At 36.0% G+C, this 72,089-nt stretch overlaps 1 protein-coding gene across 2 annotated transcripts in view; it reads left to right on the plus strand.

Moving 5' to 3' along the window:
* The window catches only part of SNAP25 (synaptosome associated protein 25), a 28,088-nt gene extending 25,959 nt beyond the window's left edge, over positions 1–2,129 (plus strand). For both annotated transcript variants that reach the window (XM_044660715.1, XM_044660714.1), the window contains exon 7: positions 2,061–2,129. In XM_044660715.1, the coding sequence (XP_044516650.1) occupies positions 2,061–2,129 (69 nt within the window). The remainder of the gene's footprint in view (positions 1–2,060) is intronic.
* Positions 2,130–72,089: the final 69,960 nt, after the last annotated feature.

Below are 72,089 nucleotides of genomic sequence, written 5' to 3' on the forward strand. Positions count from 1 at the left end.
TACCTTTGGCTTCAGAGACAAATGCTTATCTGAGGCTCTTGAAGGTTAAGCAAATTTCCTACTGTCCCAGGGCTAGAAGGAGGCAGAGGCAAAAATCTGAGCTCAGGTCTTTGTTACTGCAAGCCCAGCAAGTCATCCACTTCTCTCCCTTCCCACATTGCCTATATGAATGACTCATACATTCACAGAATATTAGAGCTGAAAGACAATATGGGGGTTAGCTGGCCCCATTTTAGAAGTGTAGAAAACAATTGAGGGGAAATGATTTCTCCAAGATCACATGATGAAGTACTGGCAAAATTATGTCTAGAGCTCTCTGAATCTAATATGGTTTTGACCCTAGCATAGTATTTGCATATCCTACCAAGACCCTCCCCAAATTCTAGACCCACATTGCAAAGAACTTAATTGGATATGTCAGCCTGGGTGTTCTATTGACATGGAGAAAAATCTGTTTAAAAAAATAATTGCAGCTTCCTCACAAACCAGCTCCTTCTTCCTGACATTCTTATTTCTGTTAAGGGCAGTATAATTCTGCCATTTCCCAAGACTAGATATCCTGAAGTCATTTTTCACTTCCTCTCTCACCTCACATCTAACTCACCAAGTCCTATTGATTCAGCCTCTAAAAATTGTTTTCTCCTCTCTCAAAATTTCCCTGCTATTATTCTATATCAGGCTTATATATTTGTAAATGCCTCCTAACTTATCTCCCTAGCTTTAGTCTCTAGATCCTTTAATTCATTCTACACATTTCTATCAGATTAAGATACAGCTTTTTGTGATGTCACCATACCATTCAAAAACAATTAGCAAAAGTCACAAACGCTTACTTTTGTGTTTTATATTCTTTGATTCTTTCCCAAATTACTTGTTTGCAGCCTCATTACATACTTTTCTCCATGCATTCAGTATCTTATTCAAGTTTCAAATCATTATCATTTCTCCAAAGCATTATTCAGTCTGCCTAATAATTTCACACTGACTTGGTCCTATAGTCTTTTTTCTGTCAAAAGTCCCATTTCCTCCACTGGGATCTGTCTCTCAAGAAGGATGTCTTCACGATAAGGAAGAATCAAAATGGGAATAAATCATCATCATTTTACAGATAAGGAAATTAAGATCCTGAATAGAAAACCTCCAGGCAAAATTTCCAGCCAAAATAAAGGTCTCTGGTGCTAAAATAAAAGCACGTTTATTTTGACAGAGTCAACTAAGTTGAGAAAAGTGGAGCTGATCAATAAATCATATGTATTTTACTTTAGAATAACTATCATACTTTTTGAATATATATCTATATCTATCTCTATATGAAATCTATATGTGCATATATATATATTAAATCTAAAAGTTCTAGGAATTAGTAATTCTTCAAATTAAATGAAGTGATACAATGCAATAGGGGTGGGATAACACCTTACACTTAACATTTTTTATTAGAAAATGATATTTTCCCCACCTTTCCTCACCATTGAATATTGAGCATGAATAGAGTTAACCAAATAGCTTCTAGAATAAATTTTTTACTGGAACAGATTGATATAAATGACCTTTAAGGTCCCTTCCAGCTGGGAGATTCTCCCTGTATAGAGGTAACAGAATAAATCAAAAACATCAACTAGGAATTGAAAGTAAGATTTACCGCATTTAACTTTTACTGAGAAGCTAAGTGGTGCAGTGGATAAAATGCAGGGTCTAGAGTCAGGACTATGATGTCTGCGAGGGAAGAATGAGTGTGTTGGTGCAAAATTAGCTGTGTGACCCTGAGCAAGCCACTTCACCCTGTTTGCCTCAGTTTCCTCATCTGTAAAATAATCTGGAAAAGGAAATGACAAACTACTCCAGTCTCTTGCCAAGAAAACCCCAAATTGGGTCAGGAAGAGACAGATACAACTGAAAAACAACTGGAAAGATTTTATGTCAGATATGAAGAAATAAAACTATATCCTTGGAAAGCTATGCCAGAAGAATATCAAAGATGCTCATAGCAACCCAAAACAGTTATCCCTGATTACTAACATCGGTGGTAACGAGCCCCCTTCTTTCTCTTTTTTTTCCAGGCTGATTCCAACAAAACCAGGATTGATGAAGCCAACCAACGTGCAACAAAGATGCTGGGCAGTGGTTAAATGCCAACAAATGTGTTTTCATCTTCTTGCTGTCAAGGAAGATGATAATGTCATGCTTTTCTCATGGTATTTACCTACTAGGTTTGCACACATGCACATATCAATCCCCATTGTAAATGTTGTCCTGTGTAGTCTGTCAGCTTTCCAGACCTATAACTTGTCCTTTTCTTTTCTGGTTACCTTTCTTTCCCAAGGTTGTATATAGTGATAACTTGATGGCTCTGGCTCACTATGATGTCTTCTGTTTTATTTTTCTTCCTCTCCTCAATGATGTTTGCTGAATGACAACAATGTAGGAATGCTTAATGTGCTGTTGAACCTTTAAATATGCAGTATTGTTCTCGTAAAACTGTGACCTTCCACAGAGCTACTGCCATGCTCTTAAGCACTTAAAATTTGCTGTCTTTGGTTCTTCATGGCTGTCATCTGTCGTTATGATTTCATGATTAGACAAATGTGGAATTATATTAACAGGCATTGCACTAAAAGTGATGTGATTTATGCATTTATGCATGAGAAATAAATAGATTCTTAGGCTCCTACTTAAACAACATCTTTCCACGGCAGTAGCACAATGACAACGAGAAACACACTTACACACAATAACACAAAAGCATGCTCAGTATTGAGACACTGTTGGGACTATGTTATACCAGCAAGACTGCAATAGTGGCACTTTCTTCTGTCAATAGAGTTGTTAGCCATAATCATTCTTTTTTAATTAAAAAAAAAGATGGATTTGACACTTGCCATTTAATCATTGCCAGCAAAATAAGCTTTTGGCTGAAAATATGTCAAATGGGTGTAATATAGGGGTTGTCTGCTGCTTTCGAAGACTATCTTTTGGAGGAAACGACTACACCATGAAATAGTGCAACGGTGTAATTTTTATAAGGCTGTATCTTATTTAGTCGCTATTCCCCATGTGGTTTGTTATTGGTACAGTTCTCTGTTGCTTATCTAGAGCTATGCACACCAAATCTCTGAGATGTTTAGTAGCTATAATAAAGAAAAATTTAAAAATAATATAAATGAATGAAATATAGATAAACTGTGAGATAAATATCATTACAGCATGTAATATTAAATTCCTCTTGTCTCCTGTCAGTTTGTGACGTGATTGACATTTTGTAGCTAGTTGAAAATTATTAAAAATTATAGACCCCCCAAAAAATTCTCTGTCTTGTCTTCCTTGACTGACCTGTGCATTAAAGACTCCTTATTTTTCTTTCCCAAGGGAGGAGGGAAAAGAGCAATATAATACTTTGCTTCTGAGGAGTTAATGTGTAAAAGACATGAGTGGTCTATAGGGAAAAGGCAAATTTCCCTGTTGGATGGAATTCAAATGACAATTGATGAGTCAAACTGAAGAGGGAAGGAATAAATATTATATAGTGTCTACTATGTGCCAGGCACTGTGCTAAGTACCTTTTGCAAATATTAGCTCATTTGAGTCTCACAACAACCCTGCAGGGCAGTTGTTAATATTCTCCCTACTTTATAATTGAGAAAACTGAGGCAAACAGAGCTTTAGTGATTTGCCCATGTTCACACAAATTGCAAGTATCTGGATCAGGATCTGAACTCAGGTCTTCATGACTCCAGCCCCAGTGTTTTCTTTATTCACTATGCCACCAGTAGAGATTTCTGATGATGATTTGCTTTTAAAAATTCATCTATTTGTTGATGAAATATTATTGACATAGAGAAGAAATGCAGTTCTTCAAGGAAGCAATGTCAATATGTAATTTGCATTCCCAGGCCATGCATGCTCCTACATTAATTCATACCAAAAGTCATATTATCTCCCATTGATTCTCTGCCCACTAAATGAAAGCAAAACCCATTGCAATCGTAAGGTCCCATAAGAAAGGACCAATCTAACCCATCCATGATGAAACTGTTGGTCCTATGCCCCAATGATAGTATTACAAAGGTATTCTCTATGTCATGTTCTCTGCATTGAAGGATTATTTTGGTTCAGAAACATTTGAGACTTGGAAGAAGAAGATCTGGGAAATAACTTATTTTTCAATAGAATACTGAAAAAATGCTTCAACTAGAGTTAAGAGAGACCAGGCCCCTGCCTCCTAACCTTTATTTATTCTATGGCCCTGGCTAAGTCCCTCCTTCATGGCTTGCCTTGGTTTTACCATCTTTAAAATGAAGATATAATACGTATAGTGTCTAATTCAGAAGTCTTTGTGAGACTCATGTGAGAGCTTCTGTACCTAAAGTGTTTTACCAACTTTAAAAGTGTTATATAAGTGTCAACTATCATTATTTTGAAATAGGGATGTTACCGCTGATCTGGTGTCCAGATAGTCCCACATGAAAACACAGAAATGGATGAGCAAGATTTTAATGATTCTTTACAGCTCCTCTTTTTTCTCTACGATTATGCCAACAATTCCACCAGTGTCAAGCCACATCATGAAAATGCACAATTTGTCTTGCTGGATGCCTTAAACAAAGGACAACCCATGGTAAAACAAACAGGGGAGAAGCCCTAGATTTACTATCTTGTGTAACTGTCTAGGAGTCACCAAGAAGAAAAACTTAGCCAAGTAGAATTTTAAGGAATAATTCGCCCATTTTATTGCCTTTTCCTAATGTCAAGGAAAACTGGGACTGGATTTACTTGAGTAGATAATTCATTCAAATATTTTCACTTAGATCATTTCTCTTTTCCTCTTTTTACTCATCTTTAAAGGTTTTTTTACCACTAAACTATTGAAGTATAGATGGATTTTTATAGGTAAACTTATTCTATTGACTCCTCTGCAAAGGAACTCCAGCAGCATTTGTGGAGGTTTAAAACAAGTAATTGAAGGGCTGAGAATCCTGGCTAAAAATTTCATTTTACTTTTATCAAACTATTACTCACAGCTCTTGAACTGCTCCTACCAAGGCTTCCAAATAGTTGTTAGTGTTCTGTTACAAGTCATAGAGGCCCACCATGATTTTCTGAGAAAACTCATACCTTAAAAATGGGCATTGAGGAATAGGAATTGCAGGAGATAAACGTATTAAATAGTTTAAGAAACTTTTATCAGAATTTTTGTGCCGTGTTCTAAACTTCTAGCCTGTATATTTTCTGGATCTTTTTTCATTTTTATTTCTAACTATTCTAAGTGAGTCATTTTTTCCATTTACTGAATGGTAAACAGTGACATAAAATACACACAAGAAAAAATAAAGTACTCCATCTTATGTTCCAGAAGTTATTCAAAATATATTTCTTAAGTTGCCTACTGTGTGCAGGGCACTGGAGATATAAAGGAAACCAAAATGAAACCACTCCAAGCCCCAATGACTTTACATTTTAGCAACAACATAATACTGTTATAATAATAGGATATATTGTTCATAAATAGGAGGCAGGTTGGTAATAAGACGGCTGCTCAGCCTCACTTGAGCCTGACTGGCTCTGTTGGCTGAGTCTGCCAAGCAGGCTCTGAATTCACAGATGATAGAAGGATCTGGGCTAGTGAGTGATGAGTTTGCCAGGTGGTTGCCCCGTGCCAGTGACACCAGGATTTATGAGGAACAGCTTAGCCTAGCCTCTACCTCTACAACAGTGCCCAAGCCAAGAATCTAATGGGAGTTGTATATGTGTTTAATGACTCCTCAAACCCCTGGCTTGGGGTTGTAACATGGAAATGGCAGGGTGGAATTCCTGCAAGATACAGGGTTGGATCTGATGGTAAAGGGTTGGTTTGGGCTGGTATAGATCTGCTCACTGGATAAACGCTGTTCTGACTGAGGTTTATACATCCCTTCCCTAATCAGCTGTAGATGATTCACTAATTAGGAAAGGAACACCAGTCTTCTTTGATAGAACTGCAACAGGATTTATTTGCTTAGCTTAAAAGGGTTAGAAACAAGGAATAAGGATAAAAGTTTCAGGAATGCTAAGCTAAATCTAAATGAATAAAAGTGATCTAAATCAAATGGATGATGAATTTGATAATAGGCTGGAGTTTCTTCTCCCTCTCTCAATCCCTGGCTTGACCCCACCATGGCACAAACCAAAGGATAAGGAAGGCTGGGGATGTTCTTCTTGTTGGTTGTGGTGTTGTCTCTCTCAGCTCTATTAATAGCAGGTAAATTGATTTCCTATGGCACTCAGCTATGGATGCTGGAATGCAGGACTAGGGCCTACCCTCCCTCCAATCCACCATCCTCCCAAGATTCTCAAAAATGAGACCTCTTGTGCTGTAGTCCCAGGGTATTTATAGGGGTGGTTCCAACTGTCTTTTGGCCCTGGCTCATGCCACCTGGGCACAGTCCAAAGTTTCTAACCAACATTCCTGTCATTCAAGATGTCCTCCATCTTGTCCTAGAATTTCCTTATTACAGATATAGCTATGTTTTCTCAGAATTCATTAAGCCCTTTGGTGTATGTTGTTAGTTGATCCTTACTTGTAGACCCATGTTTGCCTAAAGGGACCAAATTACACTTACTTTTGTGTATATTGTCCTTTGATCCTTACACACACATAAGGATGATGCTCTAGAAGAGAGGTATGAAAAGTAGTAGTATACCTATTTTACAGATGAGGAAACTAAAACTTAGAGAATTTAAATAATTGATCAGATCGTAAGATTAGTGTTGGAGGGGACCTTGAAAATCATGGATCTAGAGCTGAAAAGGACCACAGAGGCCATCTAATACAATTTCCTCTTTTTTTCAGATAAGGAAAGTAAGACACCAAGAGGAAAAATTATTTTTAAGTCATGTAGACAATAAGAGGGAAAGGAATAAGCATTTACATGGTGCATACTATCTGCCAGGCACTATGCTAAGAACTTCAGAAATATTGTTTATTTCATTTGATCTTCACAACAACGTTGTGAGGTAGGTACTATCTCCCCCATTTTATAGATGAGGAAACTGAGGCAGAGGTTAAGTGACCTCCCTAGAATCCCATTTTTAGTAAGCATGTATGGTCAGATTTGAATTCAGGTCTTCCTGGCTCTAGACAAAGCACCCAATCCACTGTGCCACATAGCTGCCTTGTAAATAGCAGAATAGAGATTAGAACCATGGTCTTCTGACTCCAGACCCAGGGACTCTTCCAAATTGTCTCCCACTATATGTCTCTTAATAAATGTTACCCAGGTTCACATGACTAGTAAGTATCAGGCAGGGCTTGAACTCAGATCTTCTGGCTCCTTGCCCAGTTCTTTTTTTTTTTTTTTTTTTTTTTTTTTTTTAGCTCATCATGGTGTTCCTTAATCAACATATAGACAAGTTATTCCTTTGGTATTTGGCATTTTCCAGGCAAGGTTTCAATTTAGAGTCTTAACACAGACTTACTTTCCTTTAAGGGAAATTTTCCCCAGGGAACATAGAGAAAACTCAGTGCCAAATAATACCACAACCACATTTTATGACATTGGAAACTCAAGGATTTGGAGAGGAGATTTTAATGTCAACAATGAAGCTCCTTCACTGAGCAAATGGCGGAGCCATGAGGCACGCACATAACTAATGGTCACACCCTCTTTCATCTTTCCACCTACAAGCCACTCTGTCCACTACTACCTCCCCTTAGCCCTGTAGCTATGTCAGAAAAGTCATGCGGTCACTTCTCTAATTATGGTGCCCATCATCCTATCATCACCAACATCCTCTACGCATCCTTTTTTCCTACTTGCATATAAGAGATGCATCATATACTTTATGTATGCTTTGATGAAGAAAAGAAAGAAAAACCAGGGAGAAAAGTGATGGGGGGGAGTATTGGATTATCTAGACAGGAAGTTATTATTGCCATATTCCGCAAGGAGTACAGGATTGAAGAGTTCATATAGAAGCATGGGGACCATTCAGCAGAAGGATATCAGAGTCAGAGTCAAGCAAAAAGCAACGGAGAAGTTACAAGACAGAAACTGTGAAAATGGACCTAATAATTCATGGTGCTAGAAGAGGTTGGAGAAGTCAGGGAAGGAAATTATCTGTAGGAAGGAAGCTGATTACATAGATCAAATAGGGAGCAGCTGAAGTTGGTGTCCAATTATAAAATTGTTGATAGATAGTCTGGGGGTCAGAGAGGGTGGAGGGTGGCCGATGATGCTGAGATATACAAAGCAAGTTAAAGGAGTTATGAACAAACAATAATCAAAGATCAGAAACAAGGCAGCAGATTAGCTCACCCAAGTTCCTTGGCCCTGACCTTCTGGGATCTGAAGGCAATCAGAACCAGGCTGGGATTGTCAGCTGGGCTAATTCTCACAACTGTAAGGGCAACTTAAGGGACTGTGTAGCCCTTGAAAATCCGTGAGACTGGAAACCTTGGGAAGTTCCACTCTGAGCAACAAAGATGGATCATACAGTTGATTTTCACAGAGGGCAATCTTCATGAACATTCTTTCTCTCTTGCCAGCAGGAGCTTTCTTCAAATTAAAATTAGACAACAGGTTAGTTGCCTTGATTAATGTACTTTAAGGTGGCTTTTCAACAAATGCCTATTCAATAATACTGTTTTCTTCCTAAGAATAAAGTCTTTGGATATGAAGCCAGGAAACCAGAATCGTAGCCTCAAACACTCTACTATCTTGCTGAGTTTTTACTAAAAAACAACGAGGCTACACTAATGTAAATCATTCATATCATGGTAACCCAGACAATAAGGATGCTCTTAGCCATACTCAAACCTTCCTAAGCTGAAATGACAAGGAATCGCCAGCCTTAGGCTGTTCCTGTAGCACTATAAACCAACAGAACCATTGCTTTGTTCATAGAGCACATTCCCTCACCCTGGAACTGGTGGTAAGTACCTTTTTGCCATCAGAGAATCATACCAACCTTACCTCCCTGAAGTCCTTTGACATTTTCACCCACCCATTCTTCAAGGTGAATTGGTTCAGGAAGAAGCATACCATCTGACTTCAAGAACTACTTACTATAAGACACATTAGTCCTATTAAAAATTTTAATGGAATTGGGAGCCATTTTGCCCTTTTTTTGGATTAATAATTTTTTGCAAGACGGGTAACCTTCCCAAATACACCTGGACATTAAACTTTGCCATTTTGCTGCCATTTCTTAGTGTTCCTGGGAAATGCTGAAATGTTCCTCAATAAACACAGATGCCTCTAAATTCTTAACCACAATCCAATCATCATTAGATTTATAAAATGGCATTTTCTAGAACTAAGCAAGAGGCAATAGCTGAAACATTTTCAGTTCGTTCTAGAGTACCTTGCCCAGCACCAGGAAAACTGGGCTTATACTAAAAATTCAATAACATTTACCAAGACTTCTAATGGAATAGGTTACAATAAAAAATTACATCAGAAGAAAGCATGTGCCTTACCCAAAGGAGTTTAGAAAGGAAAGATAACCAGACAGGGACCTCAACAGGTTCCATTGAAGACTTCTTCAAAGATAATTTTTGTTCACTTATTTGTATATTAATACATCATATTTTGGCCTTAAGTAAATAAGTTTCATATCCTTAGTGTTTCATACTTCTCCCAAAGTGTCACAGTATGAGCTGGAAAAATTAGCTGCCAGAAATAGGTTATCAACCGTTTCACCATCAAGGTGAAATATTTCCCTAGCTCTTCCACCATTATATTCTTACCCATGTCTCTGAACAATCTTAACAATTCACACGGGCATTTTCTTCTTTCTTCGTGGCCCTCAAATGGCAGTTCCCATATTTCTGACTCTTTATTCTCTGTATCCTTGAAGCCACCTGATTAGCTCAGTTGATTAGAATGCCATGCTAATGGGATTCATGTTTTGGATCCAGTGCCCCAGGTGGACCCTTTCGGCATCATAGATTATATTCAGATATTATTCCCATTCTCTTGCCAATGTATGGCATTGATTATAAAGGAGACTAAGTGAAAGTGTGACTAGACAGGTAAGTTTTTAACCTGGGAAGACTAACTCTGACCATTAATAATTAAAGTGGGAAACTAAGTTTCAGAGTGGTTGTGACTTGCTCATGGCAACACCTTTATTAAACATCTGAGTTGGAAATATGTTTCCTAGTCCAGGATTCTAGCTACTAAAGCACAATGGCTCTCTACTTCTCCCTTTTCAAAATATATTGTTCTGTAGGGAGTTTTAAGATAGCATTGGAGGGTGAAAAAGAGGAGGTACTTTATTATGCTCCCATTCCAAACAAGTAACAGAGATATAAACTGTTTATTGTGGTTTTAAGAACTTCTTCTGGGGTTCAGGTAGGTAATTCAGTGGATAGAAGCCAAGCCTAGAGATAGAAGGTCCTGGGTTCAAATACGATCTCAGATATTTCCTAGATATATGATCCTGGGCAAATACCTAACCCTTACCACTCTTCTGTCTTGGAGCCAATACACAGTATTGATTCTGAGACAGAAAGTATGAGTTAAAAAGAAAAAAAAAAGAACCTCTTCTATCACTATATGTAAGCCATTGTATAAGTCACTTAACCTTTCTTGGTCTCAGTTTCCTAATTTGTGAAATGAAAAAGATTTTGATATAGGTGGCTTCCAAAGTCCCTTCTAGCACTAAATCTGTGATCAATGCAAAATTTGGATACTGGTGGCAATTTTCTACAAGACTAGCTTTAAAGAATCTTTCTTGATACTAAGGCAAATAAATTAGCTTCTGACCCTTCAAGAGGTAGGACTTTAGGTATTATTTCCTGAATCACTTTGAACCTGGATTTAAAAAAATATTTTTGAATAAATAAAGAGAACCCCAGAATCTATGACTTGCTGTATCAGGTAAATAGTCATGAGGTTAACTTCCTATGGTTTTTCCTACTTAGCTATTTACTACTACTTTCTGGGACTATGCATTGGACATTTTTTTCATTTTTTCTATTAAATTCTTTTCTCCTTTTGGAGAAAGACTCTCTCTCACTCTCTCTCTGTGTATCTCTGTTTCTCTGTCTCTTTCTCCATATCTTTCTCCATCTTTCCTTTTCCTTCTCTCCTTCCTTTCTCTCTCTCTCCCTCCCCCCCCTTTATGAACAAAGAAAGACTGATTACTGAGTGATGAGAAAGAAACTCTTTGTGTCAAAGACAGCTAAAACACACACATGATGTATTGGGTGTGCCTGTGGGAGTGGGGGTGGGGGAGACTGCTGCTTTCTGAGACATTTTTTTTGGCTTCTTCAGAAGAGCCATGGGGAGCTGCCAGTTTAGAAATTATGAGGCGAATACTAATGGAGTATTTTTTAAACTGCCAAAAGCTGTTGAGAGAGTATCTATGCAGAAAGTTCATATTCTCATTTCAATATTTATTAAAACCCAAACATGACACTATCCAAGCAGATTTTTTGCAGGGGTTAGAATTTTAGTAAATCCCACCTTAACCAAACTGGCCTTATCATTCCAGGGACATTAGCACTCCTCCACCTGTATTCAATTTAAGAATTTTACAATAAACAGCAATAAATCATTTTAGAATATTTTCATTATGAAACACTCTTTGTGGTGGAAGGTAGTTTGAAGGAAGGTGCCAGGGCAAAGAAAAAAAGGGGAGTGAAATTCTATGAACCAGATGATATGTCTTCCTAGGCTTCCCTGAAACTGCCCCTTTGGTTGTTTCTTAGGGTACAGTAGCATCCCACTAGGTAGCACAGTAAATAGAGCACCAAGTCTGGGGTCAGGAAGACCTGAGTTTAAATGTGACAGTCACTAGCTACGTGGCCATGGGCAAGTTATTTAACTTCGTTTGCCTCAGTTTCCTCCTCTATAAATGAGTTGGAGGAGGGAATGGCAAATGATTCCAGTATCTTCACCAAGAAAACCCCAAATGGGGTCATGGGTTGTTGGACACAACTGGAAGGAAAGAACAAGAAGAAGTATTCCATTATATTCTTATACCATTATTATCAATTGAAATAGAGGTGCTTGTTAAATACATGATAGTCTTACATGCTTGTTAAATACATGCTTGTATATTAATGCTTGTTAAAAATAAAGATTTCTTTGAAAAAAATAGTGAAGTGATATGAAAGGATAATCTGAGAGGGTAAGAGAACTTTAATGAAAATAAGAAACAGAATCAGACAAATACAGCATCATAAATTTAGAACTGGAACTACAAGACAATGAAAGCCTCTCATTTTATAGATGGGAAGAATAAAGCTTGGGAAGTGACAGCACTTGCCCAAGGTCCTACAAGTAGGACTGAAGCAGAATTTGAACCCAGGCCCTCTGATTCCCAGTCTGATGCTCTTTCTACTGCAACACAAAATGGTAAAGAGATGAAATAATTATCTGGTTCAATAATTTTTAGTATCCAAGCCAAATGAATCATCACCACTGGGTTGGGAGACTTTAGAATAAACAGAAAAACAAAAGTTTCTTAGGAGTATACTTCAAAAGATAAAAGCAACATTTATAAAGTATGTTAAGGTTTACAAAGGAATTATTTATGTTATCTCATTTAATCCTCACAACATCCCCTGGAAGATAAGTGTCATTATTATCCTCATTTTATAAATGAAGAAACTGAGACTGAGAGAGATTAAGTAATTTGCCCAGATTCAAAGAGCTAGTAACTATCTAAGGCAAGATTTGAACTGAGACCTTACTGACTTGAAGTCATCACTTTACTACACCATCTAGCTAGCTATATTTAACTCATTAGTCTATGAGTTCAGTGATGTCAATATTGCCCTTACTAGCACAAATCACAAACTTTCCATGAATTGGCAGAATTGCTGTGACTGAAAAAGATGATCAGGAACTGGTCAACCTCCCAGTAATGAGCTTGTCCAAAGTTAGCCATGGTGGTCCTCAAATGGCAGAGACTTGGTCACCAGACCGTACACAAAGCCTTTCCAACCTGACAGAAGGAGCTAAATCACACATTCCTCTGGCATAGACTCTGAAAAGTTATAGTCGCCTCCATACCAGTATGAAGCATCAGTGTAGAGGTCAGAGTAGGATCTTGCTAAACATAAAAAATAGGAATGAGGAATTCTAAGAGTCTGGCTAACCAGAAGAAGATGAGAAAGAACCTGAGACAAAAATGAAAGCCTAATCCAGAGAGGGCATGGCATTGCAGAATAAATAGATAAATAAGTCAAAAAGCCAAGCACTGTGCCTATTAGACTCATAAGACATGAGTTCAAGCCAGATTTCTTCCATTCACTGCCTGTGTAACCTTAAAAAAGATATTTAACATATCTGTATCAACAACTGCATCAGTGTAGAACTGAAATAGCCATACCTCCCTATATTTGTTGGAAATTTTTATGCTTAGCATAATATCTGGTACATAGTGGGTACTTAATAAATTCTTATTGGTTGATTGAATGAATGACCAACAAACACTTCAGCATAAACCAGGGGAACCTTACCTCTCTGATTTTAGTTTTCACTGTGACAAGGGCCATTCCAAGGTTCAGAATAGGCTCAGTGCCATCCTGGGGTAATATCAGCTGACATTGATTGGCTCCATCTTGAATGGCATCCGTTGTCACTGGCTCCATTGGCTCCACTAAGGATCCTTTAGCATTGAATGACTATTGACACTGGCCACTGGTAAGGAAGATCATGGGAAAATATTGTTCTGGTAGCACTGAAAATTATGTCCTTTGACTCAGCTGTGGAGACACAGCTAAGATTGGTGATGGTGCCTGACTCTCAGTTCTCTCACAGTGAAGCTATAATAGTAACATGCAAGCAATCACATCTATCTTGTTGAATTTCGGTTTGTTTATGAGTAAAATGGGCAGTACGAAAGCTGAGTTGAGAAGGAACTTGCCCAGAGTCATGTGCTAGTAAATGATTGAGGCAGGATTCAAACTTAGACCTTTTCAGGATTGTAGTACACATTAAATGAGAGAAGAGATCTAAATCAATTTATAACGTTAACAATACATACATTGAAGATTTTTTTTCTTTATTGCTTTGAGAGATTCAGACCTATGATTTTATCTGTGTGAGGAAGTGTTAGTATTAAGAATCCCATTTAGAATGGCAAATGTAAGTCTTGCACAAATGCAGTGAGACATTAAGTGAGTACTCCAAGGTCATACAGCTAGTATAAATCAGAGAGAAGATTTGAAACCAAATCTCGTTGTCTCTAGGTCCAACCTTCTACCATCTGTGCCATGTTGTCTCTCATAGTTCTATTATTACAATAGAAAATAAGTACAAAGAACAGCTAGGGTGCCTCAGCAGTTAGATCACTGGTCCTAGAGTCAGGGAACTCTGAATTCAAATCCTGCCTCAGGCATTTACTAGCTGTGTAATCTTGGGCAAGTCACTTAACCCTATTGCTTCAGTTTCCTTGTCTGTAAAATGAGCTAGAAAAAGAAATGGCAAATCAGTCTAGTCTCTCAGTGAAGAAAACCCCAAATGGAAATAGGTCTTGATCAATGACACACATAAAACCCAGTGGAATTGCTTGTTGTCTACAGGAGGGGGTTGGGAGGAGGGGAGGGAAAGAACATGATTCTTGTAACCATGGAAAAAGATTCTAAATTAATTAATTAAACAAATGAACTTAAAAAAAGAGAAAACCCCAGATGTGGTCATGAAACATCTGATAAGACTCAACAATAATAAAGAAAAAGACACCAATGATGGATTAAAGATACAATGAATATACTAGCTCTTTCACTGGAAACAGAGATAAAAGAAGACTATATTACTAGAAGAAAATAAAAAGGAAAAAACAAGGCAAAACCAATCCATTTCAAATGGATAATTAAAGGAGCACTCTTAATTTTCCTAAGGAATAGCACCACATTCAGATTCTTCTAAAGACATGGATTTATTTTGTTATATCACTTTTTTACCCCCAAGGAACTCAAGGCTTCCTGAATACCCTCTCCTTCATCTTCATAGATTTTGTAATACTTTTTAATAAAATTATAATTTTCACAATGATTCAGAACAGTCAAACCTCAGCTACTATCATCTCAGTGCTGATGCAGCTATTCTTATTTGTCTTTTATTGAGTTCTACCAAGGAAAGCTTCTAAGTAAATAACCCATTAAGCCCTCCAGAAGTGGCACACTCCATCATTTCAGAAACAGCTTTTTGTCAGTGTCAGAAGAACATCTTAAGGATGTCTGAATAGCATTTGAAAGGGAGAAACAAAGTAGATCTTTAAAAGACCAACTTCCATACCTCAAATGGTTCTCTAAAAAGAAAATCCAGTTTGCCATGGTATCTCTTTGTGTTTTGCCAATAGGAAGTAGCCACTGGAACTGAGATGATTCTGTCAAGTAAATGTTCTCTTTCAGCACAAATGGCCATCAGAAAGTGAAGGTTGAAAAGTTAATGGCTAAGAGAAGAATAGAGAAAATGTTAACACCATCTCTCTTGACCTCAACCTAACCCATCATTTAAAAATTACATTTTCTGCAACGACAATAAATACTCTTGCATTTTCAGTAAAAATTGCTTATTAGAAAACCAAGCTGACATGTTCAGTTTAATTAAATGGCACATGGCTCATATGTCTCCACTTTTTGCAGGAAAATAAAATGATGTTTGATGACCCCTTGTCAAGTATGAAGGTGAAAATGATGGAAGTCATGTTGCACCTAATGATCATAAAAGGGAAGAACAGCAACTGAAACTGGTGAGTCAGAGAGAGCTGAGAATCAAGAGAGGAGGGACTAGAAGAATATAAAAAGAGCTAGGCAAAAAATAAACCCAAGGATAGTAGGAGCTAAGCTGAACAGAGCAACACAGCACAACATGATTCAGAGGACTGGATCAGGCCATGGCAATATGAGAGCAAAGTCCTTTTACCTACATCCCACCCCAAGTTTGGAGACTTTGGATTATGTCTGGCTTTTCACATAGGGTGAATATGTTACCACCTACTCAGTGTCATTTGTCTGGTGATGTTAAGGTCCTTCATGCCTACAAATAGCACACTTATCAGTTTAACTCCTACCTGGGAAATTCCCATCTTTAAAGATTTTCTGAAGAATAATAAAAGCAGGTTACCTGAACAAGGAATAAAAGAGTGTAGGAGGAATAAAACAAAACCACCATCTCTCTTTTTTTGGACTACTTGCCTCTTTTCATTTAGCTTAGATCTTAATTAAGAATGTTGGCTACCACATCACAGTTAACTCATAATTAGTTTGCAGTCCACTGAGTCCCTGAATTCTTTTTCAGGTGAAATGCTATCTATGTTTCCCTCATCTTATAAAGTGAAGCTGACTATTTTAACCTAAGGATAAGACAAATCTTTACAGGTTAAAATGTTGGGCTCAATTTAATAAGATGCAATTTAAAGTGGATAAATGTAAAGTCTTGCTGCTAAAATATCAAATTCTTCAACTTTTAGCCTGTCAAAGTCTTTTAAGGTCCCAATTCTGTCATCTAATGTTTTAGCTCTTTATTTAAGTTTTGTTAAGGGGCCCAGAAGATGGGGAAGCAGATGATTGAAAGCACAGAGGTTTGTAATAAGACTAAGCTGGCTTTAGAGGAAGGAATGTAAACTTTTCCTGAAATAGGTCTGTGTGAAGTTCTAATTCAAGGATTCCAGGAGTAGGTCAGGAACTTGTCTGCTATCATCTAATGAAGTTTTTACCTTTCTCCATTTGTATGAATGGAGAACAAATAAATGTTCCACTAAAAGACAATTAGGAGCAGGAACAAAAACTGGAGAACAATGAGGATTAAATTTTGTGAAGCATAGAATTGATTAACTCTTCCACAGTAACCCTGCATGCTCTAACAGGATGCACACTTTCTTTTGTTTCCTTTTGTGAGGGGGCTTAGAAGCACTCTCTCACATATTTCTATCCCTCAGTCTCTAACAACAATGATCAGAACTATCTCACCTTCTTTTCCATGACATCCTCTAGGACTCCTGCATTTATTCCAGATCCTGTTTTGAAATGCTCCAAAAGATAATGGAGGAGGCCCACAGGGCTATGGAAATTTTATAAGTATATCATGAATATGCTTTTTTTCCCAGTCAATGATTAAAATGTCAAAACAGAATGGTTCAAACTCAGATAGATCCTGGAGCATTTCCCTGAAGGCATCCTTCCAGCTTTGTCTTAAACTATTATTTATTATTCTGGGTCTGGCCATTCAACCAATTCCAAATCTATCTATGATGGTATTGTTTAACCCCAATTTCCATTATTTCCACAATAGCACATAAGGGACTTTATCTGATGTTTTCCAAAATCCAGGTGGTCAAAAATAATCATCAATACATGGAACACAAGGAAAACACGCATACCTAAATGGAGACAATAATAACCTGAATCACAACTGAGTCAAAAAGCAAAATATGAAAATAATAACAATGCAAAACAGAATCAGGATGTGACAAAATAAAATTTCCTTGATGTAGCTAAACACTAAGCTAAGTGACTAAAACAATCCTCTGAGGAAAAAAACAATGCATCTCTGAAGGCCTACATTGACAAAACAGAAAAGGGAATGATTATTCAAATACCTAGTGTGTTTTCTTGTTGTTTGTTTGTTTTAGGGGACTCAATTTCCCTAAGCTAGAAGTACAGCAGCCTTTTAGAGGTTAGATCTGACAGCTGATCAGCAAAGATTTAACCTCTTCCATTCTGGGGCCGGTTCTCTCTTCCTTAAGGAGCCAGGGTCCCTTCCTGGGAAAGGCTCACCATTTTAATCCAGACAGAGTGATTATTTAATCAACTTTAGCCCTACTTTTAAAATAGAGGAAAGCTATATAAAGTAGAAAATGAAGACTATATGAAAGTAGACTATATAAAGTAGAAAATGAAGACTATAGAACTGATTTTAAATTTTAAATTTTAATTTTTTTGAAAAAGATTAAACATGTATAAACCTTTAGCTAACCTGATCAAAAAGAAGGGAAAGGAAAAAATATCACCAAAATAAAATACAAAAGATATTAAGAAAAATCAAGGAAAAAAGTTTTAGTAAACTGTATCTATAACATTTCCTTGATGTGCCATTTTAACAATCCTATAAAAAAAAGAAATGGGGCAGCTAGTTGACTCAGTGGTTTGAGAGCCAGGCCTAGATATGAAAGGTCCTACGTTTAAATATAACCTCAGTTTTTATGACCCTTGGCAAGTCATTTAATCCTCATTGATTAGCCTTTATCACTCTTCTGCCTTGGAACCAATATCAGTATTGATTCTAAGACAGAAGGTAAAGGTTTAAAAAGAAAAAGAAAAATACTTTAGAATGATTAGTTCTTGAAGAAGTCATGCCAGCTCTTTGTGCTCACTATTTCCTTTCCTAGGATGTTCATTCACCACTGAATTAATATGTTTTGGAATATTGTCAGAAATAGAACCTGAACTCTCTGACCAATAATGTGTAAACTGTATTCTCTTTAATTTTCTTGAAAATTAGGCCAATATTTACTTATCTCCAGTCCTGTATTAGCTCTGCTATTCTCTACCATCTTTCAAAGGTTGCTGAGAGAAAATCTCATCTGCCCAGTTTCCAATCGAAATTTCAAGGCTGATTATCAGTCAATTCTCTTCTTCAGTGCCATTTCCATTTCTTCTAGGCAGGGGTTCATAAACTTTTTTGTATCATGGACCCCCTTGTTATTCTGGTGAAACTTAAGGACCCCTTTCTCAGAATAATGTTTTTCAATACAAAATAAAGCATATAGGATTACAAAGGAAACTAATTACATTGAAAAGCGGTTATTAATTTGAAACGATTGCATAGACTCTACAATAAGAACCATGTTTTGGAAGATTTCTTCAAGGACTGTGAGATGACTTCAAACATTTGTAACACTACTGCCCTTGGTTAAAATGTTTGTTATAAAAATCTTTTTAGATATTTTCCATAATTCATTTCTTGTTCTAGTTTCATCCTTAAATGCTATCAGAATGATTTTGCCTTGTTGGATCTTTTACCAAGCTTTCTTTAATCATTTTTTTCCATTTTACTGCTTTTTGATATCCTAAAAGATCACAGTACTCATAATCTTCTACTGTTCTCCTCCATGATATTTTATAAATAGATTTGTTCTTTAAACTGTTACTGCCTTTAGTTGCCATGTTATTCAATTTAGAAAACAGGTCAAGTTTTTACTGACTAAAAATACTGACTATGGTTTTTAAATTCTACTGGGTCCCTCATTAACCTAAGTGATCCACATTGGTTATATTTCTGCATGGAGTTATTATCATCAGTGCCAATGTTCTTTTCTCCATCCATTTACCATTTCTTGATGTGAATAACTCATTTAAATAGGTCAGATTGGAGTTATTTTAATTGCATTCTGTATCTTCTCATTTTTGTTCTTTTATCTTTATATTGATTTTATCTTTGCCCTAACAAATGAATGATGTGATTTTAGACAGTTCATTTAGGAATGTTTCTCATAACATACATAACATACTTTTTCTCATCACTTAAGATATCAATTCCATTTTCCAATATTATTTTATATTCAACATGTCCTGTTCTGATTCTTACCTAGAAGAATATTCATTACTTATTAATGTAAAACTTTAGTGCAATTTATATGTCTTTGGCTTTTCTCAATGATTTTAAATTTCTGAACCACATTCCAACATATTTTTCACTGCCCTTACCTATGTCTAAATTGAAGTCACCAAGTATCAAATTATTCATTGATTTAAATTAAAAGATCTTATACAAGGTGTCCCAAATGTCTTAGTAAAATTTTAAACTATTAAAACTTAAATTTGGATGAGAATTTTAGCTTTTAAAGCTTAAAACTGCACTAAGACATTTGTGACACCCTACATAATTTTCCACATAATTTTTCTATTTCATTTGCCTCTGAATGGTTATTGGAACAAAAGCTATATGAAATGCCCCATCAAATGGCATTTCTTGTTAATTCTGGTAGCATGAAAAAAAAAGCAACTCCATCAACTCCATTATTTGCCTCTCTAGTAAGGACCCTGTGACCCATCCTTTTATTTAACTATAATTTCCTTCTTTCAGATATAGTGATTATAAAAATTGATATGATTGATATGATTCTATTCATGTAGAGTTATGTCCACTGACTAGTTATTGGACAAGAATATCAAATTTAGATTAGAAGTAGCTAACATGTTTATAGATCATTTAAAATCGATGTGAACCTTAATATTAATCCTTGGCCTGTTTTCCCATTATTCTGCCACCATCGGTGTAGAAGAAAAGAATAACTATGTGAGGCTGAGGGTTATTTTTTTATTATTAAGTAAGTTACCATAACCAAAGATCACATCATCCAGCTTACTTCTCTAACCTTGGCTAGTCTGATCTGTGATGGAGCCTCCTGAGCTCATCTGATGAGCCACAGCCAGATACACCCCCAACATTATGATGTCATTTTGGTACTTTCAAATACAAAGGACAACGATCAAAACTATATAATCAACCCTTATGCCCCTTTTATCTATCCTATTTCTTTAAAATTAGATATCCTCCTTATCCCAGAAACTTCCCCACTCACACCTCTGAGGACAAATTGCTCTTCTTGTGTTTGTATCTCTAGTCCATCTTTGTTTCACATATAATGTACAGCTAGATAAAGAAGTGTTATTAACAAAGGTAATACCAAAAATATTTTTTTCTTTATTGATTCTTCCACCTAGGAGAATATGACCATAGATTTAGATGTGGCAGCAATTACAGAAATCATCTAATGCAGCCCTTCTGTAGTTTGAACTCATTGATGTGTTCATTCAAGGTCAAATGTATCTGTAAAGACCATCATGGAGACAATTAATTTAGTAACAAATTCAGAGAAATTGCTAAAATACTCATTGAATCATAGGTAAGGAATTCCATAAAACAAAAAAGACCCTTCTAATAATAAAGAATACAAATGATTATAAAGGAAAAGAAGTTAGGCTACAAAGTTAGGAATACTTTAATATGTTGATGGATCTTTAAACATATAGATGTGGTTTGTCTCTCCAGTTATGTGAATAGCCGCTTTCTGGGCATGTTCATAAGCAAACTAGCATTTATTGCTGCAGGTACTAAAGTATTTAAGCTAAAGGGATCTTAATATCTTGGGCAACAAACTATGGTAGGGGTGCTGACAGAGCTGGGCACCCAGGCAATTGGATATCTCATTATACTCAGATAGTAAGTTATCTCTTGCCCTACAAACACACAAACACACACATACATACATGCAAACACACACATATACATGTTAGTGATTTTGATAGGATAGTGGCTTTATCCACCTTTGCACAGAATACTGGCCCTTATGAATCAACAAGGAGATGATGATTAATATATGTACTGCTCCCGTTCTATGTATTGATGGTTTCTGCAAAGCATGGAGTAAATCACAAAGGAATAAATCTGAATCCAAAGACATGACCATGGTTGAGGTTTTTAAAATCTGTACTAGTGGAACAAAAGCTCTGGAAATTCTTATCAAGCTGGGATATTTTTAAGTGTTGGTCAAATGATAAGATACAATAAAAGAGTTGGGATTCAAACTATGGTCCTCTCTAACTCAAAATCCAGCACTCCTTTCATTTCATTTTGCAAATTTCTATGGGATCACCACTTATTGGTCATTGTTTCTGATTTTTTTAAGATAAGAAACACAACAAAAACAGAAAAAAACTAGGTCAAATGGCTCGCAGTAGCTGGGGTTTTGTTTTTGCTTCTTTACATTTACTTTGATTTCTAAAAGATTTTTCAGGATGAAATAATTTCCCCTTCGATCCCCATCTCAACACCAATACTAGATTTAATGGGGCTAAAAAGGAACAGAGTCTGTCAAGATGCTTTGTTATCTAATTGCCTTACCAAGTAAAGCTGTGCTTTACTGTCATTCCTGAAAATTATTTCGGTTCCAGTGAACACCCCGTGAATAATAAGGATAATTATAAATATAGCTTTGATTCACAGTTACTTATCTCTGAAGTACTTGAAGTAAAAGGAGAAAAAAACATGTGGGGAGGAATAGGGGACACTAAACTATCTCTTTTCTCCTCCTGTGCAATTACACCTTTGAAATATCTGCAGTTATTTTTATGTGGAATCCCTCATGCCTAATCACTCATATGCCATTTTGTGGTGGTTCTTCTTTTGCTAATGATTACACCTAGTCTCCATACCTCTAGCCTATAATTGAGAAAACCCCTTCAGTGTTTATTCTATGATCGTGCTTCAAAAGAAAAAGTAAATGTTAAAAAAAAAAGCCAAAGAAGGATTTACTTTACACTTAGCCAATCTTTTCCTCACTGTGGTCTATGGAAACCAACAATTGAGCATAACCCCACAGGGCTGGCATCCTATTTAACTTCAATTTCAAATCAGGAAGGTGACCTACAGCTGTAAGTATAGTTCTCACTACATTTGGCCTTTTTGGTCTCAGGTCTCAAAAGAGAAGAGATTCAAACCACATGAGCGTGTGGGCTTGAGCTGATAAGTATCTATTCCATGTTCTCCAATCACATTCCCTTAGGAGTAAAAAGGGCAAGTAGTTAAAGGGCTGACATCACACCATCTAAAAGTCCCTCAGTAAGCTAAATTAATTTTTGTTTTCCCTTCCAAAGGCTAACTGGAAAGCAGCTTGGCTCTCTGGCTGGATTTCCAGAGGTATAATTAAATTGCAGGAGCTGAGCTTTTTTTCCCCCCTTTCTATACTTTCTTTAGGACAACTAAGGCCCTCTGGGCATCTTGGATGTTTGCAGAATCTGTAATAGTACAGCGACTGCTTCATTCCAGCAAAAATAAATATCATATTACAGGATATTGTTTTTGCAGCTGACAGAGGCTAGGGTATGGGGGAATATTTCATTCAGTGGTTGCAAATGGAGACAGAATATGTTAGCAAGACAAAGTACAACTTTATATCACTTCTTTGAGAAGCAATTGTTTCCCTAGGGGAGCATTCCCAGAGGGTTTTCCTACTTCAGCAAAAGCCTTCCCTCTTTATCTGCCATGCTCAGCATGTGAGAGTTGTTTTTTAAGACAGTTAAAAATAAAGATGTATAGTGACAACCATGCAACTGGGACCAATTCTTTTAGTCTTTCATTCCTATACCTTCCTCTCTTCTCCTCCCCCCTTCTCACCCTTCACCCCACAAAAAAAATCTACTATATGTGAAAAGAAAAGAGCATCAACCTTAGAATGCACTTGTCTTTTCAATAGTCTGACTGGTTCCTAGCAAGGTTTAAGCTTCTAGGTTATAGAAGCTAAAAGCTATCTGTAAAGCCATTTCTTTTTACCTGAATTTTGTTGCTTTCCCTTTATCATTTCACTTCTTTGGAGTTCCATTTTCAATATATAAGCATTTAAAGAGAGGTGTAATCACTTTACTATATCTATATTATATCCCTTTAGCATACCTATGTTCTGTCTTCATGACTCTATCATCTCACAACTCACCCTCAGTTTCCATGCAACAAAAGGCTAATTTTACAAAGAAGGAAACTGAGATGCAAAGATGTGACCTTGGATGGATACTAGTAAAGAATATGCCTTGGAAAGTCTTGTCAAGCCGGACAGTCTCCAAGTAGAGGTCAGTCATGTGTTGTAATAAGGAGAGCTGATAACTGAATCAGAGAACTCTTACTCTAAATTCAGAGTTTACCTCTGCTACCATCATTCAGCAACCTGTCCTTTGAGATTCATTCCACACATCCATGCCATTTGACTCAGATACTTGTTTTCAGATCATATTCTCTACTTCTGAAGGTTCAATACTTGGAATAACCTTTCCCCAAACTACCCCTGCTCTCATATTTAGAAAATACAACGTTATGAGTAAATCCCTCCCACTTGTACACCCAACACTGGTTCATCAATCTTTTAAACTTCCAAGACCTACAGTTTTACTATTTCAGTAACTACCGAGGTTATATTGGCTCATAACAGTGCAATTACTATGATTTTGAGCTTAGAAATTCCTCTCTTTGATCATAAAGCAACTAGGCAGGAAAGTGGATAAAACAATAGACTTAGAGTTTGAATCCTACTTCAGATACCAACTGTGTGACCCTAGGCAACTCATTTTATCTTTCCATCTCAGTTTCTTCAACTGTAAAATAGAGAGAATACTAGCACCTATTACAAAAGAGTCCTTCAAGGATCAAAAGAGATAATACATATAGGATGCTTTGAAAACTTTAATGCATAAAAGATGCTAATTATTATTGGTAATTATCATTGTTATAACCTTGTATTCTTCTATTTTCCCCTCTAAATCAATCCACATAAACGCATTCTTCCAGCCCACCATCCTTCCATGTTTTCTAGCCCAATACTCTTGCTCTAGCCTTATTTTCCTATAGTCTTGATCTTATGACTAGTCAGTTAAGCTCCATTTTGTCCTCTACTCATGAATCTTTTACTCCCTTGTCCTTCCACCATTCTTGACCTATCAATCTCTGGGATCAATATTACCACATAGCTTTTCTGCTTAATTTCCAAGCTGCTTAGTTTAACTGGGGAAAATAACAAATAGCATTTACCTAATATTTTTAGGTTTGCAAAGTACTTTACACATGTTAACTCATTTGATCCTCATAATATCCCTGTAAGGTTGGTGCTATTGTGGCATTTTTGCAGATAAGGAAAGTAAGACTTAAAGGGTTTAAGAGACTTACCCAGGGTGAAATAGCTGTTGAGTGCCTAGAGAGATTGGAGTCTTTCTGACTCATAAGTATAGGATTCTATCATCTGTGCTACTTAGCCTTCTCATACCTCCGAGTCAACCAGATCTACCAAAATTTGATTTTGTCTAATTTCATCTAGAAGCTGACAGGCATATGGAAAACTTTCATTCTTCATTCACTGACTTTTTTACCTTCTCAGTGGCTACTATAAACTTTATCTTTTCACTCTCTTCTTTCTTAAGACACAATCACTCCCTTCCTTACTGAAAAATTAGAGACCACTACCATGAATTCTCTTTTATCCCTTACTCTACCCTTCAAATTTCTTCTCTATCTTTATCCATTCTATTCTTTTCATTTCTGTCCCTGAGGAGATTAAGTGCTTTAACTATGCACTTGATTTCACCCCACTATTATCTCCTCCTCTAAGGATCATCTAATTGTTTCTCTCTCTCTGTATCTCTGTGTGTGTGTCTGTCTGTCTGTCTCTGTGTGTGTGTGTGTGTGTGTGTGGTGTCTCTCCTTCCTTCTGATTCCACCCCTTCTAATTTCTCTTCTCTGTGACAACATTCCAAAACCTGCCTCATCCTTAAAAAATTACAAAAAACTTTCTCTTTACCTGGCCGTTCCCCAATCTATTGTGCTAACTTTTGGTTAAAGAAAAGATCATCCATAGTGCACTCGCTGGCTACTTCCACAAAATCCACTTGCTTTTAAATACGGTATAATTTGTCCTCCAACTTTGCCAATCGATTTAAACTACACTCTTCAAGATTACCATAATCTCTTAACTGTAATATCTAATGGCATTTTATTGGTTAACATCCTCCTTTACCTCTTTCCATCTACTCTTTCCTTGGAAATATCATTCTATTACTTTTTTCTGTGACAATGCATTTTCCTGCTTCTCTTCCTACCTGATTGCACCTTTTTAGTCTCCACTGTTAGGTTATCACCTATCTCCTGGACATTTAGCATCTTTTCTTCTATCTGTTTCTTAGAAATCAAATGAGAAAATGCCTGTAAGATACTTAGTATGGTACCTAGTACATAGTAGGTACTATATAAATACTTATTCATTTCTCCTATTATCTTGGAGATTGCATCAGCTCCCATTAAGTATTATAGACTATATTATATATATAGCATATTATATATAATATTATACATATTTATAGCTTGTTATATGTAATATATAGCCTATTATATAATATAGTATCTGTATAGCTCCTGTATATATGTATGTATATGTGTGTATACACACACACACACATATATATACATATATATATATAGTATACCTACACCTACACAGACAGATCTCTCCTTGAGCTTCTATACTATTTTCACCAATCACAGGCTCTATGAGATATTTCAGATTCATTATAGTCCCTTACTTCTACTGTCTTCCTATCTTTGAAACTTCCTAATTTTTGTTGCAGATACCAAATATCTTCACAATCACTCAGGTTCATACCCTGGAAGTCATTCTTGATGATTTACAGTATCAACCTATATTATTTTCCCTCATACCTCATAGTCAATCAATTCCCACATTTTTTCCCTTTGACCTCTGTCATATCTCTTCCCTCTGTCCCCTTCTTATCACTCAAACAACCACTATTCTTACTTAGGACCTCAGCATCTCTCAACTAGAATTCTGAAATAGTCCTCTATTAGTATCCCTAGTACCTGTATCTCTAGCCTTTCTCTTCCCAATCTATTCCTCAGTCAGTATCTAAAATAATCTTTCTAGGGTATGGAATGTACAAACATGTCACTCCCTTGATCAAAAATCTTCAGTGGATGAAATAGAAATTCCTTAGCTTGGCATTTAGAGTCTTTTACAATCTGTATCCTATTTACTTTTTCAATTTTACTTCCCAGGATTCCCTCTCATGAAGTACTTAATAAATAGTTGTTGCTAGCTCTGCTTTCCAGTCAGTCAGTTAGTCACTGTGCTTATGACAGCATGTGTCAAGTATTGTCTTAGGGACTGAGAATCCAAAGTCAATCAGTCACTTGACACGCATTTACTAAGTATGTAATATATTCTAAGCACTGGGTATAGAAAGAAAAGCAAAAACAAGATCTCTTCTCTCAAGGATCTCTGACTTGACTCCTATGCAACATGGGATTTGAGTTGAATCTCAAAGGAAGTGAAGGAAATTAGAGGCAGAGGTGAAAGATAGAGAGCATTTCAGGCATGGGGGACTGTTGGTGCAAAATTGAGAGATGGGAGATGGAATGGTTTGTGGTTGATGATGTGCAAAGAACAGTAAATACACCAGTGTGGCTGGATCATAGAGTCCATGGAGGGCAGTAAAATAAAAAAGGGACCAGTTTATAAAGAATGTGTGTGTGTGTGTGTGTGTGTGTGTGTGTGTGTGTGTGTGTGTGTGTTGTGAAGGTAGAAAAGACAATATATGGCAAAGGATTCGATATGTAGGATGAATGAAAATTAGGAGTTGAAGATGGCTTAGAAGTTGTGAACCTGGGTGATTGGGGTGATGATAGGACCCCTTCTCTTCCCAATCCTCATTCTCCCACTAATAAGGAAGTTCAGAAGAATGAAAGGGAAAGATAAATGAGTTCTGTTTTCAGCAACTTCGAGTTGCTGAACTATTGAGTTCAAGATACCTACAGGTCTCCAATTTGAGATGTCTATCCACTGAGAGATCAAAATCAAAATCAACTACTTGTTCCTCAGACTTGACACTCATTTTCCTCCTCTGCACATTTGAAAAAGCCATTCCATTCCACTATATCTAGAATATACTTCCTCATCTCTGTTTTTTTAATCATTCTTTTCTTCCTTCAAGACTCAGCTCAGGTGCCTCTAGTTACAGGAAGGCTTCCTTGATTCCTGCCATCCCTAAGATTCTGGTGCTTCCCTCTCTTCAACTTTCTTTAGCCATATTTATTTTTGTACATTGCAGCCCTCCCTTTAATCCCAATAGAATGTAAATGAATGAAAGTCAATGCCTATTTTGAATCTTTTTTATCTCCAGTGCCTTACAACAGAGTCAAAATTTCATGAATGCTTATGAAATTGAATGTAGCCCAACAAAAATCAATCAGCTGGCATCAGTGTTTAACAAGCTCTAAAGGAAAGTGTGGAAAAAAGGGAAAAGAAGAGATATTAGGCTTCCTACCAAAATGAAATTCTACATTGTCATCATGCTGAATTCATTGTTATATCTGTGAAACTTAGTCAATATGAAGGTGCCATATCAGGAAACTAAAGCACTTCCATTTGAATTGTCTCAGGAAGATTCTAAAGATCATCTGAAAAGATGAGAAACCAAACCCTGAGGTCCTTTCTTGAGCTGAACTACTGCAGAGGGTGCAACTCCAATGGGCAGGTCACATTGTTTGAATGCCAAACACATGTTTGCCTAAAAATTTATTTTATAGAGAGTTCATATAAAGTAAGCACTCACATAGAGGTCTGAAGAAGTGATACAAGGACACTCTAAATATCTTTCTCTGAAGAACTTTGGTATCTGTTGTAAGACATGAAAGACTGGCATAGGACCACCCAGCATGGTGTGCCCACATCAAAGAAGGCACTATGATCTATTAGCAAAGCAGGATTATAGTAACTCAAAAGAAACATGAGATGAGCAAATTTAAAGAAGTCTTCATCCTGTTATGGGTAAACCAATGCTGTTATTAATAAACTAAAGCTGTTATTGATAGCCTAAGGCTTATATATTATACCTACTATGTAGACGGTTGTTAGGCATAAAACTATTGAGCAAGCGGTAGATAAATGTCCTGAAGCAGTTTGGTACAACCCTTATTTATTATCAGGAGAGTAGGGATAGGAATAGGAGTTAGGAAATAGGATAAGAAATCTCTTAATCTTATAGTAAAATATCTAAATAAAACCCTCCCAAATCTAACTGCTTTCTTTGCAGCTTCTTCTTGTCTGCCAGAGTGGACCTAACTTAAACTACTCTCAACTATCTTAAATAATATTTCTCTATCTAACTAAACTATGCTAAATGATGAACATTTACTTGATAATGAGTTCCTTAAATACTTACAATAATATATGAAATCAAACTGTCAGATATAACTGTCAGAATCACTTGGCTAAGAGACACTGATGCAGGCCCTGCTCCCAAGTCAGAGAGAGTGGACAGAGCCCCTCTGACAGATCCTTCTCCCTTCAGGAGAAAAGCTGTCCAAAATCAGATTTTAACTCTATTTTGTACGTGTATCTCAGACTCTCAAAAATAACTCTCTTGAAAAGCCAATAACCAATCTTCTTTGTCTGAGAGAATGACCCAGCAACTTTGCTCCCAAGGAAATCAGAGCAAAATGGAGTTTCCAACTGACTACTTTTCCTCTTTTACGGAGGGCCTCTTAAAGAGCCAGAACTCCACTGAGAAGACTTTTCCTCTTAAAGAGCCAGAGTGACAATACCTAATTCCTTGTAATAATCCCAAACATTCATAAGGGTTATTTGTGCCCTATCTGTGCTAGAGCCTTCCTAGCTCATATTAGTCTGAATAACCACAGTCAGACACACAGTACTTTGACTCTAACAAAGTGATGTTATTTTGTTCCTCTTCAAGTATGAAGGACAACATCCAACCAACTTATTGGCATTGGGAATACTAATATAAATAATTAAATAATCTCTTTTCTCAAGGAAATTGTTTTTTTTTACTGGGGAGATAACACATTCATACAAAAATATACATAAGACACAGCCAAGATGGTGGAGAAGGTACACAGACCCACCTTATCACTAACCTCCAAACAACGGTGATATAATGTCTCAAAATGAATTCTGGATTGGCAAAACCAAAAAAAAAAAAAGGCTGGGATGAAATATTTTTCTAGGCCAAAACAATTTAGAAGGTCAGAAGAAAAGATCTATTTTAATAATGTGGAAGTGGAGCACAAACCAGGTCACCAAAGCAGGGCCCACCTCAGCAAACCAGCACAGAGGTTGGGGGTAACTGAATGAATAACAGAAGCTTCCAGAGTTCTTGACCACAAATGGTAAGGGGATCAGACAACCAGTTAGAAGGAGATCACAGGGTCCTTTTGCTGGCTCTGGGTGCAAGACTCTTTTGCATTGCCTATATATACACAGATTCAGGTCATAGGCCTGGGTTGCTATCTCAGGGTAAAGAGGAGCAATAGCACACACCAGCACTTGTAGCCCAAGGGGAGCAAGGGGGCCCTGGTCACAGTTTCAAGGCCAAAAAGAATGCTTATGGTTGCTCACAGACTAGAGCACAGGCTGTGAGTATTAAACACGCCCCTCCTTATATTATACCACCTTGGAAGAACTGGAAAATTATAGATCCCCAGAATTAGCTCTGAAAACAGCTACACAAAGGGCTTAAAGTTTAGAACAGGACTTGCTTCACTAAAGGTACAGAGCTTACCTGTGACAGTTTTTTTTAAGTTAAAAGATAAGAAAAAGGGTGGAAAATTAGCAAGCACAACAATAAAAAGAAACTCAACATAGAGTTATTTTGATGGCAGGGAATCCAAAACACAAACTCAGAAGAAGACAAAAAAGTCATTACTGTTGCATCCAAAGCCTCCAAGAAAAATATAAATTGCTCTCAAGCCCCCCAAAAATTACTATAGGAGCTCAAAAAAGATTTTAAAAATAAAATAAGAGAATTAGAAGAAAAATTAGAAAAAAGTAATGAGAGTGATACTGGAAAATCATGAAAAAAGGATCAGCAGTTTGGTAAAGGACGTACAAAAAGTACTGAAGAAAATAATACTTGAAAAAACAGAATAGGCCAATTGGTAAAAGAAGCATAAAAATCCATTGATGAGAATAAACTTTTAAAAGGCAGAATTAGCCACATGGAAAGGAGGTACAAAAGCTCACTAAAGAAAATAATTTTCTAAAAATTAGAATTGAGAAAGTAAAAGTCAATGTCCATGAAAAATCAGAAACAAAGTGGAAAAAAGTGAAAAAATAGAAAAAAAATTAAATATCTCTTTGGAAAAACAACTGACCTGGAAAATATATCCAAGAGAGATAATATGAGAATATTATTAGACTATTTGAAAGCCATGATCAGAAAAAGAGCTTAGACATCATCTTTCAGAAAATTATCAAGGAAAACTACCCTGATGTTTTAGAACCATAGTGGAAATTAAAAAGTAAAATACTTTATTGATCACATCCTGAAGGAGAGTCCAAAAGGAAAACTCCCAGGAATATTGTAGCTAAATTTTAGAACTCTCAGGTCAAAGAGAAAGTATTGCAAGCAGCCAAAATTTTTTTCCCTAAATTGAAACACTAATGTGCTTTTGGGAGAGTTATGAACTGATTCAACCATTCTGGAGAACAATTTGGACTTATGCCCAAAGGGCTACAAAACAGTATATATCCTTTCACCCTGAAATACCATTTCTAGGTTTACATCCCAAAGAGAGTTTTAAAAAAAAGGAAAAGGACCTATATTGCAAAAATATTTATAGTAGTTCTTTTTATAGTGGGGGAGACAAAATACAAAGTATTTAAGTATAAAGTAGATGGGGGAGGAAGAGTTGGGCAAAATAAATCAGGAAAGGATTTGGGTAGAAGATGGTGCTTAAATTCATTTTTGAATTAAGCAAAGTAATGAATGAGGTAGAGATGAAGAAGAATTAAATATTAGTGAGTGGAGGTATAATTGAGAGCAAAATCTTCTGGAGAAGAAAGGATGTGTGTTAGAGGCACTGGCCTTTAATGAGGAGGTTACCTCATTATCAGAGAATGGAATAAAGAGGGAGAGAGTGGGAAATAAGGCCAAAGTCTGGTTCAAAGATGAAAAGGTGAGAAGAGGGAGCTAGCTTGGTGCAAATGGCCTAATTTCTAACATTCCTAAGGCAAGTAGGTGGTTCATTAGAGAGAATGCAAGACATGAAGTCAGGAAGATCTGAGTTTGAATCATGCCACTGACACTTATTCGCTACATGATCCTAGGTAAGTCACTTAACCTATTTGTGCCTTGATTTCTAAATGTTTAAAACGGGTTTAATAATAATAATAACAACAACAATAATAATAACAACAACAATAATAATAATAATAATAATGCTCCCTATATCATCCAAGTGTTTTGAGAAAAGGAGAAGATAACATATGTAATATATGCCTGTTTCTCTGTTTCTATCTGTTTTTCTGTCCTTGTTTTTCTCTCCATGTCTTTCTCTTTCTATCTCTTTACCTCTGCCTCTATCTGTCTCTCTCTGTGTCTGTTTCTCCCTCTTTTTCTCTTTTAAGAGTTGCAAAGGCTATGTGGCCTCATGTCAAGTTGGGCTCAACTGGGTCCAGGAGAAACAATCCATCACTATCCTCCTTTGAGGAGTGTGTGTGTGTGTGTGTGTGTGTGTGTGTGTGTGTGTGTGTGTGAGAGAGAGAGAGAGAGAGAGACAGACAGACAGACAGAGACAGAGAGAGAGACAGAGAGACAGAGACAGAGACAGAGATAGAGATAGAGACATCTTTAGGGATATTACTAATGTAATGACTGAAATCCTGGAAACTGAGTACTTGTGTTAATTTCCTTTCTCAATCTCACTTCTTCCTTCCTGCCTTCTTTCCTTTCTTTTTTCTTTCTTTCTCTTTCTTCCTCTCTTTTTCTATCCTTTCTCCCTATATCACCTGGTCTGGAGGTAAAAATGAACATTTAAAATCCCAATTCTGCTATTCATTGGTTTGGGAGCTTTGATCTGCTCCTGTTCCTTAGGAGTTAACCATATTTGTGCCAGACTTAGTGTGGACTGTAGTTCAGAATACCCAAGAGCAAGTGGTCCATAAGTCTTGACCTCCTCAGAAATTACAAAAATGCATCATTAAACCTGGCTCTTGTTAATTTTACCAGATTATTTGGAATAACCAAATATATTTCATGTGTGTACCATGCAAAATGGAGAAATGAAACAATTAGAAGTAACATAAATAACAAGCTGAATCAAGTAGTAGAATCAGTCTCTGACTCCATATATAAATGGCTACAACCCCTTAAAGGATCCAGGGAGATTATTATATAATCACAATCATGGCAGTTAAGTGGCACAGTAGACCTGGAGACAGGAAGACAAATTCAAATCTAACCTCAGATATTTACTAGCTATGCCTCTGGTTAAATCATTTAACCTTTATCTCTCAGTTTCTTCACTGGAAAATGAGTACAATAATAGCATCTCCTTCTCAGGGGTGTTGTAAGGATCAAATGATGTAATATTTGTAAAGTGCCTGGCATATAGCCTAGAACACAGTAGGCACTTAATAAAAACTTGTTTCTTTCCCTCTTCCTTCCCTAATCACATCCCAAAGCCCACCCCCCAAATATAAGGGAGGGTGTCACTTGCCTCGAAGAATTCAGCAAAACATTTTCAGGACAGGCTGGTTATCTGCTAAAGTCTCTTGACTTGGCTCTGGAATAATCAAGATTCCTTCAGTGTCCCTGCCTTGATGATGCTATAGACAAAACCTCTCCTTCCTTCCAACTATATGCCTTCTCTGTCTCTATCCTACAAACTCTTGCTTCAATTTTTTAAACTCCCCAATTTTTGTTTTGTATTCCCAGTGTCTAGTATGGTACCTAGCAAATAGTAGGTGCTTTTTAAATGTTTATTAATTGACTGTTGTTTTTTTTTACTAAGAAAAAAAACAGATTTATGGAGTTGCATTCTTATTAACAAATTTTCAGCTAGGAAATACAGGTTAACAGGGCAGGACTCAGTGGATAAAGAGCCAGGCATACTAGACTGGAGAGAAGCTGGATTGAAATCTGGTCTCAGATATTTCCTAGCTGTGAGATCCTAAGCAAGTCACTTATCCCAATTGCCTAGCCCTTACCACTTTTCTGCCTTAGAACCAATAGTTAGTATGTATTTAATTGTTAGTATCTAAGACAGAAGGTAAGGGTTAAAAAAAAGAAAGATAAACTTTCTCCTTAACAATCACAGTGGATGACAATAGTATATAAATCTATGCCTTTTCCCCATTGTGTTTGTGTTGGGCCTGTCTTTGTTTAAGCCCAACTGCCTACACTTTGGCAATTCAGTCCTATTGCTTATTTCTTGGGGAAAAAAGACTGTCATTGCCTGAATTAGAGCCCCTGGGGACCCATCCAAGCCTGGAGCTATCCTGTGCAGAGACTGTGAAAACTACACTGGACAGCCTATCCTGGGGGGGTCAGCAAAAAGAAGAATCCCTCCTTAGTTCCGCTAGCACCAAAGCTAGCCTGACTCCACTCCCAAAGGCACGCTGGCATGTCGAAAGGGAAGGAAGGAAATGTCCCTTCCCATCTTGCCTGAGGAAGAGGGACTTTTTCTTGAATGACAGTATCTGCTGGCTAACACTCACTTAAGACCCCAAGCAGTCTCACTTTTCTGAACTTTCAAAATAATGAATATATTTCTAAAAAATAGAAATAATTCCTGGAGTTAAAAAGCATGAAGGCTCATTATAATCTGTGTAGCATGGCAAATCAAGGCAACTGATTCTTAGATGTCAAGCCTAGCCCATCTGGCTGCATTAAGCCAGCCCTGCACATCTGATTGAAGAGAACATTCATAAAAAACCATCTCGGAGGAGGAAGGTTAGAAGAGACAGCCCTGTAGATGCTCAGACCGTGGAATTAATCACCAGAGGAAGTTTATTCAAGGCAGTTACATGTGCCCCTTCTTTACACACACACACACACACACACACACACACACACACACACACACAGAGGCACACAGAGGCACACACACAGTCATGCAGACATAAATGCTCATGCACCTACCCATATGAGTATACATATATTCTTATATCAGTGGGGATAACCTGTGCTTTCATTGATGTAGAAACTCCCGTGTGAGGAAATTCTTTCTGCCAATACAGGGCAAAACACTCTGCAAATGAGTGTCTCAGTTGCCTAGGGCACTGAGGAGTTAAATTATTTTCCTGGTCAATCAGTTAACTAGCATTTATTATTTTTAGTAACTACATATTGGGCAGCTGGTTGGTGGAGTAGATAGAACACCTCTATCTGGGAACTAAAGATTTAACTGCCGACATGAAGACTAAATATCTTTTCTGCAGAATTATCCTTTTGTCTAACAAATAGACAAATCCACAAATGTCCTTGGACGTATATCTATGTCCAATATCAGCACCAACCAGCTAATCATTGAAGAAGTTCATCTTTTATGTGAATGCTTGGCAACAAACACAAGAGATACCATACAAGGTTCAAAAGTGTTGAATAACTCTTTTGAATCTCATGGTTTACCCTGAAACAGTTGAGTTGACATTTATAGTGATAGTGTAAAAGCAGTGGGAGGAGGTGTGTTAAAACTAATGGTGCATTATCATGAATCAAGGCACTGGTACCAATCACAGTAGAAGGTATTATATTCTTGACTGTCACATATTCACAAGTGAAAAATGAGAGGGGGGGGGTAGACAGACAGACAGATAGATAGATAGATAGATAGATAGATAGATAGATAGATAGACAGACAGACAGGGACAGAAAGGTAGACAAACAGATAGATAGATAGATAGATAGATAGATAGATAGATAGATAGATAGATAGATAGATAGATAGATATAGATCAATATATTCAGACAGATGGTAGAGATAGATCAATACAGAAGAAAAGATAGAAAGGTTATAATAATGGAGCAGTATAGGCATAGATAGCTTGCTGGAAGAAATAGATTGATACAATAGATAAATTCCAGTCCCATTTAAGAATATCCTTAGTGAAGCAATAAAATGATTAATTTCATGAAATTCCAACCATTTAAATACACGTCTTTTCAATATTTTGTATGAATAAATAAGAAATATGCTTAAATTACTTTTGTTGCATACCAAAGTACAGATACATAGTTATAAAAATATGCTTCCTTCTATTCCTCAAAATGAATCTTGCCTTGAGAAAAAGTACTTATGTGATTGTTTACATCTCAAGCTGAACCATGCTTTTTTTCCCATGGAACATCATTTTTAATTGAAAGAAAGACTGACAAACTACGGTTATCCAGACTTGGATATTTGACAGAAATTTTCTTGAAAATGAATGAAGTGTACTAGTTACTTCAAGAAAAACAACTGACAGTGTTTGATGCCAATGATAAAATTCAAGCTTTCAAATGAAAAATTATAGTACTGGAATACTGTCATCATGAGTCTGATAGCTTCTCAAAGCTTAAAATTTTTTTCTGATAAGATCAGTGGTTATACTAATGATTGGAGAGTTTTAATGATATAATAAATTTGTCACCATCTAGAAGATCTGTATAACTCAGTGAGTAGTATTTTCCAAGTGACCAATGTATGGCATTATTAAATCATGCATAGGTAAAAGATTCATCCAAAATATGAGACAGACCAATTGAATTTTTAAACATTTATTAATATTCATTTTTAACATGGTTACATGATTCATGCTCCTACTTTCCCCTTCACCCTCCCCAATTGATTTTTAAAGTCAGAGTTAAAAAGAATTCATTGATATGGTTTTGGGTTACAGACTGCAACTGACCTTTTAAGATACTACCACTTTTTGAGTATTGGTGTAGTATAAAAGAAGAATATCCACAATTAACTGAAAAAGGTTATTAAAATATTTCTTCTTTTTATAACTATGTATCTGTATGAGTAAAGTTTTCTTTGTATACTTCAACCAACACAACATATCACATTGGACTCAATGCAGAAGCAGATAACAAAATCCACTTGTCTTTTGTCAAGCCAGATGTTTAAAACATATGCATTAAAACATATGCATTAATAATTTGGGGGGTGAATTTTATACCTAATAAGTGTCTGAGGTCAGATTATAACTCAGGAAGATCCTGACTTCAGACCTACCACTCTATCCATTGTGCCACCTAGCTACCCCAAACACCACCAAGTCCTATTTTAAATTATGAGTTATAATTTCTAATGTAAGCATTTATATGTTACCTACATAAAGAGAAGTTCTCTGGGATCCTCGATAATTTAAGAGTGCAAATAAGTTCTGGGTCCAAAAGTTTGAGAATTTCTACTTCAGGAGAAAGTCAAATGTCCCTGAAATATGGCCCTAGACTAATGGGACTGACTGTTTCTTTGATGAGTAGAACCACATAAGAGGCTAGACTACCTAAGGTTCTCAGAAGATAGCTTTGCATGATATGGTTCAAAAATGTGTGATTGAGTTGTATTGATTTCAAGAAAAAGAAAGAAGCATGGGAATTGAAGGGTATTGAGAAAGTTTAATGGAGGATTTTAGTTTTATGAAATAAAATTTGCACATAACCACTTGCATATATGCCACTTGGACTATGGAGACATCTGGAATTATAGCATGAGGGAATGGAAAGAAAATTGCCTTGGAATTTGGGAGGTCTGGGTTTTAGTTCCATTTCTGTCCCTACCTAGCAATATGGTATACGATAGATTAGTTTCCTTATCTTTAAAATAAGGATGCTGCACTAGAAAACTTTAAGTGTGCTCCCTCTAAGTCTGTTATTATAAAGCTGGTATTACTTTGAAGCTGGGTAAAACCAAAACATTATCCCTCCTGAAATGACCCCTCCCAGCCAAGGTCCCAAGACATGAAGATGCTGACCTATTTTGGCTCTTTATCTTTTCTTTCTTTATTGTTCTCTCTGAGACATTAAAAGCTACCAATATGTTTATGGTCCAGTGACATCAAATCTGTCAATAAAGGTAAAGGTCAGATGAAGAAACAGCATATATCTAGGAGACATTGAGGATGCCATTCTGGCTGGAATAGAGGATTCATTTTGAGGAATAGAAGGAAGCATATTTGAAAAGGTAGATTGAGACAACCATGAAAGGCTTTTGAATAACAAGTTAAGGAGGTCTGGTATGGCAACTTGAGGGTCTTCCAACCATAATATCCTATAAATCTGGGATTGTCTCAGTGTGGAATGGAAGTCTCTGATGCAATCTTTGTCTGTGAAAAGACTACAAAGAAAGATAAAATGAATCTACATAAATGTACTGCAGCAGTTTTCTCTGTATCTAAAGTGCTTAGCAAAAGACTCTCAAGGCTGCATGCACTCTGCACTCAGATAATCATTCTCTGAAAGTAGTTGTTAAGACACTTCTAGAAGAACATTTCTTTGGGGGGGAAAGGGTGGGAGGAGGGAAAAGAGGATTTAGAACAACAGTCTGTTCCACAGACTTGCCTGTCCTACTTCACCAATGGCTTCTTTTCACCTGGTTTCTAGGGGGAAGTTCCACCCGCTTACATTTAAAAAAAATTAATTGAGTGCCTAAATAGGTAACCCTGGGGGCCAGGAGGATTTTTCTTGGGTTAACATAAGCCTGTTATTCATAACTTCAAAAGATTTTTTAATGCACTGTTTTCTAATAGGCTGATTTATGAAGCCAACTGTGAAAGTACATGAAGGCCTAGATTATGACTCTCCCTTCTAAGCATGATTTAACAGGAGTGGAACAGTTGTATGAGTCAGAAATTCCAGGCATCTTCCTTGATGTGATGTTGAGCAAGTGACTTAACCTAATCCTTTAGCGTCCACCTTTTTTGATCTATTAAATAAAGAGGACAGTCCCTTCTGTCTACCTGGGTGGTAAGGGCATTGGAAGGATGCATCAATTAACACTTTGGAAATGCTTTGAAATATTTTTTTGAAATGGCCTATGGAAATGATTTGTATTTATGATGTACCTATTCAAATGTCTTGAGCTACAGCCATTATTAATTATTAATCTACTGAGACAAACAGAAAAGAATTTTCACTTTCACTTTAAGATTTCAGAATACAATAATTTTTTTCATAATTTGTGTACAACTGTGAGTAGTATAGATTGAATGAATATCTCAAAATTAAATCTTGGTTCCATTTGGCCAATGTGGAATATCTGTTATTTGGAATCATGTTATTTTAACTTTTCAACAAGCAAAAAACAGAGAAAATTCAAAATCTATGTGCTATTCATTCTCCTGTTTTTGCATAACAGATGTTTTAAGAGGAAATGTGATAGATGTGGTCAAATATTTGAAGGACTATCAAATGGAGAGGGCAATGGTTTGAATTTGGTTAGAAAGCAAAAGTAGGAACACTGGGTAGAAGTTATAAAGAATCACATTTAGGTGAGATATATGACAATCTTCTTAAAAATTAGAACTGTCCAAAGTGGAATGGGCTACCTCAAGAGGTAGTGGGTCCCCTTCTCTTTGAAGATCTTTAAATAAAGGTTATATTGGGATGACCATTTTTCAGGTGGTATAGTAATAGTTAAAAAAGGAAGAAGAAAAAAAAATCCCCTTCCCCCAGAATCATCTTCAATCCAGCCTCAGAAACTTATTAGCTGTGTGACCCTGGGCAAGTTATCTCTGTCTCACTTTCCCCATCTATAAACTAGGGATAACAACACCATCTATCTTGCAAGGTTCTGATAAGGATCAAATGAACTAATATTTATAAAGCACCTAGCAGAGTGCCCAGTACATAGTAGGTGCTGTATAAATATTTAATCTTTCCCCCCCCTTCCTTTTCTTATCCACAAAAGCACCCAGGGTCTATGGAGAAGACTGTGCACAAAATCAGGGTATAAAGACACTGAGGCATGTGTGAAGGGTTCATGGGTAGCAAATTGTGATAACTCACTCTTTCTGATTTTTTTAGAAGCCTTAGAAGTCCTTTCTTGATTCCATAACCAAGGGATTATTCTGCTTGGATCTGCCTCCCTTCTTGGATCTGTTCACAATTTATCACGATTATTCCTTTTATATGAGAGTGGGACTAGATAGCCATTTTGGTAATTTTGAATTCTCAGATTTTCTGATTCTGTGATATAAACAAGAATTATGAAATGGAACTATCTCACGGGGCAGGAGATTAATTTCTTTTGTACTTACACTTTAGGGCAGAAGAGAGTATCCGTAAGTTAACATGAGCTTTAATTAAAACTAATAAAGTCAGTTGATGTTTTCAAGTTTTTGTAGGTTCTAATAGATGATGCAGCTAAAATGGGGTATGGAAAGGGTGGAAGGAAAGGAACATCCCTCCTCTATATCACTATAATTGAAAACCAACAGGTACATTTCTGATGCTTCTTGAGAAGCCAGTTCCAAACTGATTTTTACCTCTTGACATTTAGAATGACTTTCAAGTATCACGCAGAGAAGGAAAACCTGAATTACAAATGAGCCTAAATTATTTTTCAGCTCTGCCCTGCATGTCTACTGCTAACTGACAAGAAAATCCATTTTAGGCTGCAATCAATTGACGAGACTCAAGGTGTTTCAGCTACAGTAACTAATATTCTTACGTTGGAAGAGACATAAAGCTATAAATTTAGTGTCATGTAGTAGTCTACAACGTGATGACTTGCAGAGCTATACACTGAATTAATATCATGGTTTCTTTCCATCTTGTTGATAAGGACCAGTGTTGTCAAACTCAAATAGAAATGGATTTCTGTGGGTCACAAATTGACTTTATTGTTGCTGACTCTTTGCAACCCCATTTGGGGTTTCTTTGGCAAATATACTGCAATAGTTTGTCATTTCCTTCTCCAGCTCATCATTCAGATGAGGAAACTGAGGAAAACAGGGTTAAGTAATACAGCTAATAAGTATGTCTGAAACCAGATTTAAATTCAGGAATATGAGGCCCAGCACTCTATTCACTGTTTCACCTCCCCGCCCCACATATTGGCTTAGAAACCCAAAAATTAATGTTATTTTTGTTGCTTTGTATTTTTACTTGTTTTGTTAAAATTTCCCTAATTACATTTTAATCTGGTTCAGACAATACTTGGAAGCTTTGCTGGTCATGAATTTAACGGCTTTAATGTAGACCATTATAACAGAAAACATTGATGGAACCTCTTGCAACTTGACATGAGACAAGTTTTAGTGGTATGGTTAATATGATGATGAGTAACATTACTGGTTTAGGAATGCTATTTAGATTCACAAATAAAATTACATTGCATCTTTTCTCCAGGAGCTATACGAAGTGCTTACAAATATTAATTCATTTGAGCCTCACAGAACCATATAAGGCAGATGCTCTTATTATCTCCATTTTTACAGATGAAGAAACTGAGGCAAACAAAGCTACAGTGACATGCCCAAGATTAAATATCTAGTATGGCATCTGAGGCTAAATTTGAATTCAGATCTTCCTGATTCTAGTGGATTTTATTCACTGTGCCACCTACTTGCCTCCTATCTCTATACTCTGTTTTGATGAGTTTATTATCAGCTGCCATGGGTTTAATTATAATCTCTGTTAACATGATTCACAGATCTATATATCCAATCTGAGTCTCTCCCCTGAACCCTAACAATTAATGGCATATTGGACATTCTAAACTGCATGTACCATAGGCATTTAAAATTCAATATGCCAAAACAGAAATTCTTTCTCCTAAAATTCATCTCTCTTTCACATATCCAAGAATTGGTCTCACTATATCTACTTCCACCACATATTTTCCATCCTATCTCTTTTCTCTCTACTCTTACCCACTCTGTATTTCAGTTCAGATCCTCTTCACCTTTCACTTGACCTTTTGTGACAGCCTCCTACTTGACCTCCCTACTACTGTTCTTTGCTCTCTTGAATTCATTCCTCTCATAGCTGCCCAAAGAATCATCCTAAGGCACAAATCTGACCATGTGACTTCCTGTTTAAAAACTTTCAAGGATGATCTCCTTGGCCACAGATTTAATGATGTTCAAAATCTGACCTCATTTTACTAGTCCCAAACTTCTTTGAGACTTTTCCAGTCCACCTGAATGGCCATTTTCTTGAACCCTCTTCTCATGCCTTGCCTCCATGAATTCATACAAGCTATTTCCCAAACGTTGCTGGGTAGCATAGTGGAAAGAGGGCTGGCCCTGGAGTCAAGAAGGCTCATTTTTGCTCAAATCTGACCTCATACAATGAATAGCTAGCTCTATGGCCCTGGGCAAGTTACTTAACCCTGTTTGCCTCAGTTCCTCATTTGGAGGAATTGGAGAAGGAAGTGGAAAACCACTCCGGTATCTTTGCCAATGAAACCCCAGTGGAATCGCAAAGGGTTGGACAACCAGCTGAAATGACCAAACAACAACAAATTCCCCAAACCTGGAATGCATTCTGTCATCTCATCTCATCTCTGAGCCTCTTCCCCAAGACTAGGCTCTGGCACCAAACTCCTCATCTTTAAAGACTGTCTCTCTCAGGTCGCGAGTGCTGTCATTCTCTTTTCAGAATTACTTGTATAACATTCATCAGTGTGTGTATTATCTTCACAATATAGGCAAATTATTTGAAGCCTGGCACTATTTTTTTTCATTTTGTTTTTGTAGATGATAGGTAAAAGCAGCAAGAGTACAGAGGGGAGAGTACAGGTCTTGGAGTCAGGAAGACCTAGTGCAACTATGACCCTCAGATGCTTACTAGATCTGTAATCATGAGCAAGCTACTTTCAAATAAATGAAATATATAGGGAGCAGCTGGGTAGCTCAGTGGATTGAGAGGCAGGCTTAGAGACAGGAGGTCCTAGGTTCAAATGCTGCCTCAGACACTTCCAAGCTGTGTGACCCTGGGCAAGTCACTTGACCCCCATTGCCCACCCTTACCACTCTCTTCCACCTGGGAGCCAATACACAGAAGTTAAGGGTTAAAAACAAGACAAAAAAACAAATAAATTAAATATATGCTAACATATGTTAAACATACTCATATTTATTGTATTTATATATTCATTTTTATATTTGTATTTATTGTATTTATATGTTTGTATAATTGTATTTATATATTTATAATATGTATATATATTTATATATTATATTATATGTTATATTGTATATATGAAACTTGTAAATAAAATGATGTCTAAAAAGCACTTGGCAAACTTGAAAGCACTAACAGAAATGCTAATCATTATTATCCCTACTGTCCTTATCAATGCCTCATATACAACAATAATAATCATAATCATACTAGATCATATGTATGAAGCCCTTTCAAGTTTATGATGCCCTTTGCATGCATAATCTCATTGGATACTTACAACAACCCTAGAAAGGTCATGTCATTAATAACCAAATGCTTACAAAAGAGAAAAGTGAGGCTCAATCAGGAGAGTGACTTTTCCTAGATTACATGACAAGTAAGATTTGAATCCAGACCTTCCTGAATCCAAGTCCAAGGTGCCATTCACTGTATCACTTCCTCTGTTCAGTTCAAAATAAATGCTTATAGAATCAAATGAAAAACACAAGGTCTCATTCTAGAAAAAAAGGAGACAGCGTGTGCCATCCCTCTTGAGGACTCCCTGCCTTTTCTCTACTCTCTCCTCAAAGCATTTCTAGCATTGTCTTCTCAAGCTACCTCTTATAACCTGGGGTCCTCAACTATGATATTGTCATTACTTATCAGGAGCATTCCAGGTTCTAGATCTCCTCCCTTTATGGTCAATAAATAAGAATGTATTAAGAACTTACTATGTACCAAGCATTGAGCTGGGCACCAAGGATACTAAGAAAAATATAGCCATAGCCCCTGCCCTTAAGGAACTCTGATTCCAATGGGGAACCAACATGTAAGCAACTACCTACATGCATAAATGCATGCAAGATATGCAGAGTATAAAGTCGAGATCATCTCAGAGGGAAGGCAGTAGAGGCAGGGCAGGGATGGACATCATTCAGAAGTTGAGACCGAAGTTGAATATTGAAGGAAGCAGAAATGAAAAGAGAGGGAGGATTCCGGGCATGGAAGAGAGTGAAAGAAAAGGCAGAGTTGGGATGCTGAGTATCTTGTTTGAGGAACACCAAGAAGGCCAGTGTTGCTGGAATCATAGAAGAGATGGAAGGGAGAAAGTGTAAATAGACTGGAAAGGTAGGAAGAGGTCACGTGGTGAAAAGCTTTAAATGCCAAAGAGAAGGAGACCTTCTCTTTGACTCTGGAGGTAGTAGGGAGCCACTAGATCATGACAGGGCTATCATTTGGTTAGACCATTTTGGCAGCTCATTGGAAGATGGGATTGGACTTCAGCTCTTTTGAGTTTGAAGAATTCCATGAGTCATAGCCACACAACATCATTAGAAAAATTTATTATTCAAAAATGGAGCTTTTATTTCTAGTAGAAACTTGAAGTCATTAAAAAATAAAAACCAGTATTCTCTTCCAAAGGCAACTCAGGGTACTCCTTCCCCTGCAATAGTCTCCTCCTTTTCAGTGAGTTCTGGGTCCAACTCATTATCTATTTGCAGTATCTGTCTAAGATGATGTACTGATGTTTGAGATCAACAGGATGTCCATCCAACTCCATATTGCCATCTGGATAAAAGATACATTTTTTTAGTCAACTTGACTTTCCCTATTGGAATAAAAGAATTGAACTCTTTTCAGTTATTATGGTTCTTATCTAGGAGATACTATAGTATTCTTTTTTGCCAATTTTTTTATATTTTTCTTTTCCTCCTCCTGTCCTTGATTTTTTGATAGATGCCAAATAATAGTATCGCTAGATCAAAGGGTAAGGCATTACAATTTAGTGACTTCTTCTGCATAGCCACAATTTGTTTTCCAGAATGCTTCTACTAATTAGCAATTCCAAAGTGGGAGAGAGGAGACTAAACATTTATTTGGCACCTGCTATAGGCCAAGCAGATTACAGATACCAGCTTATTTGACCTCATTAACAATCTTTCAAGGTAGGTTGCTGTTATTATCCCTGTTTTACAGTTGAGGAAATAAAGGCAAACAAAAGTTAAGTGGCTCACTCAGTCATACAACTAGTAAGAAACAGAGGCTAAATTTGAATTCAGAGCTTCCTGACTATATGTTCTATGTGCTGTGTACCTCTCTGCCTCAACTAACAGGACTTTAGTGTGCCTACTCTTCCACAATCCCTCCAACAATGGCCGTCATTCTCTGCCAATATAAAGTGAATCAATCTGATGTGAAACTAAAATCCTTAATAAATGCACAAACCTCCAGGTTAAAATTCAGGGAGAAGTTTTCAGTCTCTGGTTGGCTCCCTACTTTCTTTTGTCCTTCTAGCTCAATATTGTGATGATATCTACCTGGGTTGCTCTCTACCAGTTCTCCAGTAGAAGAGTAAGATTAGAAACTGTCCTGTTACCTTATAGCCTATAAAATAAGCACAGAACCCTTTTTAAAGTTTTCTAAAGGTTTCCCCCACCCACTTATTCTCCATTAATAACTACAGAGAAGCAGACTAGAATTTAATGTAACAAATGAAAGAAGAAAGTTAAAAAGTTTAAAAGAAGTCTTCAAAGCTCACTGTGGTTTTCAATGAAAAATGTAAATGGGACAAATTCTGGTCTTTTGTAGTTCCTTCTTTGGCATTGACCCACTCTTTTATTTTTTTTTTGTTCCCATTTCAGCAAAGTTGGAGCAGAGACCAAGCTAGAGATAGAGGAAAAATCCAAGTCAGCAAAGCCGCTAGGTTTTCCAGCTCAATGTTATGCAGTGATTTCTTGTCTTATCTCCAGATGTGGGAGTATGACAGAAAAAAACAAACACTTTCTTCTCTGAACCATCATATACGTATCTCCTTCTTCCTCCCCCAACTCTCCTAGAAGTGTTCAGGTTATCTTTCACTTAACTTAATCTTCTTTGTTAGTCCTAGAGCTTTCTATGAGACGAAAGTGTGAAAAGTCTATCATTAACTTTGAGAAGGAACAATGGCTTAGGAGGGATATGGCAGTTGTCTTCAAATATCTAAAAGGTTGTTATGTGAAAGAGAGATTTGATGTGTTGGCCTTTACCTTGGAGACTCTCTTGACTAGAAAATAATTTCCCTGCCTGGTCCCAAAGCCTCTTTCTTGGGACTTCAGCCCATTTGGAAAGCTGATATTTGCTATTTTCACCCTTTCTTCAAGTCTCAGTGGCTCAAGCTTCAGAATATACTATTGTACTTTTGACTTATTTCTCAATGACCAAATCAGTTTCCCCAACACAAATTTGCTGGCCATTTGTTAAAACTGATTTTACCTTAAGATATCTAGTTCCCTCATCTATTCTATCTCTATTATTATCTAGACTTAGTACCGTAAAGATGAAAGGCACCGTCATTCCCTGGGCCTCTCAGAAATAAACAGGCTCCTTAAAATGCCAGGAAAACATCTTTTCTTTCAGTTTTGAAGTCTGTATCCTCTGTTAAATGTCCCTGACTTCTGGCAGACAGTTCTCAGCTCATTTGCACAGAAGATGATTAGCATGCTCTGAGCCTAACAACTATCCCAGCTCAGGTTCACAAAATCACTCAAGTTAAAACTAAAAAGGACCCTAGCAGTCATGGATTCTAACCTATCCACAAAACCATCCACTATTATAATATATCTGGAAAATGGCCATTCAATGTCTGCTTAGAACCCTTAAAGGAGATTGAAACTTAGACCTTTCTCATCCTACCCCCACACCAGGAATTCTCCAATCTCGTGATAGTGATCTCTTTGCAATTCTTTAAACAAGACCCTCTAACTTCCAGTTTGGGGCATTTTCACTGGCTGCCTCCATCCCTGGAATGTTCTCTTTCTGTTTTTGTCTATGATGCCTGGCTTCCCTGGTTTCCTCCCAGCTGAAACCTGACCTAGTCTCTATTAATTAATGAATCCCCTCTTAATTCCAGTGTCTCTGTTAATTATTTCCAATTTTTTCCTGTGCATAGCATTTTTGTAGGTAGGTGTTAGCATGATGCTCCCCTCATTAGACAGCTCCTGAGAGCAGGGAGCTTTTTCCCTTTCTTTGTATGTCCGGTGCTCAGTAGAGTGCCTGCGATGTGCCAGGCTGAATCGATGTGAATGTAATTGAATCAATAACCTCTTGAGGCAGCCCTTGAAACTTTGGAACAGGTCTAATTGTTGGGAAATTTTAGCTTATATCAAACCTCAATTTGCCTCTCACCAACTTCTACTTACTGCTTCATTGCCCTCTAGGTCAAACAGAACAAATTAAATTCTTCCTCCAGCTCTCACCTTTTCAAATACTTGAAGGCAACTATCTTGTCCCTTTGAGTTTTCTCTTTTCCAGGCTAACATGCCAAGTTCCTTTAGCCGATTCTCATGACAAATACTCAAAGTCCTTCACCATCCTATTGCCCTCCAGTGGACACTGTGTAGCTTATCAGTGTCCTTAAATTGTGGTGTCCAGAATGGAACACAATGTTCCAGTTAAGGAATGATGTGATGACTGGGGGCTGAGTAAAATGGGGCTGTCACTTCTCCATTGCTGGAAGCCATACCTCTCTTACTATAATTGGAGATCTTATTAGCTTTTTGGTTGCCACCTCACACTGCTGACTCATACTGAGTTTGTAGCCCATCAACGCTTTCAGATATGTTTAACTATACCGCTCCCATCTTTTTCTTGTGAAATGGTATGGAGGGGGGCGGCTTGTACCCACATGCAAGACTTTAAATTTATCCTTTTAAAATTGTACTTGATTTGATTCCACCCAGTGCTCTGAGAGTCTGTCATGGATCTTTTTAGATCTTGACTAGATTTTCCAGTGTGTTATTTTTCCTACTGGCTTTGTGCCATCTGTCAAAATGATGAGCAAACCATCCATGTCATTATCAAAGTCATTAAAATAAAGTTAAGCAGCATGGGGCCAAGCCTACATTCATGGGCTACTCCACCAGAGACTTCCTACAAAACTGACCTTGAATCATTTCCAATTACTCCTACAGTCCAGCTATCTAACTACTTCTGTAGCTATCAAAATATATTATTATAGAATCCATATTTTTCCAGATTCTTCAAAGAGTAACATGAGATACTTTATTAGAAGTTTGGCTAAAATATATAGTTAAGTTATAAAAATAGCATTTCCCACATATATCAACTTAATAATCTTGTCAAAAAGGAAATTAAGTTAGTCTGGAAATATTTTTTTGATGAATCCATATCTGTTCTTTGTGATCATTAGTACCTTCTCTAAATTTTTACAAACTATTTTTCTTTTTCTTTTTAAACCTTACCTTCCATCTTAGAATCAATACTATGTATTGGTTCCAAGGCAGAAGGGTGGTAAGGGCTAGGCAATGAGGGTTAAGTGACTTGCCCAGGGTCACACAGCTAGGAAGTGTCTGATGCCAGATTTGAATCTAGGACCTCCCATCTCTAGGCCTACCAACCATTTCTTTAATGACCTATTCTAGAATTAGCCCAGGAATCAAAATCAAGATCTCTGGTCTATCATTACAAACAAAATTCTCCTCTGTTGGGGGTGTAGATTTGGGCTAGATATTCATTTCCCAAATTAGTTTTTTTTCTCTTCTGTATCCCTTGACTTTAACTAACAATAGTGAGTTCTTTGGGTCTTCAGTTTCTAGACCAAGACTTTGAAAGAATAGGAAATACTTTTTTTAGATCGCTTCTGAGCTCATTTGTACTTATTGTAAAACATTCAAAGAAAGTAGTTATCATCTGTTTTGTTTAGTCTTGGGCAGTATTCTGAATACATGCCCTGGGAAGACTTCGGACCTTGCTATTGATTCTAATTAGAGCACCAAATACCTCTGAACAAGGAATCACCTAACTATACCTACTATTTGTCCTTTGAGCCTTAGTGAGAAATCTCTTGCCTTCCATGTTTCTACATCATACTTTGGAGAACAAGTACTTTCTTCCCCCTCAGAATCCAACTCCCTTATCCTTAGGGAGGGATAGTGATCCTCAAATATACATTTAAGCTCTAGCTGTCCCTTTGTCTCTTTATCTACGCAACATTCTTCTACTTTTCTGGCATGGTACAGTGGATAAAGCATTGAACCTTGTCAGGAAGGACTGAGTTCAAATCCAGTCTCAGACACTTACTAGTTATGTGACCCCAGACAAATCATTTAACCTCCATATGCCTCAGAGTCCTCAACTATAAACTGTAGAGATAAAAATAGCATCTACTCTCAGGGATGCCATGATAATCAAATGAGATAATATTTGTAAAACACGTTAAAACACATAGCACAGGAACTGGCACGTAGTTGGATCTTAATAAATGCTTGTTTCTTCCTTCCTCTCTTCAACTTTATAATAAAGGACAGGTTCCTTTTTCTGCCTCAGATCCCCGCATTCCTCTCATTGAAGCCTTCTGTTTCCCTTAGAAATGCTTAATTCTTTCTAATAACCTGAAATTTGGAGAAGCATTCTTTGAATTCCTTTTCTTTTACCTTCTCCTTCAAGAGGGATTTCAGCCTAAACTCAGAACATAGACAATAGTCCTTTGGCTGTTGCAGAAATACAAATATCAAACATTGGATGCAAGTCATTGCACAGTTTCCCCTACTGTCTGTACTAGATGAGATTTTCAGCTTTTATTAAAACTTCTGTGGATGTGTTTACAACTCAACCCTATGCAGAGTCAAGATGAAGATGCCATCAGGTAAACTTCCTTTGGAGGCACAGAGGCAAGAACAAGATGGGAGACCATTAACTGCCTAATGATTGAGGAAAATGAGAGGTGAAAAGGTCTATTATTAGACTGTTCACTTCACTCACTCGGCTTTTTTTTCTCCCTTTTTCTGCAAAGTCTATTCAACCCCAAGTAAACAAATGCCTGGTAGCAGTTTCTAGGAAAGGAATTTAGGTCAGAGTCCTGCTGTAGGACTAATAGTCTATGTCTCTTAAGCAGTGTTGGTCCATTCTGAGAATGTGAAAGAATTGCTTACATCAAACCAAAAATTAAAATAGCCAGGAACTCTAAACAAACGAAAATGGTTTTTGTTGTTTTATTTTTGTAGCCACAGACAATAATTTATGCCATGTTATATAGGTTTCTCTATCTTCAAAGAGTTTATTATATAGAATCTTGAATTTACAAAACAGGTCAATCAGGGAGGAATTGTTCACATTACAAAAGGATTCTTTATTTCACAAAAGGATGAAGTGCAAGGTTTCTCTAGAGAGCAATTAGATGTAAATTGATAACCTGCCAGGAACATACTTCTTGCTCAAGATGAGGTACAGCTGGGTTTTATCATTTAGAGTTTTAAAATCCTAATTTCATCCTCCCTTAAAATCTGATAGCTTAACTCCAAAACTACAATTGAATAATAGATGTGTTTTGAACCAGAAGGAAAGTTGAGGCAGCATTTTATGGCTGAATGAGATTACCTGGAATATGTAGGAATATTAAACATAGTGCAGAGTATCCTGGGCAAAACCTGAGAAGGGAGAGTACCAGAAAGAGAAAGGAAGTGACAATGTTACTTCATTTAATAGAATCATAGAATTTCTGAAAGTTCTCTGAGTCAGAGTAGTCCAGCTCCCATCTTCCATAACATCCCTGACCAATGACAACACAGCTTCCATTTAAAGATATCCAGCAACAGAGAATTCATGATCTCCTGCCCTATCCCAAAAGTAGCCCATTCGATTTTGTATTAGTTCTAGATTTTGGAAGATTTTTTCTTTTCATTGAACTGAAATCTGAACAATAATAATAACGCCCTCAAAGTACAATCTAGTGTCTATGCTGTCTATGGAGGGGAGTGGGTGGAAGGAAAGAGTGCTAGTGTAGAGACAGCAAAGAATGGAATACCAGCCAGCTAGGGCACTGTGAAGACTGCCCTGAGATTACTGTGATGCCTGGAAGGGCTTAACAGAAACCCCAAAATGAGAGAGAACCAGGCACTGGTGATATATCACTTGTATTGGCACTTCAGTTAATGTCCTGCAAATGTTTTGAACAGTCAAAGAAATACGATTAACAAAGAATTATGGCGGGCAGTTGGGTGGCTCAGTGGATTGAGAACCAGGCCTAGAGACAGGAGATCCTGGGTTCAAATCTGACCACAGATACTTCCTAATTGTGTGACCCTGGGCAAGTCACTTAGCCCCTGTTGTCTAGCTCTTACCACTCTTCTGCCTTAGAACCAATAAACAGTATTTATTCTAAGAGGGAAGGGAAGGGTTTTTAGAAACAAAACAAAACATGGAACTATGGATTGGTCCTACTTTTAAACATCATGAGAATCAGCTTGATATGGAGAACAAAGGAGCTAGTTTTATTTCTCCATGTTTTTGGTATGAAGGCAAGATGCACTGGAATGAATCAGAAAGACCAATATCTCATTGGCTAGAAAGAATTCAAAGCACAAGGCACTAATTACTAACATGGAGAAAAAAACAGTGCACATAAAAAGGACTTAAGATATGAGTATATGAGTATATGAAATTAATGAACTAAGCAGAACCATGAGAACATTATATATAGCAACAGAAATATTTGAAGAATAACTTGTATACATCCACCTCCAGGGAAAGAACTGATAAATAGAAATAAGTGAAACAGTTTTACATATACAATATATATTTTTGTCAGATGATGACTTCTCAGGTGTGAGGATGGAGGGAAGGGGGAGAGATAATTGGGAACCTTAATGTAACAAACAAATTAATTAATTAACTTTAAAAAATAATATGAGTGCTTTTGTTATGTACCAGGACTAGTATAATGAAATGAGAAACAGACCTTAATAATTATAGGCTAGGGGGATATGTAGCTATATATTTACATACATATAATAAATTTATACATATATATTTTATATCTATGGGTATATATGCCATTTCTTTGTCAAAACTTTGTCAAGTACCCTTACCTTCAAGGCACACAACATAATTCAGACCAATATCTTTAAAAGATGTCAACAAACCAAGTGGAATTAAAATCTTTCAAAATATAAAGAAGCCTAACCTGGTAGAAAAATCAAAACCAGGCAGGTATGGGATAAAGCATTCATCATCCCCATCATGCTATCTGCCATTGGAGTTGTCCTGAAAATGCTTGCAGGGCACTTACAGAAGATGAGCTGACATCCCAATACATTTATTCAATTATAAAAAGCAGTCATTTTATCCACCTCTATAAATGCCTATAGAACACAAAGCAGAGAAGAATAGGATAGCACTTCGTCCCCACACTGTTTCTATCCCAACTCTTTCAAAATAATGAAATGTGAAATAACAATGAAATAATATATAACATTTATAGAGCTCTTTATACAGCACTGTACAAGGATGATCTCATTTGATCCTCATTTCCATTCATTGATTCTAGTTCTGCCCTCAGGGGCCAAGAAGAACAAATTTAATCCATTTTCCACATAAGCATAATCATAGATTTGAATATACCTGTCATTTCATTCTTAAGGTTTCTCTTTTCTGACCTAAATATCCTAATGCTTATAGAGCTAATTTTTTTTAATTTAATATAGTCGATTTAGTATAGTTCATTGTTGTATATTTAAAAATTGGCTTAAAAACTGGGATCCAGGGTGAAAATCTCTATTGGGAAAATGATCTAAATATGTATCGAGTCATAAATAAAGGGCTGGAAAGTAGCCTTAAATGTAATCTAGTTTAACTCCCTTATTTTATAGATGAGGAAATTGAGACCAAAAGAGAGTAAATGAATATATAAATCATATATATATAATCACATATATATATAATCACAAATCATATATATATATAATCACAAATCATATATATATATATATATATATAATCACAAGTGGCAGAGTAAGGATTCAAACCCAGATCATCAGATTCCAATCCCATTTTTTCCCACTGGATCACATTGTCAAACTAAACATGGAGTCCAAAAAGTCTTAGTGACACATTAAAGCTTAATCTTTACTAAGTCTTTTGGGACATCCTGTAGAGAGCACTGAATTATATATAAATCTGCTACAAATGTCATCAACGATAAATGTGCCAGTTACATCTCTTCATTAGTTGTGTTAAGCTCAGGACTTTTGGGGCAAGAAGACCTGAGTTTAAATTCTGCCTCTGATACTTACTAGCTATGTAATCCTGGACAAGTCTCTTAACTTCTGTCTGCTTCAGTTTGCTCACCTATAAGAGTTGTAAGGATAAAATGAGGTATTGGTAAAGTTCTTCGTACACCTTAAAGTGCTGGTTATTATTATTATGATTACTTACTAGTTATTATTATACTCTTCCTTTATTTCTGAATTGGTTCTTAACATCATTGTGATTGATCAATGTTTTTAGAAAAAGATTCTCCAAGCTTTCTTCATTTTATTATTTTTTTATAATTAAGCAAAACACTTTCTAACTTGCTACTATCATAATGAATAGATCTAAAAAGCGCTGAATCTGTGTTCTTGGTCCTTTTTTTCTATTAAAGAATAAAGGAAATGCCTTTAACCATGATTGCATCAAAGACTTAATTGCATCATCTTAGTTCATTAAAAGTAAACCTATAGGCCATATTTGCTGGAGAATTCAGTGATATCAAAGTTACATTAGAATAAAGAAAAAATATTTGCCTGGAATTTAATTAGCATTTGTTGCTTAGAAGCTATGCCCAAATCCTGAGAGTTATCCATTTCCTGAAATGTTCAGAAGGAATAAAAATAACATTAGGAGAGAGAAAAGTTTTTCAAATCTATTGCATTGCCATAATTATTATAATGCATAGAAAATAGAAGGGGATGATGGAAAGGAAATAAATGTTTGTTAGTTTTTAAAATGCTTAAAATTGCAAAAAGAAAAAGACAAGAAAATACATGGCATAGAAAAGGGGCAAACTATCCTCTGGTCAGTTCTTGGAACTTACATCTCCCAGGACACTCTACTGCGACTTCCTCTGACACATCTCCCTCCCTTTATAGGAGGTGTCAGAGGGAGAACAAAAGAGGAGAGAAGCCTGGGTTTTGGTGCCTTTTCCCCCTCACCTAGGTAGAGAGCCTAACTCTCTGCCTAGCTGCTGGAGATCTAACTTTCCTGGGCTTTCCTAAACTCTCCCTTCCTAACCCTAAATAAACCTACCTAGCTGGAGTCTAGCATGATTTAATGGCCCCCTAGCCTACCTACAAAAACCCCGGGTCAACTTCTCTACTGGGAGCGCAGGACCTGGGCTACCTTCCTTCCCTTCTTTTCCCTACCTTTCCCTCCTAAACTCCCTACCTCATCCCCAAATGTTCTCCACCAATGACGTCACAAGCCCAATGTAAAATAAATCAAAATCCAACTGTCTCTAGGTGCCCTTGCTTTGGCCAGCCTATTTTCATGAAATAGGAGCTTTTAAGAGTTAAAAATAAACAAACATTCAGGATTTAAGGTAACAGATTTCTAGTGGTGGAATTTTAGGCACAGCAATAAGATATTATTTTAGATGGATTCTTCATAGCTTTCAAATCACAGCTCATAGATGGGTGGCCACCTACTGTAACTACTCACAAGACTGGTGTGTTTATTCATTTGAGATATGCCTCTTCATTGGAGATACAAAACTGAGTAACTATAGGCTAGTCAAAAACTAGGTAACTCATGGATGTAGCAGTTTATGTAAAAACAGAAGCTTGTGTGGATTATCACATGAATATGAATTATTGCCTGAAAATGACAGAAAAATGAAATCAGAGCATTTCTCTCTCTCTCTCTCTCTCTCTCTCTCTCTCTCTCCCTCTCTCTCTCTCTCTCTCTCTCTCTCTCTCTCTCTCTCTCTCTCTCTCTCTCTCTCTCTCTCTCTCTCTCTCTCTCTCTCTGCCACATTATTATTCTTTAAATATATTGAGGCATCTTTGCTGAAAGTAAAAACACAGCACAGCCTTATTAGAGGGACTAGGTTCAGACAGCTGCAGCATCTCTGTGAAAGTTTTTGCATAATGAACACTTGTATTACTAGAAACCCCAGTTTTGAAAGGTAAAGTCTTGCCAGATCAGATTTAAAAAAAAGACTTGTGGACTAGTAGTGGTAGGTAACACTGTAACACTGAGCTTTTCAGAAAACTAATTTGGAAAAACTGTAGCATCTCTANAGAGGAGAGGAGAGGAGAGGAGAGGAGAGGAGAGGAGAGGAGAGGAGAGGAGAGGAGAGGAGAGGAGAGGAGAGGAAAAGAACTGATAACCAGAGAGGACAATATCAAAGTTCAAGATCACGGGGGTGGTAGAATTCCAGGTGATGGTATGATGGGATGACCACTCCTTTGAGTGACTTAGAGTGGAGTCATGGAAACTGAGGAAGTTGATGAATGAGGTAGCAGAGAGAGGGAGATGTAGATCATACAAGTATTCTGATGCCTCAATTCAATGGAGGGGTTGTGGGAAGAAAGAGAGAAAAGGAAAAGTTATATAAAGGCAAGAAGACTGGAGGAGTGTGAGAAAAAGAATTTGGAATAAAGGGGAATTTGCTAAGGATAGAACTGGAATCCTCACCATCTGGTAACTTCCTATTTTATCTAATTCTTGCTAAGGGTGCTAGGTTCACTTGTCTCTACTTCAAAACACTCTGAGAGAAAGACAGAGGGAACCATGAGCCAGACAAGACATCACTACCACCTTGACCACCACCTTCCCTCATCCCTAAGCAATATAGCAAAGATCATTGAGCCCAAGGGCAATGTATTTCAAACTTCTGGATCTGCATCCAGCCCAGACTGGTTAAGCATGTTGTTGAGAGGATTTGTGTTCAGGTAAGGGTTACACAAATTGGCATCTCTGTGATTCTTGAAAATTAATTTTGCTCTGAGAATTTCATAACATATCTTGAGATAAATACCAAGCAGGATACATTGCTCACAGTAAGCAATTGATTAAAGTTGTCAAACAGGATAATGTAAGTGAGAATTAGAGATTCAATCAGGGTATGAGAGGGATCAACTGACCATGTTTAGAATGAATGATTTAAAGAATATTTCCTCAGAATCATTTCTTGAGATAAAGTGTTTGAAGCTTTTAGACAGTAGAAATATTGATTATTTATTGAGTGCCTAATATGTTCAGGATATTGTTCTAGAATCCTTGAGTGTCAGTACTTAAGTTAGAATTGCAAAGTGACTTCCATGATGGGCTAACAAAGCTAAGAGGTGCACTGAAGACTATATAAGATCAAAAGTAAAGCAACAGAGCCCTAAGTGACAGCCCTGCTTGGCATTATGTGCCACAATAAGCATTAATTAAGTGCCTATTATGTGCCAGGCATGGTACTAAGTGCTAAGAATACAAAAATAAAAAGGAAAAAGACAAACTGCCCTTCAGGAGCTCACAGATGAATGGGAGAGACCATATTTAGGGCCATAAACATCAGCTTTTTGTACTTTGAGGAGTTCTGAAGGTTCCAGTAATTGAATGGTACATGATAAGCAGGATTTTACTCAATGCAGAGCTAGCCACAAACTCCCATAGGAGATTGATTTTTATACCTCTAGAAGAGGGCTAATTGAAACAATTCTGAAAATGACCTCAGAGTTTATCTTCTTATACATACAAACTACCTTAAGCTGAAAGAAATATGAGCTGAAAACATCCAAACAAGGAAAAAAGCAAAACACAAGAAATAAAGGCTATGATCACCTTATCACTTTGGGCTGCAAGGAACACCTTGGGCTATTTCCCTACCAGTGGAATGTCAGGTCAAATAAATAAACATTTTAGTCATTATTATTGGTATAATTCGAAATTACTTTCCAATACTGTACCAATTTGCAAATCTCAAAAATTAAAATAATAATGTCAATATTATAAAACTGTAAAAATATGGAAAAAATAATCCTAATAAATTCTATTCAAATATTCAAATATGGTCTTGATACCTGAACAACAGAGAGACAAAGTAGAAAAAGAAAATTATAGATACATATGTCTAATGAATATTAATAAAAAATTTAAAAAACAAAATATTAACAAAGATATCACAGAAACATATTTAAAATATCATACACTGTAACCAGGTTGTAATTATACCAGGAAGTCAAGGTTAGTTTAATTAGGAAAAATATTAACATAAAAATCAAAATTATACATTTATATCAATAGAAGAAAAAATTTATAAAATACAGCACAAGTTTTTATTTTTAAAAAGCTTAAAGAATAAATAAAATATAAAATTAAAAATTAAAACAAGAATTAATATGAAAAGTAGCATCTTGCTAATACAAAAAGTCAACATATAGTATAGAGAAGCACTACAGGCCTTTTGAAGAGAATCAAAAGTAAAACAAAGATGTGTACCATCACCATTATTATTTAATATAATACTATTTTGATTTAAAATCAACTAAAATTTAATTGAAATAAATTTGATAAAGCTGCAGTATATAAGATAAATCCTCATAATTTATCAGCATTGCTATATCTAAAATCAACAAAACTCAACAGGAAGAATTAGAATCAGAAATTCCATTCAAAATAACTTCAGAATTGATATAATACTTGAAAACAGATCTACCAAGATTCACCAAGGGACTATATGAATCTATAAAACACTTTCCATAGAAATAGAGAGAGAAATAAATAATTGTAGAAACATGGATTGTTCATAAGTAATATAAATATATAATAAAAATGACAATACGCTCTAAATTAATTGACTTATTTAGTTCTTTACCAATCTTCTAAAAGAATATTTCATAAGCTTAGAAAAATAATAGCAATATTCATATGGAAGAGCAAAAGATCAAAATCATGATAGTAAGAGTAAAAAAAAAAGTAAAAAGGAAGAGGCTCACTATCAGATCTCAAACAGTACTACAAAGCAATAATCATTCAAACACTTTCTGTGCTAGTAAAAACATATATATATCAATCAATGGAATCAATGTAGCATATCACACATAAAAGCAAATAAACACAGCTGTGTGGTATTTGATAACTGTAGAGAGTCAGGTTACTGGGGACTCACTATTTGACAAAAATTACTTGGGAAACTGGAAAGCAGTCTGGCAGAAAATACATTTTAACCAACACTCCATCCACATCATCACTAATATAAACTCCAAATGGCTACATGATCAAGATGTAAAAGATCACATAAACAAATTAAAACAAGTCAAAACTTAATTTTCAAAATTATGAATAAAGAAAGAGTCCAAACAGAAGAGAGCTCACACAAAACAAAATGGAAAACTTTGATTACATAAAAGTTAAAAAGTTTTGGTAACAATAAATTTGATGTAATTGAAATCAGAGAGAAAATTCGTAACTGGGGGGAAATCTTTGCAACAAGATTCTGTGATAAAAAAAAATACTTCATTTCTAAAACATATAAGAAACTCATTCAAAATTATGAAACTAAGAGTCATTCCCCAAAAGATACATAGTCAAAGTGATATGACAGGAAGTTTTTTCAAAAGAAAAAATTCAGGGTATTAATAATCAGAAGAAAAATACTCTAAACCTCTAATAATCAGAGAAATGTAAATTAAAGCATCTTGGAGGTTCTACTTCATACATCTGACAGAGTTGACAAATTGGGAAAATGGGAAAATTTTGGAATAGCTTTAGGAAAATAGGTACATTACTCCACTATTGAAGGGCTGCCTTCCTATTAGGGAATACACTAAATAAATTGTGATATAAGAATGTGATAGAATATGATTATGCCATAAGAAATGAGGAAATAGACATTTTCAGGGGAAACTGGATTATGAAGTGATACAGAGAAAATTGAGAAGAACTAAGAGAACAATTTATACAATGATAACCTTATTGAGAAAAATAACTTTGAAAGACTTTAGAGCTCTGATAGGCACAATAATAAGCCATGAATCCAAAAGGATGAGGATGAAACAAAGGCTCATTTTCTGATAGGTGATGAACTTAAAATAAAAAAAGAGAGACGATTTTGGACATGACTAATGTGAAAATTAGACTTATTTTTATTTTTTAATTTTCTTAATGGATGGAAGGGAGAAGGAAATGGAAAGAACAGGCTTTTAAAAATACTTGCAACTTGAAAAATTGAAAAGATAATAAACTGTTCAAAAAAGAAAAGAAATTGAGAAAAATAAACATAGACAAAAAGGTAAACAAATTACTGTATTTTGTAAATGTCAGGGTAGTTTACTTACCATACCCTATAGGGTCAATTAAAGATTAATTGAAATAATAAATTCAGTAAAGAAGTGAAATATAAAAGAAACCTACAAAAATAATTAGTCTTTCTGTGTATTATAATAAAACCAAATAGGAAGGGAAAGAAAAAGAGATGCCACTTGGAATAGATAAAATATCTAGGAGTCCACCTACCAAGATGACACAAACAAAAATTATATAGATACAAATACAAAACACTCTTTTCAGAAATAAAAACAACATAAATAATTGAAGAAACAATTCTCATTCATGATTGAACCATTCTAACATTATAAAAGCAATACTTCCTAAATTATAATTAATTTATTTAGTGCTGTGCCAATAAAACCATTAAAGAATTACTTTATATTTCTAGAAAAATAATAGCAAAATTAATATGGAGGAGTAAAATTCAAGAATATGGAGGGTATGATGAAAAGTATAGGAAGGAAGAGGGCGTAATAGTATCACATGGCATACTATTCTACTTAGTAGTAAGAATGAGAATTATTTTATACTGCATAAAAAGTAGATCACTGTGGAAAAACTACACACATATGAGCTCAAAGCAGTCTAACACAAATAACATAGTGTTCAATAAACCCAGAGACTCCAATCCTAAGGTAAGGATTCACCAGTCAACAAAAAGGAAAAACCGGAAAGCAATCTGATGGAGATTAGGTTTAATTTGACAATTTATACCACATAACAAACTCCAAGAGGATAAATGATCTATATATTATAGAAGTTATGTTGCAAATAAATTAAAGAGACAGATGAAATAAGGGATAATAGAATTTACAGGAGATAAAATGGATGTTTTAATTACATAAATTTGAAAAGGTTTTGTGAAGGCAGAATTAATGCAAATAGAATTAGAAAAAATAGTTAACTGAAAAAAGTATTTGGAGAAAATTATTCAACTAAATGTATGCTATTTAATATAGGTAAGGAGTTGATACAAATGTATAAGAATAAGAACTATTTCGAAACAGATAAATTGTTTGGGGGAAATAGTAAGGGAAAAAAAGATATGTAAGAATCAGAGACCCACACCTTTGTGAAGAGAAGAGAGGAAAGAAACAAGCTAGGTAATTCTCAAAAGAAGAAACACCAATTTTTAACACCGATATGAAAAAATCCAAATCACTAGTAAAAAGAGGAATCCAAATTAAAACAATTCTGGAATGCCCCTCACACCCTTATGACTAAAGAAAAAAAAAAAAGACACACTAGTACAGTCATTGGATCTCTGAAGTGATTTGTCCTTTCTAGAAAATTCGGAGAGTCAGTTAACTGAACATATTCTTTTGACTTAGTGATATTACTACTAAGTACATATGCCAAAAAGCTTTAAAAAGAGAGAAAAGACACCTATTTACAAAAATATTTATAGCAGCATTTTTTGTCATGATCAAAGAACTGAAAATTCAGGGAATGTCTATCAGTTGGGAATAGCTGAACAAATTATAGTATATAAATGCAATGGAATATAATTATGTTATAAGATAACAGTTAAAGGGTCAGATTAAGAGAAACCTGAGAAGATTTATGTGAAATGATTCAGTGAATTGAGCAGAACCACAAAAGTTTTATTATTACATACCACCTTTCTTTCTGAAAATTTATTCTATGAGACCTTGACTGTTTCTATTATATACTTAAATACAACATGTAATGGAAAAGAACCGATAAAGACTTAAGAATTATAATCAAGAAAATGACCAAGCAGAGAGGTATTGGACTAGAGGTTCTGAATGAGTGGAATGTACATGTATTCAGACATGGTGAATACATGGATTTGTTTTGGTCGACCATACTTGGTTGTTATAGGAAAGGATTCCTTTGTATATGGATGTATACATTTATTGGTTTGTTTGGTGGAGGAAAGTTGGGGCAGAGGAGACAAAATAAAAAAGAAGAAAAAGCAGTTTTCCAAGCATCTTGCAATAAAAAAAAATTGGTTTTCATAGCCATTATTTCGAGTGACAACAATATCATATGTTAGGAAAGGCAGGTATCACTATCTCTATTTACATAGAAAGAATTTAAATGAATAGCCCAATGACACATGAGAAATGAAGTCATTTCTACTCTTTCAGATCAAGAAGGACATGTTTGCTTTATTCAGGCCACCTGAGACAAAAGCCTAGTAGACTTCCATTTTTTTAAATAATAGATTGAAATCTAGTCCATGAGCAATACAAAAAAAAATGATTTTATATGCCCTACATATATATGTTGGGGAAAATTCATAGAAACATAGATTTAGAGCTGGAATGAACCTAATCTAACACCCTCATTTTACAGATAAGGAAACAGAAGCCCAGGGCCAATAGTTAAATGACTTGCCCAAGGTCACAGAGGGTAGTTTCAGAAATTGAGACTTGAATCCAGGCCCTTTGACTCTGGTCACTGTTCTTTTTACAATGGCAAAGTATTAGATTTTAAGTCAAAACATTTGTTTTTGAATACTACCTCCAATGCTTAGTAGCTAGGTGACCAGTGGTAAATAACAACCTACTGAGTAACAACTTCGGTTGTTAAATGGGGAATACCTGTTTTTATTCATCTCATAAGAATTGTGAAAATCAAACTGAGACAAGGTATGTATAGAACTTTTCAGACTCCAAAGTGAAGCTGGTGACACAATGGCTAGATGATCAAGCCTGGAGTCAGGAAACTGAAATCTGATCTCTAACTGTGTGAGCTGGGCAAGTCACTTAAATTCTGTTTGCCTCAGTTTCTTCATCTATAAAATGGGAATAATAATAGCACCTACATTCCAGGTGAGGCTCAAATGAGATCATATTTATAAAGTGCTTTATAAAGCACATATGTGGCACATTACAGGTGTTATATACATTTTATTCTCTTCTCTCTTTTCCCATTCCTAAATATATACATATAAATATATAAATATAAATATTTAAGTGATATATAAATAAATATATAAAATCAGTTATTTGTATCATTCCATAGACTTAGGAAGTAAAATGTAAATAACCTATACTTATGAGAAAATGAGTCCTTATTCTGTACCCAGTATATCCAGGCTGTGATCCAACAATCAAGCATCCTAAAAAATCCTCATAGAGTTTTTCAGGTAGTTAGCTATGCTTCATTCTAACAACTGATTTATTTAGTTGTCAAATTAAATTAATAGATTAACTTTATATATGAATTTCTCATTTCTATTTATATAAATGCTAAGCCTTTCATCCCAGAGAACAGGCATCATTAATCAATGGGAATAATTTGGGGAAGAAGCATCTAAGAAGTGGGACATGGAATGCAGTTTAAAAAAGCCATGTGAAGGAATTATGGGATTAAATCAAATTTTATAAAGCCCAGAATAGTTTAAAGAATCTAGGGCAAGGAACAGCTTATTGCCAAATTTCATAAAATCAGCCATCTGTGACTGAGTTCCAGGCTAATACAAACTGAATGTGAACTTCATGTATTTAATATTTAGAGCACCTCAGATGATGAGCATTTTATTAATCCAATGACCTTTGTACTGTCCTAAAAGCACTATTCATCATCCTTCCTAATAGCAATAAAATGTTCATCCCTTATGCTCCTCCCACCTTTCTTTCCAACAATTTATTCTATGAGACCTTTTGAATTATGGGGTTAGGGAAGGGAGATGTTGGTTGAACATGTGATTTCACAAATTATCATTGTGAAAATTCCCTCATCTTTAATCTTAAAGAATTGCTGGGGCATGGAGATGCTAGGTGATTTGCAGTCAGTCTGTGTCAGAGACAATACTTGAACTCAAGTCTTCCTGGTTCCAAGACTGGCCCTTTTATACCTTGGGCCATTCTACTTTTCTTGAATATTGAATATTTTCACTTTTTCCACCATACTTTCAAAGTAATTGTTAAATATTCATTGCAAATATCTTAGGACTTAATAAAAATCAGAGTCCTTTTCCTCTTCCTTGGTTTTGAAGTCTTTGAGATGTGAGGAAGAAAGTATTTAAGCCAATTTAAAATAAAAACTTTGAAAAATTAGATTGGTGGGAAATAGTTGGCAGGGACAATGCTAACTCCAGATGAAATATAATCCCTTTATGTTCTCAAAATGACTGTAGCTACTCCATTTAGAACTGTTCAAAGTTCTGGGAGACGTAGCTAGTGGAATCTGATGTAGAGATAATGAGTGACTCCTCTCATCTTCACTTCTGTGATTTTGCTGCTAAAAGAAATATCCAAGGAATAGCTAAATAGCTCAGTAAAATAAGAGTCAGTCCTAGAGACAGTAGGTCCTGGATTCAAATCTGACCTCAGATACATTCTACCTGTGTAACCCTGGGCAAGTCACTTAACCTGCATTTCCTAGCCCTTACAACTCTTCTGCCTTGGATCCAACACACAGTACTAATTCTAAAATGAAAAGTATGGGTTAAAAAAATTAAAAGAAAGAAAGAATCAGAGGCAAGGAGATAGAAATAGAGTAATGCATTTGTTCCTACTAGAGATATAGAGAATGGGTCTACTTTGGATTTGGACATTACTATGTCTTAGCCTGGTTATGTTTTTTTTAAAGGTAAGAGAATGCTCTCTCCTAGTTCATGGCAGTTGAACACATATTGATTTTTCTTTTCTTTTCTTCCTATAGCTAATACATTAATGAATACTGAAAACATCTTAAATGTGTTGAATATGTGATTCAGAAAACTGAGATATCTTGAGTATTTGTGATAAAATTTCCCCCAAAACCTCTCTACTCAGTCAGTAGCACAGGATAGGCAGTGTTGCCATACAATGAAGTATATTCCAAATGTTTGGCTGCAATTCATGAGGTTCTGACCACACTGGGACCACAGGAGCCATCTGAGCCATCTGCACCATTTAAAATGCCAATACTATAACATCTCATTAACATGGACCCCATTCATTTGCTATAATTTAAACACTATCTGATTTTTTTTATTGAGCAAAGAGTTCACAAACAATTTCTTTCTGTGAATGTTCACTCTCTTAAATCACATGGCAATGTAGCCCAGTTTAAAATATGTGGTTCATTTAAACTGAAAACTCAATTAATTAAGGATAAAGGAATGCTCTATTTTTTTTGATACACCAACTATTATTCTTCATTCAACAAACTGAGCAAGAGAGCAGCATGTTGTTGTGAAAAGAATATAGGATTTCAAATCAGAAGCTCTAGGTTCAAATCCCAACTTTGGTACTTATTATCTTTGTGACCTGAGCAAGTAAACATCTCAAACACTCTGGACCCAATTTCCTCAACTCTAAAATGAGGGATTGACTAGTAGAGAAGAGAATAAGCAGTAGATGATGGTTAGCCTTTGAAATTCCTTGGGTAATGGAGGACAGAGAGGTCAAGTGATTAGACCAATATTTGGGAAAAAAAATAATCTGGCATCAGTGTATAGAATTAGTTGAAGGAGGAAGACACTGAAAATAAATAGTACAGCTAGGAGAGTATGGTATGTGAAGTTGGAGAGTTGAAGGTGGAGGGGCAGAGCTTGAAGGATGGAATGTGTAAATGCTTCTATTTAATTCAATTTCTTATGAATGGAAATAGATCTTGTCTTTGTGTCCCTAGCAATTGGCACAGGGCTTAAAACATTTTAATTCCTCAATAGGAGATTTTATTGATTTTATTACCTTACTTTATTTAATTTCATGATTATACCTTGCATTTCTTCAGTGCAACATAGTTTAACCAAGAACTCTCATTAATTTGCCCTTCCAATGGTAGTGAAATAAGGCATGTATCATTAACCTCATTTAATAAGTGAGAAAACTGAGTCCTGGAGAGGTTAAGTGATATAGCAAGTTAATGACAAAGCTCAGAATACAATTCAGGTTTTCTGACTTCCAGCTTTCTATTTTCCCCTGTAGCACACAATTCCTTGAGTGGCAGCATCCATTTACTACCAGGTCTTAGCAAATGATAGGAAAGGTCTCATGCTTCTTTTAGATATAGTTCATTAGAAATATAAAATAAAACAGATTGTTCCGGGTGTCCCTCCTTATAACATCATTTGTGGGAATACCTACATTAAAAAGATGGATCTTTGAGGTGGGGAATAGCCTGGAATCATTGAAAGCACTGCATTATTTCCCAAATTTCTTCCTCTTGTTCAATTCTGGATTAAAATCATTATCAATTGGTTCAACTCTTATCAGTCCCCTTTTCTCTACTTATTCAGGCCATATCCCAGTAGTCTGATCATCCCTTGCCTGTGCTCCTGGAAAAAAATCCTCTAATTGATCTCTCTTCCTTAAGTCTCTCCTACTCCAGTCTTTGCTCCACAGAGCTAGCTAAAAATTGATCTACCTAAAAACAGTCTGACCTTGTCACTCCTTTGTTCAAGAAGCTTCAGAAGTCTTCTATTGCCCTGCCTCTGATTGGCATCTAAAAGCTTTCATTCTCTTATTCCAACCTTTTTGACTGATTTCACGTTACTCTCCATTGTATATTCTGCTTTCCAGCCAAGTTGGCCTACCTTCTTCTTCCCATGCAGAATGTTCAATTTTCTCCTTCTATGCATTTGTACAAGTTTTCCCCCCATGCCTAGAATGGTCCAGATGCTTACCTTTTCACCATTGGGAATTGCTAATTCCTTCTAAGTTCACCTCAAAGATATCTCCTATATGAGGTCCCTTCCAATCTCTCCAACGATTATTTCTTTCCTCAATTTCTGAAAATCATTTCACAATTATCTTGTATATTTTGTTTATTTGTTTGAATAAGTACTTTTTCTTCTCAATAAAAAATAAGTTCCTTGATGACAGGGAGTGTTTAGGTTTTAACTGAGTGTCCTTGACATCTTACATAGGATCTAGAATCAAGTATTTTCATAAATGTTTGTTGGAATGAATTGAACTGGATTTTAATACTTCCTCTATTATTTAGTGTGTCAGCCATCTCTCCTGGCTTTGCATCATTTGCAAATTGGATGAATATCATGTCTATGACTTTATCCAAGTGCTTGATAAATGTGTTAAACTCCATAGGACCCAACACATATCCTGGGGCATTTCAATAGAGACCTCTTACCACTTAACACCATAAAACTATTCTGACTTCTCCAGTCATTGAAGCAATTCCAAATTGACTTACTACTATATGACAATTTAAAATATTTCTCTACATCTTTTCTACAAAATGAACATTGAAGACTTTAGTCAGTCAATTAACATTTATTAAGCACCTAATTATGTATCAATCAGTTAGCATATATTAAGTGCCTACTATGTGTTGAGCACTGTGTTAAGTGATGGGATAAAAAAGAAAGGGAAAAATACCTTCTTTCTAGAGGCTTACAGTCTAATGGGGGAGACACCAAACAAACAACTATGTACAAATAAGCTATATCTAGGATAAATTAGAAATAATATAAACTTTATCCACAGCATTCCCTTAATCTAATGGCTTAGTAATTGTCAAAAAAGCAATATAAAATTAGTTCATTATACTGTGTCTTTGGGAGAGCTATGCTGACTTTTTATGATCTCTACTATGATGTTTGCTAATCATCCCTTTAATACTATGTTGTAGAATGTTGCCAGGATTTTGAGTCTAGTTCATTGACCAATAGTTTGTAAATCCCATTCCCTACTTTTATTGACTATCATAACATATTCCCTTCTTTAGTTCTGCAGTAATTCTCCGATTCTCCTCCATTCTCCTGAGATTATAGTAATCATCCATACCAGTTATTTCTTTCAATATCTGAAGCTACATGAAAGTCAAATAGATGCTTTCTTAACATATTTTTACTCATCTTGGGCATAAATTACTGATTAGTTATATTTATTCTGTCCTTCACCTTCCTAATATAATTTTCTAGGCAAAGGAAATGGAAGCAAAATAGAAATGTAGCTACTTTTTCTTCTTTTTACCTCCCTTTGTCAGCATCCTTCATCTTTGAGCAGTGATAAAATATCTTCTTTGATTCTCCTTTGGGTAAGCCAAAACCTTACCCTTAGCTTTTCTCATAAACTTTAATTCATTATACCCTTTAGAGTTCTTGGGAAAATCCTTATGAGACCATGACATTTTAAAAAATATTCACATTCTGTAACCTGCTCTTGCTTCTATCTTTTGCACCTGCTTTTTCAAAACTTGTCAGTTCTTTGTATGTTCATATCACTGTTTCAGGACAAACTCCCCTTTTTGCCTCCTTATTGGAATGATTTCTTTTTGTGTCTTCATTTAATTCTTCTTAACTTTCTTTGACTGATTTCTACAATATAATTTTACTGTATAGGGACATACCTTATCCTGTCTTGGAACTCATTTCCAAAATGTAAAGTATGTTCAGATTTTGCTCAGCTTCCTCTCCTTTCAGAAAAAAACAACACTCAGAAACGATGGTCACTTCCCCATCAAGTTTCTCAGCATTTTGCAGACTCTGCTCCCCTTTCAACCTAATGCCCCAGATGTTCTCTGCCTACCTTTTGGCTTTATCTTTTCTTGAAAGTTGTTTCACTGTCACCTTGTTGGTTCTTCCACTCCTATATTTGTTCTGTAGAGATATTTTAATATTGATTGGTGAGGATTCTTGTGGTAACTTGGAGTTAGTCTGGTTTATTCTGCTATCTTGACTTCCAAAACCTATACTCTCTTGAATTATTCTAATATGGAAAGTTGCCTTGACTGTACAGTTGCTAAGAATTTTACATAAGTAAGTTATTGTATTTTTTGACAACTACCCTACCCATTTGGCAATTATTTTGCCTTATGTCTTCAATGATCATTTAATGTATAAATGTTTATTTTTCTATTTAGAATGCAAGCCCTTGAGGTTAAGCAGTATATTCTATATTTATTTGTATGTTCCCTGGAACTCTTAACACCAACAAATATTTAACTGGTTAATTTTTTTCTTCCTTTTTTTATCAATGGAAAAATGTGTAAGTTAATCCTTTCTCCACAAATTCATCAGGAAGGAAAAAATAATGCATTAACATTAGTTTTAAAAAATCAAAATATTCAGAGTTTGGGATTTAGGCTTGAGAGAAGAGGAGAGGCCAACAGAGGTAGAGAGAGATTGTCAAATGTATATAAACTGGGTTTGTTGTGGACTTAGTAATCAACACATGACATCCCATCTTTCAACTTTGTGACTTTTCATTGCCTTTCCCCTCATGCCTGGAATATTCTTCTTCCCTGAGGACTACAGCCTTTCCTGGCTTCCTTCAAGACTCAACTAAGGCAGGTAGGTAGCAGAGAGAATAGAGCAATAGACCTAGAATTGAGAAGACATGGGTTCAAATCTGGTCTCAGATACTTCCTAACTGTATCACCCTGGGCAAGTCACTTATCCCCATTTGCCTATACCTTGCTTCTCTTCTATCTTAGAATTGATACTAAGACGGGAGGTAAGGGTTTTTTTTTCAAAGCTCAACTCAAATCTCACCTTCTGTAAGAGCTCTCTTTTCTTTATCCTTCCCACTTCCATCATTTCCCTATCAACTGACTTTTCATTGACTCTGTGTTTCTTGTTTACATACATAATTATTAAATGTTATCTTCTCCAATAAACTATGAACTCCTAAAGGGTAGGGGCTGTTTTTCCTTTCTTTGTATCTCCAATTTGTTGGCTGACTGACTGATTGGATATGAAGGATAAGGCACAATGATAAATCAAGGATGATTCTGAAGTTGTAAACCTGGGGGACTAAAATTATCTTAACAGGGTAGACATGCCCCAAAGAAGATATGGGGAAAAATAGAACTTATATCTTTAAAAAGAAAAAAAGCTTTACTAATACAATAATTACAATAATAACTAATACAATTTAGTTGATGGATTTATATAAATCGCACTAAATGCTCTTATTCTAGTGAAAAGTGATCATGGGTCAGGTATAGACCATAAGATATCATAAGCAAGAAGGGGAGTTCCAGAGTGCTAATAGGTTGACATTTGGACTCTCGTTCATTTGTTCTGTTTTAGTATATTGTAAATAATTGCAATTTTCATGAATCTGGTTAAGTGTATTTATGTATGTATCTAATTTTTAACTAAACCGACCCTTACAAAATGGACAACTAATTCAATATTAGAGATATTGATAATAATATGAATACAAATGAGTAACAAGAAAATGGGAAGGTGGACACTTTTCCTACTGTAATCTGGAGCCCTTTGTTAGCAACATAACCATTAAAAACAATAATGATCTAATCAGAACTGTATAAGAGGTGGGTAAAAAAATCAAGATTACTTGAAATATTAATTTACATCTACTAGTGGTAATTATAAATCTCATCCTAAGCATACATTATGCCTTAAGCTTTAAGCTAATAATAGTTTAACACTAAGCACAATTAGCAAGAAATTTTAAAACTAAACTTTTGTTGTTGTAACAGATGCAAATGTGTTGCCTATAAAATTTCTGATATTTGTATACTTTAAGAACTGGGAAACTTGGCTAGTCAAAGATTTATCTCTCTAGGAGCTTTAGTAGACTGCAAGATAAATGTGAATCAATAATGTGACATGGCAACCAAGGAATGTAAAATAACTCGAGAATGGCATACAATATTGGACTAGCAGGGCAACAGTTTTGTTATAATTTGTCCTAGCCAGACCATATCATGTTGGAATATTATGTTAAGTTTTATGGAAAGTTAACTGAGGAGGCAACCTGACTCAAGTTCATGCCATATAAGATTAGTTGAAGAAAGTGATTACCTCTGATCTGGATAAAATAAAACATATGGATGGGGTGGTATATTGGACCTATCTTTAAGTATTTTAAGGGTAGTCATGTGAAAGAGGGATTTAATTTATTCTTGAACCCAGAGGACATTGGTACAAACAGTGAGGCAGAAGGAGAAAAGAGTTGAAAAGAAGGGAATTTAGGCTTGATGTCAGCAAAAACTTTCTAACAACTATCCAAAATATAATTTGTTACCTTGGAAGTTATTGGGTTCCTTTTCTTTGAAGTCCTTTAAGCAAAAACCATATGACTACTTGTTAGGTATATTATAATGGAAACTGGAGGGGGTGGTGAGTAATGGGTTGAAATAAATGGCTATAGAAGCCCTTCCAAATCTCAAATTCTGTAATTCTGTGATTTTCTTGATAACATTCCTTACACAAACATCAAAGGTATTGAAAGAGATGAGAAAGGGATAAACAGTTCTCATCCATAGTTCTATACCTGGCTAAAATATGCAAAAATGATATGATACCTTTAATATATAGTTGGTTAATTACCAAAAAGCATTTTAATTAATTGAATTTTAAAACACTCTTCTCTGACAAGGATTCATTTATTTAGGTGTTAAAATCATACAAAGATCCTTGATTTAAAAAATAAAAACTACAGGGAGAGCTATTCAATAACCCTCTGATGATGAACATCAATCAGGTCATAAAATAGGGAGACATGCTCACATGAACCCATTGAGATTGCTTGACTGCTCAAATGACTTGGATGTGATGAGAGTCACTAATTATTCCTTCCTACCCATAGCACTGCCATCTAACCTAAGGAGCACTTTGGCTTTGTCATAACCTCCAAAGATTCACCTTTAGAACTTCAGGATCTTTCTATTTACTCTATAACTGAACTTTCTCTTATCTTGTTTGCCCAAATTAAAGTATGAATCCCTTGAGAGCAGAGCACTGAGAAAATGGGGGCTGTCTTGATTTTTCTATTTGTATCCCCAGTGCTTGTCACAGTGTCTGGCACCGAGCAAGTTTAAAATAAATGTTTGTTGAATAACTGACAAAGGGTTCTAATAGTTTGAGTTCCAACAAATTGGGACCAGTTGGGAAGCTAAATGAAAAATAAATAGAAGCATTTTCAATTTACACAAGCTAAAGATTTTACTTTAAAGTAATAGCAACCTAATTTTACAGATAGGAAGATTGGGAATAAAATGACCCAAACAATATGCTCCTGCTACAAAAATAACCCTGTTGCCATAGGCTCTAAAGCCAATCATTCCTTCGCTAGGCTGCAGAAGGGTCTGTAATTTGCTAGATGTTATTTCTTGCCACCTCTGAAATCTGTTTCTACCTTGTAATTATCTTCAGTGTTACCAGCTCTACCAAAGAAATCACCAGAGGCAGATCAAATAAACAGAGATATGCAAATAAATCTTGGAACCTCATTGGAGACAGCCTGATGATAGATGGAGGACAAAGTAAGTGACCTTTTTACAAGGCATGCCTGCAGAAGAGAGAAATGCTTGGCTTCCAAGAGAAATTTATACACTGACACCTTCTGCCATTACATGAAATTGAGCTCTGCTTAGAGAGTTTGGCAGTAGCAGTGCCTAAACAAATCTTCCCACTGTGTCTGTCTCTGCTGGTATATTAACATCCATTTTAGAAGACCCCAGAGAGAAATTCCCAATTCGAAAATTGTTCACATTCATTAGACACCTTTATTCAGAATGAAAACAACACCAATAACCCAGGAATAATGTATTTGGTTGTCAAGATTTAAACTCGATGTCAGAAAAAACTTCAGCATTTAATAGCATTTTCTTTTGGCCATGAGCTAAATTCCATGATCATTTAAATTTGGCCCCCCAAAATGCCTGAATTGGGAGAAATGCATTGATTGACTATATAAAGTTAATGGGTTAGGATATAGGCTCCTTTGAGAATATTCTCATCTTTGTATTTGTATCTACAGCATGTAGAAAGAGCATGACACATAACAGGTCCTTAATAAATTCTTATTGCTTGATTGTTATTTGAGTGAATGGATTTACACATCAGTCACAATAAAATTAACTTTAGTTCTTAACACTATTTCTTTGTCAAGGACACGTGATTTCTGTCCATACTTGCCTGGGGTTATAGAGCTTGGATCAGAGATGGGATCTGAACCCACTTTGTTCAGTCATTCAGTTGTGTCCAGCTCTTGGACCCCATGGACTGTAGCATGCCAGTTCCTTCTGTGTTCCACTGTCTTTTGAAATCTGTCCAACCTCATGTTCATTGTTTCCATGACAATATCTATCCATCTCCTCCTCTGCCATCCCCCTTTCCTTTTGCCTTCAATCTTTCCCAACCTCAGCATCTTTTCCAGTGAGTCCTTTCTCATTATATGGTCAAAGTATTTAAACTCCAGCTTTACTATTTTACATTCTAGTCAACAATCTGAGTTTATTTCTTTATGTATTGACTGATTTCATCTTCTTGCTCTCTAAGAGACTCTGAAGTCTTCTCCAGCATGTCAGTTTTTCTAATAGTCTAACTCACAGCCATACTTGTTTACTGGAAAAGCCAACCTTTAACTATACAAAACTTTATCACAAGGTAATGTGTTTTTGCATTCCAGATTTTCTATAGTTTTGTTTCCAAAGAGCAAGCATCGTTTAATTTCATGGCTGCAGTCACCATCTCTAGTGATCTTTGAGCCTAAGAATATAAAATCTGATACTATTTCCATGTCTTCTTCCTCTGCTTGCCAGGAAGTAAGGGAGCCAAATGCCAAGATCTTAGTTTTTTTGGATGTTAAGATTCAAGCCAGTTTTTACACTCTTCATTGAACCTCTTTAAGAGGATTCTTAATTCTTCTTCACTATTTTTCATCAGAGGGTTATCATCTGCAGAACTGAGATTACTTATATTTCTCCCAACAATCTTAATTCG

The sequence above is a fragment of the Gracilinanus agilis genome, chromosome 2, assembly GCF_016433145.1.
Source record: "Gracilinanus agilis isolate LMUSP501 chromosome 2, AgileGrace, whole genome shotgun sequence".
NCBI lineage: Eukaryota > Metazoa > Chordata > Mammalia > Didelphimorphia > Didelphidae > Gracilinanus > Gracilinanus agilis.